The sequence below is a fragment of the Heteronotia binoei genome, chromosome 3, assembly GCF_032191835.1.
Source record: "Heteronotia binoei isolate CCM8104 ecotype False Entrance Well chromosome 3, APGP_CSIRO_Hbin_v1, whole genome shotgun sequence".
NCBI classification, from domain to species: Eukaryota; Metazoa; Chordata; class Lepidosauria; order Squamata; family Gekkonidae; genus Heteronotia; species Heteronotia binoei.
The window spans coordinates 54,978,116-55,031,631 of NC_083225.1; the positions used below are offsets into that span (position 1 = coordinate 54,978,116).

The 53,516-nt window shown below is 42.5% G+C and overlaps 5 protein-coding genes across 7 annotated transcripts; 3 read left to right on the forward strand and 2 right to left on the reverse strand.

The window, feature by feature from the left end:
- The first annotated feature begins 6,802 nt into the window (after positions 1-6,802).
- Positions 6,803-13,686, forward strand: LOC132568232 (lysozyme g-like). Its single transcript, XM_060233838.1, has 5 exons — positions 6,803-6,977; positions 9,311-9,394; positions 11,632-11,828; positions 12,446-12,584; positions 12,996-13,686. Exons 1-5 carry the CDS (start codon positions 6,908-6,910, stop codon positions 13,127-13,129), a joined length of 624 nt encoding a protein of 207 aa, XP_060089821.1. The 5' UTR covers positions 6,803-6,907; the 3' UTR covers positions 13,130-13,686.
- Positions 13,687-18,463: 4,777 nt separating this feature from the next.
- LOC132568233 (lysozyme g-like) lies at positions 18,464-27,143 on the forward strand. Its single transcript, XM_060233839.1, has 5 exons — positions 18,464-18,609; positions 20,101-20,184; positions 23,664-23,860; positions 24,183-24,321; positions 24,714-27,143. The coding sequence occupies exons 1-5, from the start codon at positions 18,603-18,605 to the stop codon at positions 24,845-24,847; spliced, it is 561 nt and encodes a 186-aa protein (XP_060089822.1). The 5' UTR covers positions 18,464-18,602; the 3' UTR covers positions 24,848-27,143.
- An 889-nt stretch (positions 27,144-28,032) lies between these two features.
- Positions 28,033-34,510, reverse strand: MRPL30 (mitochondrial ribosomal protein L30). The gene is made up of 5 exons (XM_060233842.1): positions 34,109-34,510; positions 33,214-33,288; positions 32,213-32,359; positions 28,310-28,383; positions 28,033-28,212 (listed from the first exon to the last, which is right to left on the reverse strand). Exons 1-5 carry the CDS (start codon positions 34,160-34,162, stop codon positions 28,077-28,079), a joined length of 486 nt encoding a protein of 161 aa, XP_060089825.1. The 5' UTR covers positions 34,163-34,510; the 3' UTR covers positions 28,033-28,076.
- On the forward strand, positions 34,473-42,790 carry MITD1 (microtubule interacting and trafficking domain containing 1). 2 transcript variants are annotated; one of them, XR_009555178.1, is made up of 7 exons: positions 34,473-34,630; positions 36,745-36,846; positions 36,955-37,091; positions 37,175-37,261; positions 38,307-38,466; positions 40,439-40,499; positions 40,577-40,592. XR_009555178.1 is itself a non-coding variant. In XM_060233841.1 (7 exons), exons 1-7 carry the CDS (start codon positions 34,510-34,512, stop codon positions 40,670-40,672), a joined length of 720 nt encoding a protein of 239 aa, XP_060089824.1. In that variant the 5' UTR covers positions 34,473-34,509; the 3' UTR covers positions 40,673-42,790. The 2 variants fall into 2 exon arrangements, 1 of the variants encoding a protein (XP_060089824.1); XM_060233841.1 differs by having other exon boundaries at positions 38,307-38,422; positions 40,577-42,790.
- LIPT1 (lipoyltransferase 1) lies at positions 42,572-46,585 on the reverse strand. Of its 2 annotated transcripts, XR_009555177.1 has the most exons (3): positions 46,417-46,585; positions 44,793-44,852; positions 42,572-44,254 (listed from the first exon to the last, which is right to left on the reverse strand). XR_009555177.1 is itself a non-coding variant. In XM_060233840.1 (2 exons), exon 2 carries the CDS (start codon positions 44,057-44,059, stop codon positions 42,941-42,943), a length of 1,119 nt encoding a protein of 372 aa, XP_060089823.1. In that variant the 5' UTR covers positions 44,060-44,254; positions 46,417-46,534; the 3' UTR covers positions 42,572-42,940. The 2 variants fall into 2 exon arrangements, 1 of the variants encoding a protein (XP_060089823.1); XM_060233840.1 differs by lacking the exon at positions 44,793-44,852 and having other exon boundaries at positions 46,417-46,534.
- Positions 46,586-53,516: the final 6,931 nt, after the last annotated feature.

The window sequence follows — 53,516 nt, forward strand, 5'->3', positions numbered from 1 at the left end:
TTATCCAGCAACTCAAATCCCATCGCACTATTGACATACTATTGTCACATTAGGTTACCCATGTTATCACATCCTCAGGATATGTTTTAGAGTATAAATAATAACTAGTTTGGCACATGCCCTCTGTGATTTGCTTGTGTAATTCATATCAGGGCTTTGTTTGTGTAAGTGCTGGCTGTTTTCATATACATCCTTCTCCCAAACTTCAGGCTTAGCCACTCTCCAAGATTGGTAATGTATCACCCTCAACTCCATCCCCTCCTATCTATCTTTACTTCCTTTTATTCCAATATCTTGTGTGTATGCTCTCCCATCGTGTATATTTTAAATGCTATTAGTTTTCTATAATAAAGTTCATTATTTTGATATTGGCCTGGTTGTTGGCTCCAAAAAAGGGTTAAGAGGGAAAGATTTCTATAAACGTAGGTAGCAAATCTCATTTTTACCCCACCTCTCACTAAGCTCCGCCTTTTTGCTTATTTCCCTAATATAAGACCAAAAGGCAACATCTTGCAATAAGCTGTTGGGGTAACAGTCAATAAGATATTAGTGTTAAATGCGGAAAGATAAGATGTGTATTACTGATTAAGTATTTCTTTTAACGGCTGGTAACATCATTAGGGTTTGTAGAATCTTTCGGGATCAAGTGCCGTGTTCTACTGGAGAAAGTTTTCCTTCCAGATGTTTCGTTCTCAGCTGTGGAGAACATCCTCAGTGGCATTGCAGCCGGAGCAGGCGCTCAGACCTTCTTGGCTGCTGTGCATTGAGTGGGGCCAGGGCTGCTGGAGAGCTGCTATTTGTAGGCTGGAGGGGGTGTGATGAAAGGGCAATTGGTTTGTGGATGTGCCCATTGTTTGGTGGGGCTTCCTGGAAGGGTAGTGATAAGGAAACTGGCTGTTGAATGTGACCATTGTTCTGTGTTAATTGCTGGGAAGGTTGGAAGGGATTTGAAGATAAGGATCACATTCAGCAGCCAGTTTCCTTATCACTACCCTTCCAGGAAGTCCCACCAAACAATGGGCACATCCACAAACCAATTGCCCTTTCATCACACCCCCTCCAGCCTACAAATAGCAGCTCTCCAGCAGCCCTGGCCCCACTCAATGCACAGCAGCCAAGAAGGTCTGAGCGTCTGCTCCAGCTGCAATGCCACTGAGGATGTTCTTTCTCCAGTAGAACACGGCACTTGATCCCGAAAGATTCTACAAACCCTAATATTTCTTTTAACTTTGTACAGAACATCAACTTCCCAGCTCTAGCTCTGGAGACCATAGCTGCAGCTTTAACAGCTCCAAAGCATTGTGTAGAAGTGGTACCTCCTGCCACCTTTCTGCCAGCTAGTTTTCCCCTTTATAAAAACTGTCTAGTATTCTGTTTACTGTACCTCTTTATGTATTACCTAATTTATTTATTTATTTATTTATTTTATTCGATTTATATCCCGCCCTCCCCACCAAGGCGGGCTCAGGGCGGCTTACAACAGAAAAAACTAACAAAATCAATTTAAATACGTTAATAATTATACAATAAAATACATAAAAACCTAAAAATACATAAAACTCGCATCGATATACACTATGCTACGTTTCCTTAAATCAGTCTTTCAAATTTTTCAGTATTCAATAATCTGATGTTTGAGATTTAATATTCGGCATTCCGATCACAATTAATTATATGCCAACCGGAAGAGGGTTGTTTTACAGGCCCTGCGGAACTGTTCAAGGTTCCGCAGGGCCCTCACCTCCTCCGGGAGCTGATTCCACCAACAGGGAGCTGCAATTGAGAAGGCCCTGTCCCTGGTCGCTTTCAGACGGGCCTCCTTTGGCCCAGGGATTGTAAGGAGGTTCTGAGACCCCGACCTCAGCACTCTCTGGGGAACCTAAAACATTTACCTCAAAACAGCATTCCCCACCCCCCCCGCCATCACAGTACTACATACCTCACTTCACAAAGTACTTGTCACCTGCTGGGAACAAGGCAAATTACCACAGGACTTTCGCGATGCAATCATCATCACCCTATACAAGAACAAAGGGGAAAAGTCAGACTGCTCCAACTACCGGGGGATAACCCTGCTCTCCATCGCAGGCAAAATCCTTGCCAGAATACTCCTGAACAGACTGGTGCCCACCATTGCAGAAGAACTCCTCCCAGAGAGCCAGTGCGGCTTCAGAGCTAACAGGAGCACCACCGACATGGTATTTGTTCTCAGGCAGCTCCAAGAGAAATGCAGGGAACAGAAGAAGGGTCTGTATGTGACTTTTGTCGACCTTACCAAAGCTTTCGATACCGTTAGCAGGAAAGGCCTGTGGCAAATCTTGGAACGTTTAGGATGTCCCCCAAGGTTCCTCAGCATGATCATCCAGCTACACGAAGACCAGCGAGGTCAAGTCAGACACTGCAACGACCTCTCGGAGCCCTTCCCAATAGGCACAGGTGTAAAGCAAGGCTGCGTTCTCGCGCCAACTCTCTTTACGATCTTCTTTAGCATGATGCTTCAAAGAGCCGCAGTAGATCTAGATGAGGACGATGGTGTCTCCATCCGCTATCGCACCGATGGCAGCCTGTTCAACCTGAGGCGACTAAAGGCACACTCCAAGACAATGGAAAAACTCATCCGAGAGCTACTGTTTGCTGATGATGCTGCACTCGTCTCTCACTCGGTATCAGCTCTGCAGCATATGACGTCCTGCTTTGCAGAGGCTGCCAAGCTATTCGGCCTAGAAGTTAGTCTGAAGAAGACAGAAGTTCTCCACCAGCCTGCACCCCAGGAAGATTATCACCCTCCCTGCATCACTGTGGGTGAATCAGTTCTGAAGACAGTCCAGCAGTTCAGCTACCTGGGGTGCATCATCTCCTCAGATGCCAAGATCGACAAGGAGATTGACAACAGGCTGGCAAAGGCAAACCGTGCATTTGGCCGACTGCACAAAAGAGTGTGGAGCAACAAGCATCTGAAAAAAGGCACAAAGATCAATGTTTACAAAGCGGTTGTGATGACAACCCTCATCTATGGCTCCGAATCGTGGGTTTTATACCGTCATCACCTGCGACTCCTTGAGCGCTTTCATCAGCGCTGCCTTCGCACCATCCTCAACATCCACTGGAGTGACTTTGTGACCAACACTGAAGTCCTCAAGCGGGCAGAGGTTACCAGCATCGAGGCACTGCTGTTGAAGACGCAGCTGCGCTGGGCAGGGCATATTTCTAGGATGGAAAACCACCGCCTTCCCAAGATTGCCCTGTATGGCGAACTCTCCACCGGCCATCGAAATAGAGGGGCACCAAAGAAGAGGTACAAGGACTCCTTGAAGAAATCCCTTAGCACCTGTCACATCAACCATCACCAGTGGTCTGACCTAGCCTCAGATCGCAAAGCATGGAGGCACACCATCCACCAGGCTGTCTCTTCCTTTGAGAACACACGCATAGCTGATCTTGAGGACAAAAGGAGATTGAGGAAGAATCGCACTGCTACAGGACCAACCCTAAATCAGACTTTTCCCTGCAGCCGCTGTGGCCGGACCTGCCTGTCCCACATTGGTCTTGTCAGCCACCAGCGAGCCTGCAGCAAACGTGGACTATTGCACCCTTCTTAAATCTTCGTTCGCGAAGCCAAGCCGAGAGAAATAGCCACTGATGGACCTCTGCTCCATATTTTTATCCAATCCCCTCTTAAAGCGACTATGCTTGTAGCCACCATCACCTCCTGTGGCAGTGAATTCCACATGTTAATCACCCTTTGGGTGAAGTACTTCCTTTTATCCACTTTAACCTGACTGCTCAGCAATTTCATTGAAGGCCCACAAGTTCTTGTGTTGTGAGAAAGGGAGAAAAGGACTTCTTTCTCTACCATCCCATGCATAATCTTGTAAACCTCTATCATGTCACCCCGCAGTTGACGTTTCTCCAAGCTAAAGAGCCCCAAGCGTTTTAGCCTTTCTTCATGGCGAAAGCGTTCCAACCCTTTAATCATTCTAGTTGCCCTTTTCTGCACTTTTTCCAATGCTATAATATCCTTTTTGAGGTGTGGTGACCAGAATTGTACACAGTATTCCAAATGAGACCACACCATTGATTTATACAGGGGCATTATGATTCTGGCTGATTTGTTTTCAATTCCCTTCCTAATAATTCCCAGCATGGCGTTGGCCTTTTTTTATTGCAATCACACACTATCTTGACATTTCCAGTGAGTTATCTACCACGACCCCAAGATCTCTCTCTTGGTCAGTCTCTGCCAGTTCACAACCCATCAACTTGTATTTGTAGCTGGGATTCTTGCATTATTTTGCGCTTGGCCACATTGAACCTCATCTGCCACATTGACGCCCACTCACCCAGCCTCAACAGATCCCTTTGGAGTGACTCACAATCCTCTCTGGTTCTCACCATCCTGAACAATTTAGTGTCATCTGCAAACTTGGCCACTTCACTGCTTACTCCCAACTCCAGATCATTAATGAACAAGTTAAAGAGCATGGGACCCAGTAATGAGCCCTGCGGCACCCCACTGCTTACCATCCTCCACTGTGAAGACTGCCCATTTATACTCACTCTCTGCTTCCTATTAATTAGTCAGTTTTTGATCCACAAGAGGACCTGTCCTTTTACTCCATGACTCTCGAGCTTACTAAAGAGACTTTGATGAGGAACTTTATCAAAAGCTTTCTGGAAGTCAAGGTAAACAACATCTATTGGGTCCCCTTTGTCCACATGTTTGTTCACCCCCTCAAAGAACTGTAACAGGTTCGTGAGGCAAGATCTTCCCTTACAGAACCCATGCTGAGTATTCCTCAATAACTTGTGTTCATCAATGTGCCTACTCATTCTGTCCTTGATAATGCTTTCTACCAACTTTCCCGGTATTGAAGTCAGACTGACTGGCCTGTAATTTCCCGGATCTCCTCTGGAACCCTTTTTAAAGATGGGGGTGACATTTGCTACCTTCCAGTCCTCAGGAACAGAGGCAGATTTCAATGAAAGATTACATATTTTTGTCAGGAGATCCACAAGTTCAACTTTGAGTTCTTTCAGAACTCTTGGATGTATGCCATCCGGACCTGGTGACATTAGTTTTTAATTCATCAATCAGTTGTAGGACCTCCTCTCTTGTCACCTCAATTTGACTCAGGTCTTTCAACACCCCTTCCAAAATTAGTGGTTCTGGAGCGGGCAAACACTTATCTCCCACAGTGAAGACTGAGGCAAAAAATGCATTCAGCTTCTCAGCCATTTCCCTATCCTCCTTCAGTAAACCTTTTACCCCTTGGCCATCCAAGGGCCCCACTGCCTCCCTGGCTGGTTTCCTGCTTCTAATATATTTGAAGAAATTTTTATTGTTGGTCTTTATGTTTTTTGCAATATGCTGCCCATAGTCCCTTTTTGCCTGCCTGATCACAGTCTTGCATTTGATTTGCCACAGCCTGTGGTCCCTTTTATTAATCTCACTTGGACAAGCTTTCCACCGCTTAAAAGAGTCCTTCTTACCTTTTGCAGCTTTCATTACTTTGTTTGTTAACCATGCAGGCCTTTTCTTATACCTGTTTGTGCTTTCCTAACGTGGTATATATTTTATCTGAGCTTCTAGGATTGTAGTTTTAAATGGCCTCCAAGCTTCCCCAAGGGTTTTGACTGTATTTACCTTTCCTTTCAGTTTCCTCTTCACATGCCTCCTCATCTCAGTGAATTTACCCCTTTTAAAGTTAAACGTGGTTGTGCTGGTCTTTTGGGGCAACTCCCTATTTATACAAATGGTGAAATCAATAGTGTTATGGTCACTGCTCCCAAGCGGTGCGATCACTTTTACATCTCTCACCAAATCCTGGGCATTACTTAGGACCAAATCCAGAATCGCCCCACCCCTGGTAGGTTCTGTGACCATCTGCTCCATAGCACAGATTGAGAGCATCTAGAAACTCAGTCTCTTTCTCTCGACCTGAACACATATTGACCCAATTAATCTGCAGGTAGTTAAAATCCCCTATTACGACACAGTTTTTACGTTTAGCTGCTATCTTTAATCCTTCAACATTCAGTCTGCTCTTATTGGTTGCTATTGGAGAGAGGCAGAATCTAGACTGTCACAGTTTGGTGTAGTGGTTAAGTGTGTGGACTCTTATCTGAGAGAACCAGGTTTGATTCCCCACTCCACTTGCAGCTGCTGGAATGGCTTTGGGTTAGCCATTGCTATTGCAGGAGTTATCCTTGAAAGGGCAGCTGCTGTGAGAGCCCTCTGAGCCCCACCTCACAGGGTGTCTGTTGTGGAAGGGGGGAAGGTAAAGGAAAGTGTAAGCCACTCTGAGTCTCTGATTCAGAGAAAAAAGTGGGGTATAAATCTGCAGTCTTCTTCAGTAGGCAATGCTTCTGAACTTAATTCCTAAAGAAGTACTAATAATTAATTGACAGTAAAACATGCAAACACTTTGCCTCTTCCCTACTTCATCAGGGATATTGGAGAGCCGAAAGAACTGCAAAGAAGGGCCACTTTTGCAGCTTTACCTAAAATTGTGCTTTTCTTTGCTTTTATTTTCCCAATATTTTAAAATATTTGCTTATTAGTCTACTTTCTGTAAATTTAAGTCAAATGTAAAATTAGAACACAGTATTACATTTAGTTCCTTCGTTTGGTAAGATTTAAAAACAGCAACAAAACATTTACAGGTAGTTACATAAAAATTTGTCCCCCTTTTGAAAGATGGAAAGTTTCCCAGTCAAGAACAGTTACGGTAAGTGCAACACTATTTTCTGGCTAAAGCCCAGAATTGTGTAAGTTTCTAAATCTGCCACCCATCACATCAATAAGCCAGTATCAGGCAACCAGAAAGGAACTTCATATAAAAAGGCTTGACTGGGTCCCTTTTTCTGCAGTCAGAGTGCAGACGGGGACCAGAAACCTAAGGCAATCATGGCAGGTGTTTCTTTGACCCTTGTGCTTCTTTTCTGTCTTCTTTGTAGAACTGAAGAAAATAGTGAAGGTATGTTTTGCTTTAACCTTTCATATTTTAATTAGCAAGATTTCTTTCTTGACTTCCCAAAATGAAAGCATATTATATTCCCTTAAAAAGAAGCAGCTTAGCTATATGATAGGGATTGGTTTTTCATGGTGTATAACTCATTGTGGAAATTAACGTCCCAATATTTTTACTTCCAGGAAACCACCTTGAAAAGTGTATTTCTCAACTATTTCTTAACCTTTTGTGTGAAGGGAAGGGGCCATGGTTCAGTGGCAGAGCATCTGCTTGGTATACGAAAGGTCCCAGCATCAATTCCCAGCATCTCCAGTTCAAAGATTAACAGTAGGTGATGTGAAAGACCTCTGCCTGAGACCCCGAAAAACTGCTACCAGCGTCGACAATACTGACCTCAGTGGACTAAAACTCTGATTCCATATAAGGCAACTTCATATGTCCATGTGTATATGTTCTGGTAAAGGAAGTATGCACACCAGACTTTTGTAAATTAGAACACTCAGCCATTACTCACAACTACAGCCAACCGCTGGTAAAGCAAAATTCCATTTTATGGATTATTTAATATATTATTTGACTTTACTAAAAAGTGGAGGCAGGGAGAGGGACTGTTATTGAGGAATAGCTTTCCAGATGCACATCTCATTGGCAGGTGTAAGAGCTGGACACGGTCAGAGGCATGAGCCAGAGGACTTGTGGCCTGTCACTCCCAGCCTGTGTCTTCAAAGGAGCCAGCCTCTGAATCCAGGATCAGTCCTAGATCAGGATGTAATTTGTTGCTTTGTCTGGAACTGAGGTCACAAGGAAGCTACAACACCAGTCCCATGGCCACCACAAAGATGGGGCCACTTCCCCGCTGAGGGAAGTGGTGTGCAACAAGAGATTCCCTCTCACATCCACATAGAGAATCTGAACTAAATACTTTTAAAGTCTTTGCCTCTGCATAACTGTTTAGTGGCAGAGTTCTCCAGGATTTGCCTATTAAAGGGTGATTAATAGCCTATAATTCTGATAATACAGAACAGTAAGGAGGTGAGCTTGGTTTTTTAAAATGTAACCCACAAACCAGGCAGAATACCTGTTTATTATTTTTATTGAGCAAGACAGAGAAAAATGCAGGCATGAAAAAGTTAACCCTACAATTACTGTGAAGATAAATGCTACAACTATCAAAGAGCATAGTGTTATTTATTCAAACAACAGCAAGTAATAGTTTTAAAAGCAAATCAGATTTCAGTATTTTGTCTCACTGTTTTTAGGGATTATTAAAAGCCCAAGTTACTTCTGAAGAAATCTCACCTAGTCTTCTTTGGAGACTTCCATACAGAGAAATCTGGTTTATTAGTCACAGGAACACATATTTATCGATCAATATCAACATTTTCTTTCTCTAAATCTGTTCTGTCATAATCATGTGATTATTATTTAGATAACTGGTTGCTTCATACTTCATTACTAAATATGAGATAATCAACAAAAGTGCAAATAAGCCAATCAGCATATGCATATGAGTTAAATTTGATATAGCAAGATACGGTGGCCAAGCTCAACTCTTACCCTCTGTTAAAAATAATTAATCTAACTTTTTTTTAAACTGTTTCAACTAACTGTCCAAGGTAAAAATAACTTGAAACAGAGTTAATTAACAGTTAAAAAGTGCTTGAACTCTCGGTTAGCATGCAAAGTCAACAAGAAAGGATTAGTGATATCAAAGCTAATGTTACAGTTGGTCATTGAAGCTGCAAACCCAGACTTCCACAAGGCTGCAGAAGCAGGTGGAAAGCTGGCAAAACCATGGCTTCGAGCTCCTAGCCGGCCAGAAACCAAAGCCACACCTCTGCTGCTCAAGGACAGTTTGATGGGGACAGGCCATGGAAGAGGCCAAAGCAAAGCTGGCCTGAACAGGACACAGACCATTTCCAAGCCTTTCCAGAGATGGAGGCAACACCTGGAATTGGTTGAATCCAGGGCTTTTTTTGTAGCAGGAACTCCTTTGCATATTAGACCACACACCCTTGATGAAGCCAATCCTCCAAGAGCTTACAGGGCTCTTCTTACAAGACCTATTGTAAGCTCCAGGATGACTGGCTACATCAGGGGTGCGTGGCCCAATATGCAAAGGAGTTCCTGCTACAAAAAGCCCTGGTTGGATCCCCATGAACCAGAGGAGGAGGAGAAAGTGGCAGGGACTGTGAGGTGCTGTTTAAGATCCTCCAGCTCAGTACCAAGGAGGATATGGTTTGGGCACTCTGTCCATGAAGCACAGAGATGCATAGAGTCCCTTTTGATGAAAAATGCAGGATATATATAACCAAAATAATTGCACTTATCCCTGGCAGGTTCCTCTTACGGTGACATAATGAACGTTGAAACTACAGGGGCTTCTAGTCGAACTGCAAAAGCAGAACGCCTGGGTTATGTTGGTAAGTTGTCTGTAGCTGGTTTATGGCCTCACATTTGTCTGTAGAGTTGAGGATGAACCCAATCAAGGACATATGACACTACATTAAGTGAAGTGGAACTTCTCTTACTGCCCAAAGCAGCCTTCTGTGTCCCTAAAAAGTCAGTGGATCCCTGGTAAGAGCACAAAGTGGGCCTGCTGTGTGTGTAGAAATTGCTAGAAATGCCATCGTTCTGCAGGCAGAACTGTATTCTGCAAACCAAACAGGAGATCAGCACTGGGTCTAGAAGGGAAAAAAGGCAGAATTACAATGGGGAAAATACTAGCATGTAATGCACATTGTGAAGAAATACTGGTGAAAAGAGTAACCCAACAATTTTTGCATCATTCATTGTACATCAAAAACAACTTAAGAGCTACTCTTTATGTTACAGCTATCCAGGGAACTATTTGGTTGATGTGGATGCCAAACTGTGGTCTACTAATAACCAGTACCTTCCTCCTGACTGACTACAATGTTGGGGTTAAAAACAACAGCCCACTGTCGGTTTCACATTTCTTGTTGGCAGGAAACAAAGAGTTCCTTACGAGAGGCAGAATCAGCTAGTTGAGAGCTACTCTGTGTAGTGCACCCCAAAGTCCATTTTATTCCCAGTGGTCTTTAACTTGGATGTAAAACCTTTGGCTGAGATCATAAGGAGCTTTGGAGTTGGATGTCACCAATATGCAGAGGACATTGAGCTTTAGATCTCATCGAAGCCTCTAGAGGCTTCTGTAAAAATCCTGGGCCACTGTTTTGAGGCTATGGTCAAGTGGTTGAGGAAAAAGAAACTGAAGGTTATCCAGAAATGATACTGATTGGGAAGATGGATGGTTTGACTTTATCTATTGTCTAGCCGGTGATGGGGTCAAGCTTTCTTTGTTAGATCAAGGTTGGGGGTGCAACAGCTGTTAAAGGGGTCAGTGCTGTTGCTAGGAGCATCTTCAATTAAATCTAGGTATTTAGACTCTTCCAGACTAGCCACACTAATCTGTAACTTTCATATTGGATCACTGTAATGGAGTTGTGTGGGAACAGGATATCCTTAAAGGCAGATCAGACGTTTCAACTAGTACTGTAATGTACTCAGTGACAAGACGTGTTGAAGGCAACATACTTTATTAGCGGGTACATCACAAGAGGGAGAATGGCGGGCCGGGTCCCTATTATATACATGCCCCGGAACAACCCTCCGTGAGGCCAGGTCCAATCCTGGTCAGTTAAACTTCCCGCCACAGATCTTGATTGGCGGTGCGTATTAGCGAGCTACATCCGGTGACCAGTGGGGTTCCACTGGTCGCCTCTGTAGCGTGCGCTGTGCTGTACATAGGGATTAGTATGCAGGACGTAACAAGTACAGATTGCAGGAAGGAGACCTGAGTGTGGGGTCAGTTGTCTGGAATATGAAACTCCACCACTGCATCAATTGCAGCAGTGACTGATTTACCTCTGGGCCCAGTTCAAAGCACTAGTTATTACATTGAAAGCACTTCAAGGATAGAGCCCTGGTAGATCCCAGTTTAGTCCTACACACCAACTGTGTTCTTCAGGCAGCCTTCTGCTAACTGTTCCACCTTTTAGGATTATCTGTATGGCAGCAGACAATTCAGCAGGGGAGGTCCAGCTGCAGAAACAAACTTCCATGCTTACTCTCTTTATGTGCAATCTAAGTGGAAGTTCAAAAATTCTTGCTTGTTTTTTTCACCAGGAGTTTCTTCAGTGTTCACTCAAGTCCCACAGCATCATCTGTCTTCACTGGGATTAACTCCCAGACAATTCAGGCAAGCCAAATTCTCAACCACCACCACCTCCAGCATTTGACAGTAGCACTCTTCAGATGCTTGGGGAGAGCTGGAGGCTTGGCCTGCCTGAAATCCAAGCAACTATAGCCTCCGGCTCTCCCCAAGCATTTGAAGGGTGCTCCTGTCAAATGCTGTAGGTGGCGGGGGGAAAGGCTTTGGTGCACCTGAATTATAGCCACTGGGAATTCAGGTGCGCCAAACCTCCAGCTCTCCCTAAGCATCTGACAGGTGCTCCTGTCGCATGCTAGAGGTGGGGGGGCAATGGTTTGGCACACCTGAATTCCCAGTGGGCAGCTATAGTCTCTAGAGAGCCGGAGGTTTGGCAATACTGGGTATCTAAAGCCTGACAGCCTGAAAACCTCTCTTTATGTGCAATCTAAGTGGAAGTTCAAAATTCTAGCTTGTTTTTTTCACCAGGAGTCCAAGCTTCAGAAACTATTGCAGCAAGAGATCTACCTAGGATGGAGTCGTACAGATCAGAGATTGAGCGTGCCAGTGAAAGTACAGGCATGGATGGAGCTGTGATTGCAGGTATAATCTCTCGAGAATCTCATGCTGGAAGTGTCCTGAGGAATGGCTGGGGTGACCGTGGAAACGGATTTGGCTTGATGCAGGTAAAGTCTACATATTTTATATGAATGCACAGACCATAAGGCCCACTACTCATCCACTCCAAATAATGATACTATACTCTTGCGTTTTAAGGGGCAAATTATTCCAACAAAATCAAAGCTTAATGCAGATCCACATACTCACAGTCCTTGCTTATTACATTATAACTACAGAATAGAGAGTTGGCAGGTACCCCCATGGTCATCTAGTCCAACCCTCTGAACATTGCAGGCAATATGCAAGTACTTTCCACACACACATCCCCAGTGACCCCTGCTCCATGCCCCAAAGATGACAAAAATCTCCAGAATCCTTTGCCAAAGTGGCCTGGAGAACAATTGCTGACTGACCCCAAAGTGGCAATCAGCATTTTCCTGGGCATGTAGAAAGGGTCACAAGAACTAAGTACTGATGCATCCCTTCCTGCACTCCTTCTCATGATCTGCCTGATTCACAAAATCAGCATTGCTGTCAGATGGCCATCCAACCTCTGTTTAAAAACCTCCCAGCAGGGACTTATTTTTCTTCTTATCATTGTATAAAGGGGATGTACATTGATAGAATGGGATAAAATAATAACCTTTGCAGAATTAGTGAAATTATTTAATGTTTCTTTTAGGTTGATAGAAGATTCCATGTCCCAGAAGGCTCATGGAATAGTGAGGCACTTATTACTCAGGGTGCCACCATTCTGCGCGACAGTGTAGATGCTGTTGCAAGGAAGTTTCCAGAATGGACCAGCGAACAGCAGCTCAAAGGTATGAAACAATCTTCTCTAATTTTTATTGTGTAATTTGGGTCCTAGAAGGATCCTTGGGCCCTTGCTGACTTTCCCTTCCCACAGACAGCCTCTAGGCCACATGAAGGTCAGGACAGCTCCTCTTGTTGGGTGGAGGGTACATGTAGCTGCAGGAAGGAGAATAAGGAAAAGCTTCATTGCATGAGCAGAATTCTGTGGTTAGTTGGCTCCAATTCAGAGTACATACCACTGCCTTTGAAAATTGGCTTTCTGTGTTTAGATTGTATTGCTGAGCTAATTTCCATTTTTGGGAGGTAGAAGCATTCAGATAATTGAGTAATCAAGGAATTCAGATTACTATTAATAAACAGATAGAACATGTATATTAAAGAATGTTTCAATGCAACTTTTTCTTTTACTGTAATTTTAGGCGGAATTTCAGCCTACAATGCAGGAGTTGGTAATGTCCGAACCTATGACAGAATGGATAGCCGCACAACAGGGAGTGATTATGCCAATGATGTTGCTGCCAGAGCCCAGTATTACAAGAGACATGGATTCTAATAATGCTTTTACTCTCCTGTTTGACTACTTTAAAGTAATAATTTGCAACAAACTCCTTTAGTAAAACTTAATTTGTATATTATCTATAAAAACATAATTCTCATAATTTTTAGTGCCATTAGGAGCTAATGGCTTAAACAGATCAAGTTGTATTGCAGGAATCTTGGTTAAAATCTTGCCTCTGCCTCCAGCTCACTAGCTGATATTCTCAGTCTTTCTGTGCAACCCTGTGCAGAATTACACTAGTCTAAACCTATTGATTGCAGTGGGCTTAGTTTGGAGTAACTGCATAGGATTACACTATTAGTCACTTATCTGCCATATGTTGACAATACTGCCCATTTTACAGTGCTTTGTGTGGATTCTTACAACAAAACACAGGATATGCATTTGGGATTGTCTTATCCACCCTGATAGATAGGGCAGAAGGAACTTCCCTGAGCACAGCAAAGATGAACCAGAATGTCAAAACTCATAATGGTTTTTATGTCATTACTCTAGCAGATCACTTGGCACTTAAGTATGTATTGGGGGAAAATAAACACATATCTGTGTAACTTGTGTTTTGTGCTTGCAAGCTACCAATTGATCTACAAACTGAATACCCATATGCATCCTATGTAAAATAATACATAACCTCAAGAAAATAGAAACTCAATTTGCTGTGGTCTTGTCTACGGTCTGAAACCAAACAGATATGAAAAAAATTCACAAGTAGTTTGCCAAATCTGCCAGACTGATAGTGTTATGACCAGAAAAGAAGTTCCAGACAAGATCAGTGAAGCAAAGCAGTTTTATTTCACGTTTTGCAAAGCGTGGGAAGACCCCTGGGCCAAACTCACCCAAAAGATCTTCAAAGTCTGCAACGCAGGCAGCTCATTATTAAGCCTCCCTAGTTCCGCCTTCTTTGTCTTGTCAACCAATTGGCTGGCAAGCTCACAATCTGTAAGCCTATCCACGTACATTCTAACACGCGCGCTCCCCGTGTTTCCCCCCTCCCTGTCTTTAAGATATATTTTAGTGTTTTTCGATGGCTGTGAAACTTTGGCTCATTTTCCTCATTAAATTTCTATTCCTTTGTTCCTAAGCAAAGGATGTAGCTTTTATCTGTTGGCTGTTGGCAGCCCAAGCGATGTTCCCCACTGCATGCCTAAGTAACTACGCTCGCATCCTGTCACGTATCTTGTCATGTATGTATGCCCAGGTGGTTTATATATATTACAAAATAAAACATTTTCTTCAATCCTTTAACCCTATCAATAGCACAATTCAAGTAATATTGCCTCTATAAACCCAGGTTTCATTTCTGCTTATATGGCAGAGATCTGTGTCCTTTCATACATTTCCCCATTATTTTTAAAAGCTACCTATACTAATGTGTCTCGACATCACATGGTAACGAAACTCTAATGTGAGTTTACAAAATTATGCAAAGTACTTCCTTCTGTCTGCTCTAAATGCCATTCTGGATGAGCCTGAGATCTAATCTTGGGGAAGAATCTGTTTATATGACAGAAGAATTCTATAACTTCTACTTTGTCCTTATACAGCTGTTTTTCCTCTGTCCTGACAGAGTTTTGTACGCGTAGGAAGGTGCCCCTGTATGAGTAGGTAGTAGAGTGTGGTAAAGAAAACAAAACTCCAAGACAGCCGAGTAAACAGTTGTATTGGGTTAACACGTAAGAAGCAGTCTCAGGCAAGCCAATGGGTCATAGTCAAAGTCCAATATACAGTACCAATTCTATGTCCAAGTAGAGAAGTCAAAAATCCAGTCCATACATCAAATCAGTAGCCGTGCAATCCTCCAGAGCTTCAGTATGCAAGCAAGATGTTACTCCTTCACTCACAACGTCCTTCTGCTCCTTCTATCATCAACCATCAACCACACCCACACAGGGCAAGGCTTTTCACTAATATAGTACAGCCCACCAATCGTAACAGTGATTGTTTCATTAGCTGCACCTGACATTCTCATGACTCCTGTATAGCTTAGTTACATAACAAAATGATTCAGCAGTTTTTAGTTGTCTTAAAGCAACTGAACACTGACACGTCCTACAGATGACTAATTAAAAAAAAAAACTCCAATCCTTCATTATACTTTCCATGCCCTTTAGAGCATCTTAAACTATGGCACTTGCTTTCCTTTTTTAAAACCTTAAAATAAAACATGCTTAAAACATTACGACTTGGTGGTGTTAAAGGTGCTTTCTTTGTTTCTCGCCTGTACAATCCAGAGAACTGGGTAAGTTTGCCAATCCCCAGGTCCCAGAGGGATTTAAAAAATCTTTGTGTTTGTCTGTGTCCTTTGTAAAGTTTATATCTCTGCTACTTGGCATTACTTTTTATGACACACATGCCCCGGCCTAACAAGATCTCATTTATGTCAGATCTGGCCCTCATAACAAATGAGTTTGACACCCCTATAGATAAAAGTACATGGCTGGCATGCTTTTATACTGCTTATAGATTGAGCTACTGGTTTTAGGCTGCATTTTATGGTATTTGTTTTGTTTCTATCATTGTAAATGTCATTTTTCTAAGGTAATCAGTATACTTATTTTTTTTATAGGAAAAGCTGCTGAACAACACGAGTTGCTGAAGTTCCAAGTTCTATCAGACTAACATAGGGAAAGCAAAGGTTCTAGTTTTCAACTAGGGTTGCCAAGTCCAATTCAAGAAATATCTGGGGACTTTGGGGGTGGAGCCAAGAGACTTTGGGGTGGAGCCAGGAGACATTAGGGGTGGAGCCAAGATCAAGGCTGTGACAAGCATAATTGAACTCTAAAGGGAGTTCTGGCCATCACATTTAAAGGGACAGCACACCTTTTCAATTCCTTCCTTCCATAGGATATAATGAAGGATAGGGGCACCTTCTTTTGGGGCTCATAGAATTGGACTCCCTGGTCCAATCATTTTGAAACCTGGGGGGTATTTTGGGGAGAGGCACTAGATGCTATACTGAAAATATGGTGTCTCTACCCCAAAAAACAACCCCCCAGAGCCCCAGATACCAGCAGATCAATTCTTCATGATTTTCTATGGGAATAAATCTCCATAGGGAATAATAGAGTTCCCAGCAGACATTTCCCTCCCCTCCCGCCACTTTCTGATGACCCTGAAGCAGGGGGAGGGTCTCCAAACCGGGGGATCTCCTGCCCCCACCTGGGGATTGGCAACCCTAGGGTGGAGCCAGAAGACATTGGGGGCAGAGCCAGGAGCAAGTGTGTGACAAGCATAATTGAACTTCAAGGAAGTTCTGGACATCACATTTAAAGGGACCACACATCTCTTAAATCCCTTCCCTCCATAGGAAATAATGAAGGATAGGGGAACCTTCTTTTGGGGCTCATAGAATTGGAACCCCTGGTCCAATCTTTTTGAAACTTGGGGGGTATCTTGGGGAGAGGTACTGGATGCTATGCTGCAAATCTGGTGCCTCAACCTCAAAAAACACCCCCCCCCCGAACCATAGATACCCGCAGATCAATTCTCCATTATTTCCTATGAGAATAAGTCTCCATAGGGAATAATAGAGTTCCCTCCCCTTCCTCCGTTTTCTCTCTCTTTCACTCACACACACGCTTAACTGTCTCTGGTGCAAGTCGGCAGCTGTGTTGGTCTGAAGCAGTAGAACAAAGCAGGAGTCTCTGGTGCCTCCACAACCAGGTCTGTAAAGTACAGGGGCTACACTGCTCTTTTACACACACACTCGTCTGAAATGAAAGCAAAACAAACAGAGGGGCTGCACTCTCACGAAGTCTGCTGTTGCTAACCCTTCCCCATGAAGTACTTCCTGCTCCAATTTAAAGGCACACACACATTTTAAAACTGGACCTGTTTGCAGGTCCTACCCAAGATCTAGAGGTACAGGATGACTATGGGGGAGGAGCTTCCCCTGCCGGCCAGCTGGCTGGGGGCGAGGGGAAGCCTGTAAAACTGGGGAATCCCTCGCTGGGACCTGGGGATTGGAAAGCCTACTTTTAACAGAGAATGTGGCATACACATTTATCTCCCCACAACCATACACACACACCAAAGTTCACTTGCTCTTAAGTCCCCACATCATTAAGTCCCAACACATGCTGCCTTGCCCACAGTGAGGGCAAAATTGGACATGATAGCAAGAAATCCATTCATGAAATATTGATATCACCCTCCAGGTGGGGCCTGGAGATCAGTTCCTCTGGAGAAAATGGATGCTTCGGAGGATGGATTTTACGGCAATGTTCTCTGAGGTCCCTGTCCTCTCCAGGCTCCACCTCCAAATCTCCAAGAATTTCCCAACCTAGATCTGGCAACCCTATGAAAGTAGCAGCAGAGGCTGGGTTGGAGCTGTAGCATATGAGAGCAGGACTTAACCATTTCTTACGGTTCTTTCTCCGAAGACTCCGCCATACTGCAAGTTTTATTCCATGAGCAAATAAATAGCCGTCTGTGATGGGTAATTTGCATCAGAAAAATAGCAGCAGAGGAGAGTTATCCCCCAGCATTCTTCACACGTTATCCCAAAAGGGATTGTACACTAACATCTAATCCTTGAAGATAGATCCAGGTGGCCAGCCATGTTGGCCTGAAGCAGTAGAGCAAAGTTTGAATCCTGTGGCACCTTTAAGACCAACAAAGTTCTATTCAAAGTCTGAGCTTTTGTGTGCATGTCCATACATGTAGGTATGGACTGGTAACTCCCATTTCAATGTATCTGAGAAAGTGTTCACGCACACAAAAGCTCAAACCTTGAATAAAACGTTGTTGGTCTTAAAGGTGCCACTGGACTTAAACTTGTTCTATCTGTAATCCCCATATAACAACAAAAAAAGTTTGAAGTTCATAGTTAGCATTCATTTATGGTTGACTTTCATATAGCCTACATAAAATCATTCATAAGTCTTTTCTCCCCACAAGTTCATTTATTCTAGAAAGGCATTCATTGTAGGTAGGTGATGCTTCTGAACTGAACAATCACAGTTCTCCATCAGGCACTAAGAATTAATCAACAGTAAAACGGGCAAATGCTTTGCCTCTGCTTCATCAATGATATTGAAGAGCCTGAAGGATTGTGACGAAAGGTCCACTTTTGCATCTTCTCCTAAAACTGAGCTTTGCTTTGCTTTTGTTAATACTCTCCAATATTTGCTTCATTAGTCTACTTGCTGTAGATTTGAGTCAAGTGTAAAATCAGAACACAGTATTTTACATTTAGTTCCCTTCTGGTAATATTAAAAAAAAAAATCACAATTCTCTAGGCAGAAGTTCAGCCTAGTGAAAAATTTTCCAGACAATAAAGGAAAGAACTGAAACTGCAATTCTGGCTACAGCACTGCACAGCTTTCTAAATTCCCCACCCAACACATCAGCAAGCCAATAGCAGACAACCAGAAACGAAGCTAATTTTAAAAGTGAAACTAAAAATCAGTTTGTCCTCTTCTTTCATTCTTCCAGCACTGAAGGAGACTAGAAACAACAAGGAACCATGCGAGGTATTTATTTGGCTCTTGTATTTCCTGTCTTGTCTATTCAGAACTGAAGGAATATGTACAGGTATGCTGCACATTAATCTTTCATAACTTAATTACAAGAGTTCTTTCTCATCTCCCCAAGATGCAAGCATATTACATTCCCCTTAAAAGTAAGAAGCAGCTTAAAAATACGCTAGGGATCACTTTCTCTTATGGTGCACATCACAGTGTGTGAATTATAGTTGTCAACTTGTCCCAATATTTTACTTCAAATTAAGACACTATCTTGAAAAGTATACTTCTCAGCTGTTGCTTGACTTTCTATGTGCTGGTAAAGGAAGTGTGAACACCAGCCTTATATAGATTACAACATTGTTCATAAAAGAATGGTCAAACACTGGTAAAGCAAAATTCCATTCTGTGGAAATATTTAGCGTATTATTATCTGACTTTTCTAATAACTGGAGGCAGGGAGAGAAACTGTTGTTGAGGAATATCTTGCCAGCTGCACATTTCTTCTGTGGTGCTTTGTCTGCTTCCTGCCTTCAGGTGTAAGGGCTTGGCTTAGCCAGAGGCATGAGTCAAATGACTCTTGGATTGTCCCTCCCAGCTTGTTACTTCAAATGACTCAGCCTCTGAATCTGGGACCAGTCAAAGATCAGGATGTAGTCTGTTACTTTTTCTGGAGATGGATGAGGGTTTTGACACTAGTTCTGCAGCCACCATAAAAATGGAGCAGGAGGGTGGGTACACAAGCTGAGAATGGGATGTGGGACCTGCCTATGGATACAGAGGTGAGGGTTATGGTCACTGAAGGTGCAAGGTCATACTTCCAGAGGGCTGCAGAAGTGGGTGGCAATATCATGGCTTCAAGACCAGAAACCAAAGCCCAATGGCACTCTGATGGGGTCAGGCCATGGAAGCAGTGAAAGAAAATTTGGCCACAAGCCAGGGGACAAAGACCATTCCTTAGCTTTTCCCAAAGATGGGAGGCAAAACCTGACTTTTGTTGGCTCCCCACAAAACAGAGGAAAGGGGAGAGATTTGCAGGGACTGTGAACAGCTTTAATAGCTCAAAACCAAGGAAGACGTGGTTGGGGAACTGCCCTTTCCACAAAGCTAGCTGAGAGAAATATAGGAGAGCCCTTACAGGACAAGTTGGACCCAGCTGGAGTCAGCCCTCTTCACTCCCCATCAGCAGCCCCACAGTCGCGGAAGGTGAATTTGGTACATCCTCTGGTGGTCTCATCCCAATGGAGGCTTGTTAGCAACACCTTTGCTTGATGACCTACCAACCACAGGTGGAAGTTTCCCTCCATGCCACTAGTGCCACCCACTTCCTCATATGCTCATATGAGCCTGCTTCGGTGGGGAGGGCGGAATATAAATTAAAAATTATTATTTAATTGTTCTGTTTAATGTGTGTGGGTGTGTTTTTTTCTGTTGTAAGATGCATAGAGTTCTTTTGGTGAAAAAGCAAGTTAGATAAATAATTGTACTTATTCCTGACAGGTTATTATTATGGCAAAATAATGATGGTTGAAACTACTGGGGCTTCTCTAGGAGTTGCAAGAGCAGAAGGCCTGAGTTATGGTGGTAAGTTGTCTATAGTTGGTTTATGGCCTCACAGTTATCTGCAGAGTTGAGGGAAAATCATATCTAGCATACATGGTCCTGCACTAAATGAAAGGGGACTTACCACCTGCAGCAGCCTTCTGTGTTCCCAGAAAGTCAGTGGAACCCCAGTAACAGCACACTGTGGGTCAGGTCATTGGGTGGGAGGATACGTGTGCGTAGAGGAATTACTGAAAATGTCTCCATTCTGCAAACAGAACTGTTTTCTGCAAACAGAACAGGATATTGGGATATAAGCACATGTCTACTTCCACACTCGGTCTGAAAACACATTACAGTTGAGAAAAAACTAACAAGTAATACAAATTGAGGGAAAATATTGGCAAAAGAAGAAACCCAACCATTTTTACATAATTATCAAGAACAGGATAACTTCCTTTACAGAAACTTAAGAGCTTCTATGTATGTTATAGCTATCCAGGGAACCACTTGCTTATTTGGATGCCAGAGTGTAGTCTACTAATAACGAATACCACCTTGATTGAAATCAATGTTTAGATTAAAAATAACAGCTCTGTTGGTTTCATTATTGTTTTATTGTTGACAAGAAATATATTTCTTAAGAGAGGTAGAATCAGCTAGTTGGGAGCTACTGTGTGTAGTGATCCCATTTTATCCCCAGTGGTCTTTAACTTGCATGTAAAACCTTTGGCTGAGACCATCAGGAGCTTTGGAGTGGAATGTCACCAATACGTAGAGGACACCTAGCTGTGAAAGATCTGGGCCACCATCTATAGCCAAGCGGATGAGGAAAAACAAACCAAAGCTTAACCCAGACAAGATGGAAGTGATGCTTATTGGAAAGGCTGAGTGTTTAGCTATTATCAAGCCACTAGCCTTAGATGGTGTGAAGCTCTCTGTATTAGATTAAGGTTGGGATTGCCACAGTTGTTATCAATCAATCAAAGGGGTCAGTGCTGTTGCCAGGAACACCTTTGTTCAGTTAAGAAGATATTGCAGGGGTGGCCAATGGTAGCTCTCCAGGGTTTTTTTGCCTACAACTCCCATCAGCCCCAGCCATTGGCCATGCTGGGTGGGGCTGATGGGAGTAGTAGGCAAAAAATTCTGTAGAGCTACTGTTGGCCACCCCTGAGATATTGGATTTATATTCCGCCCTCCACTCCGAATCTCAGAGCTGCTCACAATCTCCTTTACCTTCCTCCCCCACAACAGACACCCTGTGAGGTGGGTGGGGCTGGAGAGGGTTCTCACAGCAGCTGCCCTTTCAAGGACAACCTCTGTCAAAGCTATGGCTGTCCCAAGGCCATTCCAGCAGGTGCAAGTGGAGGAGTGGGGAATCCAACCCAGTTTTCCCAGATTAGAGTCCACACACTTAACCACTACACCAAACTGGCTCTCTAAAGTCTAGGTTATAAGATGACCCTTTATTTAGGTTCTGTCAACCTAGCCATGCTGATCTACATAACCATAACCACTTCCACCTTAGATCCATTCCAGTCCGGCTTCCGCCCGGGCCATGGGACGGAGACAGTGCTGGTCGCTCTCATGGATGACCTCTGGCGGCATCTGGACCGAGGCGGCTCGGCGGTATTGCTGTTGTTAGACCTATCGGCGGCATTCGATATGGTCAACCATCAGCTGCTGACCAGCTGCCTCGCCGACGTAGGAATTCGGGGGCTAGCCTTACAGTGGCTTTCCCCCTTCCTTGAAGGTCGGTGACAAAGGGTAACAATTGGGGGAGAGGTGTCCCAGAGGCGCCTACTCAACTGTGGGGTGCCCCAGGGGGCAGTTCTCTCCCCGATGCTGTTTAACATCTTCATGCGCCCCCTTGCCCAGATTGCCTGAAGGTACGGGCTGGGTTGTCACCAGTATGCTGATGACACCCAGCTCTATCTATTGATGGGCGGCCGGACTGGAGACGTCCCTGAAAACCTGGACCGAGCGTTGCAAGCTGTGGCAGGGTGGATCAAGTCGAGTGGGCTGAAGTTGAATCCAGCGAAGACAGAGGTCCTTTGCATGGGCCGCAGCGGGCCAGGGGAGGAGATCTCCCTACCAGCCTTTGATGGTGCGTCGCTGATACCAGTGAGCAGGGTCAAAAGCTTGGGAGTGCTTCTGGAGCCTTCCTTGACAATGGAGGCACAGATAGCTGCCACTGCCAAAGCCGCCTTTTCCCATCTTAGGAGGGCGAAGCAGCTGGCCCCTTTCCTGGAACCTGGCGACCTAGCAATAGTGATCCATGCAACCGTCACTTCGAGGTTGGACTACTGTAATGCCCTCTACATGGGGCTGCCCCTGTACCGAACTCGGAAACTGCAGCTGGTGCAGAATGTGGCGGCTAGGCTGTTAGTGGGACTACCTCGGTGGGAGCACGTGCAGCCTAGGTTGCGGGAGCTGCACTGGCTGCCAATTGTGTTCCGAGTTCGTTACAAGGTGCTGGTTATTACCTTTAAAGCCCTATATGGCCGAGGACCTGTCTACCTTAGGGACCGCCTCTCTCCATATATCCCCCAGAGAGCACTGAGATCTAGCTCCCAAAATCTCTTAAAAATCCCTGGACCAAGGGAGGCCAAATTGAAAACAACCTGAGAGCAGGCCTTCTCAGTAACGGCTCTTCATTGGTGGAACCTATTACCAGCGGAGGTTCGAGCCCTGCGGGACTATAATCAGTTCCGCAGGGCCTGCAAAACTATCCTTTTTCAAATGGCCTACAAGATTGACTCCTGAAATGACATCTAAGCATCTGATATACATCTGATATGTCTTGCATTATAGCACCTTAATTGTAATGGTTTTAATTTATTAATTTATTTATTTAATGTATTTTACCGTATAATGTATTAACTGTAATCATGGCACTTTCCATGTCTGTGAACCGCCCTGAGCCTGCCTCGGCGGGGAGGGCGGGATATAAATAAAAATTATTATTATTATTGTATTGGACTACTGTAATGAAGTCTATATGGGAATGCCTTTGAAGGCAGCTCAGATGTTTTGGCTGGTACATATTGCAGCAGAGAGACTCATGTCTAGGATCAGTTGTCTGGAACATGGAACTCCACTGCTGCATCAATTGCAGTGGTGACTGAACTACTTCTGAGCCCAATTCAATGTATTAGTTATGGCCCTGAAAACACTTCAGAGGCAGGGGCCCTCATATCTCCCGCTATAGTTTTACCCACCAACTACATTCTTCAGACAGCCTTCTGCTAATGGTTCCTCCTTTTAGGATTATCTCTCTGGCAACAATCAATGCAACAAGAGAGGACCAGCTGCAGAAACAGACTTCCATGCATACAGCCACTGTCGATGTTTCTTCAGTGCTCTCTCAAGTCCCACAATATCTGTCTTGACTGGGATGTACTCCCTTGCTTTAGGAGAGCTAGTTCTTTATGAATATCTTAAGGTTGACTTGGGCTTGAAATGTCACTTAGTAAGCAATTTAACTGCATGTTTAAAATATTAGTTTCTTTTTGCACCAGGAGTCCAGGCTTCAGAAACTATTGCAGCCAAAGACCTAAAAAATATGGAGAAATACAAAACAACAATTAAGAGTGTCAGTGAAAGCACAGGAATGGATGAAGCTGTGATCGCAGGTATAATCTCTCGAGAATCTCATGCTGGAATCATCCTGGACAACGGTTGGGGTGACCACGGAAACGGATTTGGCTTGATGCAGGTAAAGTGTATATTTCATGTGAATGCACAGATTGTAAGGCCCACTACTCATCCACTCCAAGTAATGGTACTATACTCTTGAGTTTAAAGAGGCAAATTATCCCCATCAAGTCAGAACTGGGTATAAATGCACATGTTCACATTCCTTGCTTATTACCCTACTTCACTCTGCCCTCTTTGTAATCTCCTGATCTTCAATCTTTGTAATCTCTCATCAGAAACTTATATTTTTTTTATCACTTTATAAAGCGATGTACACTGATAGTTTGGTATAAAACAATGATCTTTGCAAAATTAGTGAAATGTGTTAATGTTTCTTCTAGGTTGATAAAAGATGGCACAAAATAGAAGGCACATGGGATAGTAAGGCACATATTACCCAAGGTGCCAACATTCTGTGTGACATGATAGATGGTGTTGCTAAGAAGTTTCCACAGTGGACCAAGGAACAGCAGCTCAAAGGTACGAAATTACAAGGTCTAAAGTAACTTGGGACATAAGGATCCTTGTCTCAAGCCCTTGCTTTTCCAGCGCCAGCCCCTAGACCACATCCCAGACTGTCAAGGAGGATCCTCTGGTTGGGTGGGAGGGTATGTGTGGCTGCAGCAGAAAGGAGGATATGGAAAAACTTCACTGTATGAGAAGTCTATATAGTTAGTTGGTTCCATTGTGTAATGCAAAACACTGTCTTTAAAATGAGCCTTCTGTGTTTAGATTGTAATGCTTTAGCTAATCTATATTTGTGGGAAGTAATTTGTTTGAATTATTAATAATAGTAATTTGAATTAACAGATTCAACAGGATATGTATATTAAAGAATGTTTGCAATACAACTTCTTTTACTGTTATTCTAGGTGGAATTTCAGCCTATAATGCAGGACTTTCTAATGTCCGCACCTATGATGGAATGGATATTGGCACAACAGGGAATGATTATGCCAATGATGTTGCTGCCAGAGCCCAGTTTTTCAAGAGACATGGATTCTAATAATGGTTTTAATCGCCTGTTTGGCTACTTTTAAGTAGTTATTTACAACAAACTCCTTTAGTAAAACTTAATTTTTATGTTATCTATAAAAACATAATTCTGTTTGCTTGAAGAGATTCATAATGTTTGGTAAGATTAATGACAGACCAAGTTGTGAAGCAGGAATCCTGGTGAAAATCTTGCCTCTACTTCCACTCACAAGCCAATAACCTTTCTGTGCACTCCTATTTCTAAGGATTGTTGCAGCAACATACACAACATGCATTCAAGTTTGTTTCATCCACTAGGCTAAATAGGACAGAAAGAGAGAGTATGGAAAGATGACCCAGACTGTCAAAACTTTGAATTGTTTTTTGTCACTAGGCAGATCACTTGGCATTCTTACTGTACTGGAGGAAAAACATATTGTCTGTTTAAAAGAATGTGCACGTTTGTGTTTGCAAACTACCATTTTTGTGCTTGCAATTAATCCACAAACTGAATATCCATTCTGAAGTAATTTGCCATATCTGACTGACTGACAGAACAATTCAAGTAATATTGCCTCTATAAACCCAGGTTTCTGAAGGAAAGGCCAACAGTTTGGCACACCAGCCTTGTCCTGAATTCATCTATAGACTTAGAAGGCAGTCTTAAGACTTTGTGTACTTTGCCCATGCTCTTGGAATGTTACCTTTCACCTCTTTCCTGGAATACACATTGTGTTAGAGCTAAAGGTAAACATCTGTCTCCCTGTTCTGCACGCTTGTAGTAAATGATTGTGTAAAGAAAAGCGTATAAAATAAACGACCACTGTCAGAAAGACAGAGACCGGTGCGTAGAACCTCAACCCTATGTTATGATTCCTTCAGGTTTCATTTCTGCTTATTCCTTCTATACATTTGTCCATTCCTTTCAAAAGCCACCTATTCTAATGTGTTTCAACATCACAGGGTAATGAATCTTTAACATCAGTTAACAAAATTATGCAAAGTACTTTCCTCTGTCTGCTTTAAATGTCATTTAACTAGACGAGCCAGAGATCTAACGCTGGAAAGAATTAGTTTATATGACAGAATTCTGTAACTACTACCCTGTCTATATACACCTGCTTTTCTCTGACTTAAGAGGACAACTAATTAAAAAAAGATACTCCAGTGCCTAACCCATGGCCCTTTTAGAGCATCTTAGACTATGATGCTTGTTTTCATTTAGTCTTTTTCAATAATGTTTTACTTTTCTGTATTGCTGATGATTTCAGCAGTTTCATAACACCACAGTTTCATTGCTGAGTCATTACAGATATTTTACAGCAGCAACACCATGGTTATGACTTTTACCCCCCGCCAAAAAAAAATTACAGATGGAAATTCATCTGCTATTTGAAAATCCTTTGATGAACTTCTTGCTGCGTTTGAAAATGGAGTGAATACCAACAATTGTCTTTAAAACAAACTCTTTACATGCACTGAAACAAAATACTCACAAACCACCAGCAGCTAACTGTTCATGAGAACTTGGGGGTTCTTCAAAAATCTATATGAATATGAATTGTTTAGCAAGAAGACAAGCATCTTCGAAAGGAAGTTTGTGAATTTATTTCAAATTTGATTTCCACCTTTCTTCTAATGGGCTTTAAGAAGGACAAAAGAGAATATCCAATTGGATGCAGACCAGTAAGAATACTTATATCTTGAAAGTACTAACGTATCATTTAATCTACTCTAATAAACCCTTAACCCTCCACCACACTCAAATTTTCCAAGGAGCCATCCAAAACCATAACTGAAAAACCCTACCAAGTAACACTGACTTGCATCTCTTTAGAGAGGTCTATAATGAAGGTCTTCCAGACTATTCCGTAACATAACCTGTCAAGCATTCTATTTCTAAGTACTGGTTCATCCATACTTTCCTTTCTTCCCTTCTGACACCCCCCCTCCATTCTCACTTCTCTCTGGAAATGCATAATAAATCTTGTTTTGCTTCAGGATGTGTAGGGTAACCTTGTATTAGCAATGTAAAGTGCCTCTCCCCCAGATTTTCGCAGCCATGCCTTATCAGCTAGCAGAGAATGTGTGAGAAATGGAGATGTTAACATTCCTTAGTTGCCACAGAGATATTAGTAACTAGCCTTTGAACCTTCAATGCAATTTGCATCTTTGGGTTATTCTTTTGAAGTTAACTGTAATCCTGTCTTTGAAGTAACTTTTAAGATACTAATTAACAGTGTGACCTGTATTACTTCCAAGGTATCAGTCCTTGGAGCAAGTCACTGAGTTTCAATAAAACAAGTCTTTGATTTAAAACAAAAAAACTTGATTATTTCTAAATATCGATGCTTGACATAACCTGCCAGGGTAAGAGGGAACACACAATAAATAACCAATCTAGGGAAATACAATGAATTCATGTAAGGAGAGTCAGTGAGTCAATTCATGAAGATCAGTCATGTCACAGTCTGCTGGTACTGAAGAGTATTGGATTGTGCTCACTTCACAGAGGACAGCAATAGGGCCCCACCTTGGCCAATGGCTGCATGAAGCAAGACCATGCCCTGAAAATGTTCTAGAATCTTCTACAATGCAAATAGATTCCTCTGCAACAAGACCCTGTAAAAAAGAGCCCCCTCAAAATAGAAAATTTAAGAACTTGTGCTTTAAGTAGTGTTCACAACAGCATAACTATAAACCAGAATTTATGCACAAGTCCAGACTGTGCAACATGCCACATGGAACAGATGGAAACTCACCTGCCAAATTAAAGTCCAAGCTTTAATTTGAAAATCCTTTGATGAACTTCTCTAATTTAATTCATTAGCTACCACTAGAAGGTACAGACAGAGATTCCTTAACTAATCTACTATATAGTGAAATTATCTTAAACAACATGCCACATGGAACACTTTTGTGTTCTAAGAACTGGATATAGTCATGTTTGACTAAACAGTTTGGAAAATGTCTTTGCAGGATATGAAGATCTACTTTCCAAACAGCCAGTGTTGCATAGTGGTCAGAGTGTCAGATAGGAACTGGTTCAAACCCCCGCCCCCTCTGTCATGGAAGCTTGCTGGGCATCCTTGGGCCAGTCACATGGTCTCAGCCTACATAACAGGGTTGATACAAGAATAAAATAGAAGGCAAAACAAAGTATGCTGTCCTCTAGGGAAAAGTGGAGTATAGATGAACTAAAGTAATAAAGATTACTGAATGTTAATATAGCTATATTTATTATACAAATTTACTGCATTTTACGATGAGTCTATGGTTTTCTGTTCCACTGGTTGTAGACGACGGCGAATTACTAGTTCTCCTTTGCTGTTAATATAGCAATCAGACATCTCCTCTTCAGTTGGAATTCCATGGGGTAACTTTAATGGCTGTATTCTACAGATGTTAAAAAACAGACACGCATTTTAATACACACACGCACATATTCTACAAAAGGTATTTTAGGTAATGCTAGCAAAAAGTGCTGACTAACCTTACTAGGTGTTTGATGACTTTCAGTTTTGCATTCACAGTAGGAATGTTTTTGTGTACTACAGGCTCAAACCGCTGTAGATAAATAGATTTCAAACAATGAGATTCAGTGTCACATTCATTGCTTATATACAAGCACAAAGTGCTCTTACAAACATGTAAGATCAAGTAGCACAGTCTATTAAAGCCATCCTATTTAACAAACATCCTGTTTAATAAAAATACAAAAAAAATGAACATTGTTTCTTTTAGTACCACAAGACAGATTTCAGTATAATTATAATATGGGTTACAATTCGCTGTTGTATTTAATTCATTATGAAAAGCTACCACTAGAAGGTACAGAGATTCCTTAACTAATCTACTATATGGTGAAATTATCTTTAAAATGCTGAAGTCTTGCAACAAGAGAGAGGCCATCTCAGAGGAAAATGCCAACTGAATTTTCATTTCACTATACTCTGACTTGTCTACAGGTGTTAGCCATCCCACCCCCTCCAGATCCAGGGTTACTAGCCAAGGCCATCTCTCAGGTCTGTTAATTAGCTCACACAGTTCAGCTGTGAATCTGGTAAGGGAGGGCAGAGCATGCTCCTGTCCAGAATGTTCCACTGAAGCAGCTCTGTGATTGGTTGGGGGATGCCAGGAAGTTATGGCCAGTTTTTTCTATAAAGTACAGCCTATTGTGAAGGGGAACATCTGTTTTTCCCTTTGCATTTCTTGCTTTCCTTATATGATCTGGAACCAGGGGTGACTTGTCCAGTAGGCAAACTAGGTGGTTACCTAGGCCGCCGGGAGGGGGCAAATTGGGCTCTCCCCCCACGCCGGTGCCCCAGGCAAGCACCTAGTTTCCCCCCCGCCACTAGCCCCCTCCACTGCCCCCCAGCCGCAGCGCTCTGCTTGCCCCCACCTGCCACGGTGCTCCGCTCACTCACCACCACCGCGCTCCGCACCGCTCTCTGCCCCTCAAAGCTCACTGCAACTAAAAGTAAGCCCTGCTGGCTTCTCACAGCCCGCGCCTGCGTTTTGTTAAGATTCATCTCTTTAAAAAACACGCAGGCATGGGCTACGAGAAGCCGGCAGGGCTTACTTTTAGTCGCAGCGAGCGGGGGGGGGGGGGGAAGTGGAGCGCTGCGGCAGGTGGGGGGCGAGTGGAGCACCGCAGCTGGGTGGTGCCAGGAGGGAGGTGCCTCCCTAAGGCGCTAATCACCCTAGAGTCGCTCCTGTCTGGAACACCATGCTTTAGCTTTAAAAAACCCTGCCATCTCTGCCATAAGAACCAAGTAGTTAGCCAGTTTACCTTTGTTATTCTGCTGTGCATTTGACTGTCACTAAACTATATGCAATGTTTTAAAATATTTTCTTGAATTTCATTATAAAAGCTCCCTCTTTTTGCTGTATGGTGTGTTACTGGGGAGAGACCTAAGCCAAACCCAGGTTAAGCTTGGTTACATTACAGCAATAAAGCAGGATCAGCCTTGACATCTTGCTATTTAGTTTCCCCTTGGCAAAGCATGGTTGCCATGTCACTCTGCCTTGTCATGCAGGTGTGAAGAGCATCCCCACAAACTCAAGCTACTATTTACACACATAGTATTGCATGTGACCAGGGCTCATTTTGTAGCAGCAGCTCCTTTGCATTTTAGGCCACACACCCCAATGCAGTCAATCCTCCAAAAACTTACAGGGTTCTTCTTATAGGGCCTATTGTAAGCTCTTGGAGGATTGGCTGCATCAGGGGTGCATGGCCTAATATGCAAAGGAGCTCTTGCTGCAAAATGAGTTCTTCATGTGACTATTTCTGAATTAGAGGTCAGTTGAGATTCACATGTGGGAGAAAATACTACCAAGAAAGGCACTACCATGCACACACGGAAACTAAAATTTTCCACTCCACATCCAAATTAATCTTTCCTGCAGAAGACCGAGGATGTGATAATGTACAGAAAATTTAAAAGCAAAACTGCATCACCATTTGCTACTGCCCTCTCTTTGTTAAGCAAGAAAAAAGCACCTCAAAACCCAGCTGTTTTTGAAGCTGACCTTTGTCTACCTGTACAGTGGAGCTGGCACACAGTGTAGAATTCCACTACGGTGCAGAGCCAGCACAGTTTTATGGTGTCAGACTAGGATCTGGGAGACACAGACTCGAATCACCACTCTGCCAGGGAAACATGCTGGGTGATCTTGGGCCAGTCACACCTGCTTCTCAGGGTTCTTGTGAGGGTAAAACGGAGGAAGAGAACACAATGTGAACCACACTGGGTCCCCACTGAAGAAAAGGCAGGGTTATAAATGAAGAAAATAAACAAATGCTCTGTTTGTGTGTTCATTAAGCCATTGAATTAATGGCCTTTTCTATGCCTTTTGATTGGTGAGACTGCATTTTCCCTGACCTGGATAGCCCAGGCCCGCCAGATTTCATCAATTCTTGAAAACCTGAGGTCAGCCCAGGTCAATATTTGGAAGAGATACTGGCAAAGAATACCAGGGTTGTGATGCAGAGGCGGGAAATGGGAAGCCACCTCTGAACATCTTGCCTTGAAAACTCCATGGGGTTGCCATAAGTCAGCTGCGATTTTGATAGCAAAGGGGGGGGGGGGGGAGACTGCAGCTGGAAACAGGAAGCACCAACATAATAGTTACAATCCAAAAGCATGCACTTTGCATGCACCAGGATGTTATGAAGCCTTCTCTGAAAAACACAAAGTATCCCCTTCTATGAAAATGGGAATATTTTAAAGGGAAACTGGCAGAAAATACCAAGAAAACAGCAGCAATAATTGCTTATTAATGTGCAAGCAATTTCCACCTTGCTTTTTGAAGTCAGGGGATGCTCTGTTGACTATAACTGGGGCAAAATATTTCTAGTTCTTAGCTTCCAAAATTAAGTTATGGGGTAGGGAAAGAAAGATGGAGAACAAAGCGTTCCTGGAATGCATACTGGCAGGAAGCAGTAACAATTATCATGAATATAGTAAAGGGATGGCTATATGAGAAGGTGGTAAATGAAATTACTGGAGTCTGAAATTATTGGTTGCTTACACCAATTAGAATTAGTGGCTTGACCCCAGTGATTAGGTCTGATGATGAAGTCTCAGCTGTGCCTATCTTTCTTTTCAGTTTGCATGTTACAGCTAGCTCCATACGTAGTTTAAATTGGGAACCTCAAGCCTGAATAACCATGCTAAGCCTTTCACTACAAAGTTCCTGGAAGGAGAATCAGGACTCCTATTGAGAGTGTTATAGCCCTCCCTACAGAGGAAGCTGCTTGTTTCCTTTGTTTTTTCCCCTTATGTTTTGTGGGTGGCTAAAGAGAGTTATTAGAGAGTGATGACAATGGCAACTTGCAGTGGTTGATTTCATTCATGGTTGATACAGGAGTGCCCTTGGCTTGCTGCTCCATAATTGGCTGATGTGAGCAGCGTCACTATGGATACCAGTTCAGCTGCCATGCTTTCAACAATCAATCTTTTTGTAAGTATCTTCTCATTGCTGAGAGAGCACAGGACACCTAGTACCTGCTAGCTATGCTAGTGCTAGGCTATCAATGCACAGAATTCAGGGCTTAAGTTGGGGCGGCCCAATTCCAAACCTGCAAATACTCTATTGCAGGGGTGGCCAACGGTAGCTCTCCAGATGTTTTTGCTGACAACTCCCATCAGCCCCAGCCAGCATGGCCACTGACTGGGGCTGATGGGAGTTGTAGGCAAAAAACATCTGGAGAGCTACCGTTGGCCACCCCTGCTCTATTGGAAAAAAATCCAGTTAGTAAATAGGCTGCTAAGCATGATTCAAACTAGACTTACTACACTGACAAGCATTAACGACGAAGAAAAAGTTCTTAAATTTCCCCACCCCCGAGAATAGGACAAAGCGGGGGGACTGCCAATGGGTCGGATACCTTTCCCAATCCAAGACAGTGTATTGTATCCTTTTCCCAATAAGGACGCCTTCTTCCACTTTTGATCCTAGTGATAAGGTGCAGCTTGTGAGGTTGCTCTGGATCACCACCATATTTTTCATGATCACCAGGTTGTGGCTGAAATACCTGAAATAAGTTCAAGAAAGTTACGGTAATTACTAATTAACAAAATTACTATTTTAAAACTTTTAAGCAGTCAATAAAAATAAGATCTGCATAACAACTCATAAGGTGGCTAAAAGAACATCATGATTTTAATCAAAAAGATACTCATCAATTTCTTTGCTATAAACCTACAGTGAAGACAAATATACCTATCACCAGGGTTTTTTTCTGGTGGAATGTGGTAGAACGTAGTTCAGGAACCTCTTCGTGAAAACAAAATCCCCCCACCCACCCCCCAAAAAGTTTACAATTTCATGAGGGGAACCCATGCGTTTCTCCTCCATTTCCCTCTTAAGAGTTCCGGCACCTCTTTTTCACAAAACAAAGTCCTGCCTATCACAATGCTGAGAGAGATCTATAAAAGGTTTATATTTCTCAATAATATACAGAACCACCCCCTTACAATACAGAATCAACTTTTTCTTTGTTCTTTTTTTGCCATCAAGCTGACTTATGGTGACTCTGTAGGAAAGGCAGGAGACATTCAGAGATGGTTTGCCATTGCCTGATTCTGCATAGCAACATTGGACTTCCCTCCTGGTCTCCCATTCAAATACTGACCAGGACTCACCTTATTAGCTTCCAAGACCTGACAAGATCAAGCTTGCCTAGACTATCCAGGACAGGTCACAAAATCAACTACATGTTCAAAATTCAGTGATAAACCAAATTAAATAATAAACCAAAAAACCAAAATCATATTTTTACTTGGTAGCTTGGGTGTGTCAATATAATGCAAAAATACTGGACATTTTCATTTATAGGTTACAAACATGAAAATAAAACAAATGAAAGTTTTCCAACACATTGCTTACCGATTCAGGAATACGTGATCTTGTAAATTTCTGCCGAATCCAACTGACTGACTGTACCGTATTTTTTGCCAAACTCTGGAAGAGGTGGATGGGCGGGGGAAGAGAAAAACTTGTCTTATTATTGATAAAACATTTATACCCCACCTTTTTTCTTGGTGAAAGGTGATTTTAACATTCCTAACTGGAGTATGTGTGTTCTATCAGCATTTCTGTTGGAAATCAACTCTTTGTTGACTGAGTAAGTTCATTTATAATTTAGAGTGATTAATGAAGGGGAAAAGATCAGAGCAAGCTGTCTCAGGTGGCAACCCTAATAAATAAGCACTATCCTATTTAAAATAGCCTTTTATTCTTTAATTACAGTAATATAACAAAGGGGGGAGGGGGAAGCTACAGTAAACCCAGAATTAGCCACAGAGTTGTTTACTGTGTTTAGTCCAGTGTAGTAGCCAGAGCTCAGGAGCAATAATTAATTTATAAAATTAGAGCAGCAAAGACCAAAATCACACCCTCTGTTAGAAGTCTTTCTCTCTGACCTTTGGGAGTCGGACATAAAGTGCAATCTTAAAAGGTAAGCTCCACTGAAGAGCCTTGAGTCAGATTCTGCGTAGATCTGTTTAGGACTGCACCATTATTCACGATCAAAGAAATACCCTGCAGACACACAGGTGAACAAATTACTCTGCAGAACGGAACAACGCTCCGATGGTCAGCCCTGTTTAACAGCGTAGACTTCCTCCACCCTAAACCCAATGAAATCAACGCGGTCACTACACACACAGTATTACGTTGCAGCAATTAAACGTCGCTGCAGCACAAAACGTCTGGCATGAGCAAAAAACTGAACTCATCAGACAGTTTGGGACGTTCTTCGTTCCTTTCGGCACCGTCTCACCTGCCAAACCCCCGAAGGAGTTCCCCACGCAGCCCGGCACAACAACGCCGCCATCTTTGAGTCTCTGCTCCAGCCTTCTACGTATGACAGCGGCCTCTTTTGGCTCGCTCAATCCCAGACGGCATGCTTTACTATTTCCGATATGTTAGGGGAAAGAGAAAGTCTAGGAACACGTCTTATCTATGGTCTCTCCGCTTCTCCGGTGCAGAGAAGGTTTCGCTTTCCACTTCCTAAGATTCGCATGATGGTCAGGAGGAGGCGTGGAGTCCACTGTTTTGATAGGAAGTTGCCCACCTGCGGGGTTGCGGCTAAGCTCCAGGGAGTGCCTCGTGCTTGCAAGGCCGGATTGTGCAGAAGCCGCGAAAAGGTCTCCCCCTGCTGGGTTCGTTTCCCGGCACACCATGGAGGAGCCGGCGGTGCTGGTGTTAAAGCGGGCGGTGGAGCTGGACTCGGCGTCTCGGTTCCAGGAGTCGTTGGTTTGCTACCAGGAAGGGATTGATCTCCTCCTGCGGGTGCTTAAAGGTGCGGCTTCGGCATCCACTCATGCATTTTTAAAATCCTCCCCTTAGCAAGCGCCCCGGCAGTCCCAAAGACTCATCCTTGGCTGTTGGATCGGGCCAGGAGTATTCTTACATTCTCTTTCTGTGTGCAGTACAGCCAGATGCCTCTTAAGTTCACGAGCAGGCTATGTCTTCCATTATGGCGGATGTCTCAATTAGGCACATCTCAATTAGGCATCCTGAGAGCTTCAGGATGCAGAAGTGTATGTAAGATTCTTGCGTTATTGAATATTCTCCCACATAAAGCGTTTCCTCCACATCTCAGGCAAAAACCTTAGTAAGAACACACCCCGTTATGGCTAGTAGTCATGTCCTCCATGAATATGTTAAAACTTTGTTTCTATCCATGCAAACTAGTGGCTATTATAACATTTTGTAACAAAGTTGCACAAGTAAATTGTGTGAAGAAGTACTCTCCTGTTTTGATTCTGCTGTCAATTTCATATGCCCAAGTTATGATACAAAAGTTAAAATTCTTCCTGTCAGTTCTCTAGTTTTTCTAGCTTTGCAAAATATGTCCCAGTTTTTTCTGTATTTTCTAAACTGAAAAGTCCCATATTCCTCACTCTGAGCATCTTGGTTACTCTCTTCTTTACTTTTTCTGGCTTTGCAATATCCTTTCTGAAATAGTGACTAGAGATGCACACAGTATTACAAATGAGACCATCCACTAGGACCCTAAGGTCTTTTTCCATCTCAGCAAGTTCAGACTCCATTAGCATACGTTAGGATTTTTGTTCCTATGGGCATCACCCTACATTGAATTTCGTTTTCCACATTCTTGTCCACTTTGTGGAGATTCTCTTAGAGCTGTTCACAGATGGCCTTGATTTTCAGCATCCTGAATTATTTTATGTCATTGGCAGAGTTGGCAACTACACTGTTCAATCTCAGATTTAGACCACTTATGAACCAATTAAATAGCACTCGCCTAATAGTGATCCTTGTTGGACCCCACATCTTACTTCCATCCATTGCAAGAACTGTCCACCTATTCCTGCTCATGACTTCCTGTCATTTAACCAGTTTTAATCCATAAGAGGACCTGTCCTCTTACCCCATGACTGCTAAGCTTACTCAGGAATCTTTGATGATGTCTCTTGCCTAAAGGCACTTGAAAATCCAAATACATAATGTCTGCCAAGTCACTGTTATCTACGTGCTTGTTCATTTTCTCAGAGAGCTCCAAAAAGTTGGTGAGGCAGGAATTTCCTTTGTAGAAGCCATGTTGATTTTCTCTTGGCAAACTTTGCCTCATTTTATCTTTGATGATGGTTTTACCAGTTTGCCAGGGACAGACATTAGGCTAACTGGCCTGTGTTCCCCTCTAGACCTTTTTTTGTTAAGTTGTAACCACACTTGCACTAACCTTGCCCAACAACTTTAAAATATATAGCAAATGGACTGTCTGGAGCGCCATCTTAAAAGGCAGGCCCGTAGCTACAGGGAGGCCAGGCCACTCCATTCAAACCCCCCTTCCATCTGTATGGTCCCTCCATTGCAGGGCCTCCAATCTGCCCCATTTGCTCACTACCACTCACCGCTGTGCTGAACAAGTGCAGCATTGCTACTGTAGGGCTTTAGATCAGCATGGGGGGGCGGGGGGGGAGCCTACTTGCAGCTGGATCCCCCTGGAAGGTTTACTCAGTTAGACAAATGGGGGGGGGGGCTGTCGCTTTTCTTGAGAAGCAGAGAAAGTGTTTAGGGCCAAATCAGGTGGCCCTCTGGCCCCCACAAACAAAAAATGCTGCTGCAGGCCCCACCAAACATGAAATCCTGGCTACGGCCCTGTTAAAAGGTCCCCAGAACATGCAGTTTTTGTCAAGCAGTCTACTAATATGTAGAGACCTGGCAAAAATGTTAAAGACAGAGGGGTCCCTGTTGAATAACCACTACAAAATCTTGTGCCACTAGACTACTTTTCGTTTTAACTTTAGTTGAGCCGGTGGTTGCTGCTGCACTGTACAGAGACATTTACGCCATAGTCAACGTCATTACTGTAACTAAGCAGGCTGTACATTTAAAGGGATCGAGTAATGGAATTGTTTTTTCACAGTCTTTATCTGCTATTTGCAGCTACAAAGGATGAAACCAAAAAGGCTCATTACCGAGAAAAAATATCGAGTTACATGAGCAGAGCTGAAGATATCAAGAAGTTTCTTGAGAAAGAAAAAGAAGGTATGACGTTTAATATAAGTTTCTTCAGTATACTCCCAGAAGACTCCATTTACAGACTTCATTGACTTTTTCAAGATACCATCACTGATGCTTTCTTTGTTTTTTTAGATGGAAAATACCACAAGCAAATTAAGATTGAAGAAAATGCAAAAGGTTTTAGCTATGAAAAGCTGTTCCAGGACTATCTTAATAAAACCGTTACAGAGGTTTGGGTTGAGGACCCTTATATTAGGCAAGTTCATCAGGTAAAGACAATTGTTGATTACCATAGTCCAAAAGTTTACTCTTTTCCAAATGGAAAAAATTAACCATATTGAACTGCTTACAGTTGTACAACTTCTTAAGATTCTGTGAAATGCTGGTTAAAGGACCATGTAAAGTGAAGACTATTCACCTCCTTACATCTTACGATGAAGTGAGTATTTTACACTAAAACTTATTGCTCTGTATGTCATACTTTCTGAAGTGATTAAGTGTAGGAGCAGGAATGGATCTGCTCTTGACAGATAAGTTTTCAATATGTATTTTGCTAGCTCCATTGTAGGCTTGGATCATTTCCATGGATGAGTTTCCATCTCTCACAGTAGAACTCCCCCCCACCCCGCTACTTTTGCTTGGGGTCTTCTACCCACTAGAAAGCAGCAGTGGGAATAGAAGGAAAGGAGGCTGCAATCCATAGACAGAAATCCTGTCTGTGTGCAGAAATCACTGGTGGATCCAACCCAAAATGTTCCAGATTTTTAAATGGAAATTTAAATGGTAGCATCTCTTCCTTTGCTTGTTTTGTTCTGACAAAATTTAATATCTAGTTACATTTAATGAAAATCATGTGAGTCTGTTCATTCAGAAAATTTGCTACATGTGTGTTGAATTAGGGACCGTCTCTCCCCTGACCTGAGGGACCGTCTCTCCCCATATGTACCCCAGAGGGCACTGAGGTCAGTCGGAAAAAATAAAATGACCATCCCTGGGCCGAGAGAGGCCAAGCTCCAGAACACCAGAGCACGGGCCTTCTCAGCTGCGGCCCCTGCCTTATGGAATCAACTTCCGGAGGAGGTGCGGGCCCTGCGGAACCTTGATCAGTTCCGCAGGGCCTGCAAAACTGTCCTCTTTAAACGAGCATACACCGGCTGCTGAACTACTATAAATTAAGGACCCACCATCGTGGTCCTGCTCGAGGACCTACATTATCACAGAATTATTTAAACTGGCAGAACCAGCGTCAGAGTGCCACCATTGCTGCCAGATTAACTTAAATTAACTTAAACAATGATTTTTTAAATATTAACTGGTTTTTATAATGTTTAAATGTTTTTATTGTTAAACTTAAAGTTTTTATTTATTATTGTACATGTAGAAATGGTTGTTAGCTGCCCTGAGCCGCCTAGGCGGGGAGGGCGGGATACAAATAAAATTTATTATTATTATTATTATTATTATTATTATTTTTATCTTAACAGGGCAATGGAAAGAGTCAGCAGATGGCTGTTCTACAAGAGATAGAGCAGTCCCTGAAGAATTATGGAGTAACATTGGATGTGTCATATTCTTCTTCGATACATGATCGAGAGATTAGGTTGGTGACACATCAATAACATAGCATGTCGGTGTTGAACACTGGTAAATGAGGTGTATATTGTTGATTATATTGTTGATTATTAAGGATTTCTTTTGATTTTGCACAGAAAATCAGGCTTGCTAGTTCCATGTCTGGCAACTGTGACTGTGGCCTGGATCCTGAGTCATTGTTCCCTTTATACTTCTCTCTCTCAGACAGTCATCTGCAGTTAGCAGTTCTGTGTGCATAAAGGCTCCTTGGAAAACATTAGTCTTAAGCATGTGGAAGTGCTGATGGCAGAGGGAGTGCGTGCCATTGTGGAGGAAAGCTTCCATAATGGCTGGAGAGAAGTGTAGGAGGAACTGTGTCATAGGAACCAAACCTATAGCTGAAGTTTTAACAATGCCAAAGCAGTGTGTACCAGTGGTAACTCCTGCCCTTGCATTCATATAGTCTATTCTTGTCTGCAGCGAGACAAACTGAAGCTCTGCTTTGCTATAGCAGTTACAAAGGAGTAGGGCAGGGGTGAGGAACCTTTTTTCTGCCAAGGGCCATTTGCATATTTATAACATAATTCGTGGGCCATACAAAATTATCAACTTAAAAAACAGTGCTCTGCCAAGGGAGAACGATTCAGGGTGGCATGTAGGTAGAGCCTAATTTGGCACACACACACCCCGACCTGCCACCCTAGGCAAATGCCTAGGTCCAGGGGGGGGGGGTTGTAGAAAAATCCCAGCAGGAACTCATTAGCATATTAGACCACATCCCCTAATATTAGTATATTAGGTCACACGTTCATTAGCATATTAGGCCATACCATCTGGGATCAAGTGCAAATTGAACTGGTAGTAGCTCCTAGCAGCTGGGCTCCAGGGAAGCTGCTGCACAGCGTAGTTGGGCCCCACGATCCTTGCTGGCCAGCCAGGCTCCAGGGAGTCGGCCACATGGCTTGGCTCAGCAATCCCCGAGGGCCAGACCAAGTGATCTCGATTGCCATCAATGGCCCTCAGGATGGAGGTTCCCCACCCATGGATTAGGGGAAAGAGGCACTTCCTGTACCCCGAGTTTGGCTCATATGAGGCAGACATATTGGAGCAGTGCAAGCACCTTTCCTCCTCCACATACAAATAACATCTTTTGTGAAGTAGACACTCTTCCCAGAAGCCTCTATTGCCTAAATTTGCAATTTGGCCTTTACTAGTAAGACAAATTGTTCACCTCAGGACATCATGCATACAGATTCTCCAGTGAAACATCCATTTCACACACGGTATTTGTAATGGCAAACCACCCCGTAAAAAGTCTGCTGTGAAATTGTCGTGATGCAACATCACCTCCGAGTTGGAAACAACTGGTGCTTGCACAGGGGACTATCTTTACTTTTTTTAAAATTAAGTGTGTAGTTGAGGACTCACAGTATTCTTCCTTCCTGCAACTGAGTGCCCACCTCAGGAAGTGTATGAACAGCTGTGTCTTTACGATTCACATGTTCAGTTTTATTGACAGAAGAACCAAATCCCATCTTCCCTTCTCTGTTGTAGATCCTTCCAACACTCCAAAATCTGAGTGTTCCTTGGGAACAGTATGGGAAGATAGCACTGTAGGATACATCTCCATGGGGAAATCTAGGGAAATTGTGGGACACTCCCACCATGCTTGATCAATGGTGCCTTCTGCTCACGCAAGACCACCTTAAAGTTCAACCCATAGTGTTTTTGTCCACTAGAACAGACAAGTTACAAAGCCTAGAATTGTCACCCTTATCTTTTTTTTTATTACTGTGAACCACTGGTGTGCTAATCGACTCAGGAGAAGTTTGAATCAGGGCCTCCCAGGTGATATTAGCAATATCACACTGGCTCATTAGAATTTAAATTGCTGGTATTCCTTCAACAAATTTAAATCACTAATCTAGATTATAGGTGTAGTAAAGGAAGACACTGTTTTAAACAGGACATTTATTCAATAACCTGTGATTATAGTGAGTACATTTGGGAGAAATAATATACTTTTCTTGCATTTAAAAAACAGATTCAACAATGGATGGATGATTAAGATTGGAAGGGGCCTTGATTATTTTAAGAAACCACAGGTGAGGTTTATTTGTTTTTTCACCTTATAATGTATTTGAACAGTTATACTTTTTAAACAAAAACTTGTTTTCTACAGGGTCGTTTTTGCCTTGGGTACTGTGATCTTGATTTGAGACCATGTCATGAAACTACTGTGGATGTCTTTCATATGAAGCATACAAAGAAAACATGATTTTATATTCTTAATCCAATTTTTTTTACTGTTTTTGTTTTCAGATATGAGCTATTTTATTCCACTGCGCCTAGTGTTGAGTTTTCTAAAATGTTTCTAGTAACTATACATATTCAAGAGAATGTCTAATGAAAGTGTGTATTTGCCAGATGTGTGTGGCATGTTCTCTATGAACTCCATCTGGAACTTTTGAGCTCATTTGAAGTAAAAAAACCCCACTATTCCAGTTTGCTTGCTTGTGGTAGAGCACCATGTTTTCTTACTTCATGGACAGTAAATGGGAAAATGTTTAAAGTATAACATGATACATGCAGAGAAAATGTGTGTTTAGCTTGAAGAACTTTTTCCTCCCACTTTGTCCAGCTCACCAGTTAAGATCTACCTCACCAGCCCTGTTCTTTGTGCCTTCAGGTGTGAAGTGGGTAGCAGCCAGAGACCACCTTTTTCAAAAATGGCACCTCACCTCATGCCTACATTGCTTTCTTTTGTGTCTGTTCACCTAGCCTAGAAACTGTTATGTTACTTCCAGTGTGTGTGTTTTTATGATCTATGTTTTTATGGTGGGATAGGTTTTAATGCAGGATTTTAATTAATATAATTTTGTAAGCTGCTGTGGGCACTCCTGGAAGAGGTGGCATAAAATAAGATTCTTTAAAGTTTCCACCATAGCTATTTGCACTGTTGAAGAGGTAAGCTACATTTGAACTAAAAAGGGCTCATCTCTTCATCATGGTGGCAGCTTAAAAAGAAATCCTTCTGATAGCAGTTGCATTATAATAGACAGACTTCAGGAAAGTGCAATTCAAATTTGGTGGTTCCTGGACTCCAATTCTGGATCTACTGAGCTAAGGCAATAAGTGTTAGAACTTGCAAAGTTTGAAAAACCAGGGAACCCTTCAGTGCAATACTAAGTAAGAGCAGCTGAAGAAATAGAATGGCAGTTTACTAAAGAAAGCTGAAAATGGGAGGTACGTCTGCTAAATGAAGCAGAAACTTCTGCTAAAACAGCCTGTCAAGTATTAACCCTTGGAAGAAACTACAAGATTATGGCACCTATACTACATGGTGGTTTTTAGCCTCCAAGTAGGCAACCTACAGTGATGGCCTACGGTCTAAAGGAGTATTCCACAGAGGTAGTTTCTGCTCAATTGAGACCTGGAGACATATGCCTGAGCTTCAAGCTAGCAAACAAACAGGTGGAGATGCAAAAGCTTTACTTTAAATGCTATTATATCATGTGTTAAACCTGCTACTCAAGGTCCCACTTTTATATCCACCTTAAAGCACCCTCTTGGTGGAACTATTAGGACATACTAATTGAGTACTGATCTGTTCTGCTGGTATAATCATCGGGTGCAAGAAACTGTCTGCCAATAAAAGGCTCTTTGCTGGTAAAGGAGGCTCCTGCAGCTGCAGAATGCTCATTGCACTAGTGCCAGTTGAATGGACTAGTAGAATCTAATTTATCAGTTTAATACGGAAGCTAAATGATTGTAGCAGAACTTGGTTTTGAGTAAATTTATTTAGGATCACACCTGGAGACTAAGCCAGTGTGCCTGACAAGCAATACATAGTATGACATGCTTCAGATGCATGCTATGTCTCATTAGATTTACATTCCTAAACGGAGTTACACCCTTCTAATCCCACTGACTTTAGTGGACTTAGAAAGGTGTAACTGCATATGGACAGCACTAAGTGGGTCTAATTGGAAGTAAATTCAGTGTATTTAGCTCATGTCCAGGAAAGTTTTCTCAGGGCTGCAGCCTTAAAAGTACAATTTTGTTCTGTTATTCCAATCCAAGCCCAAATAGTTATGCAAGTCTGCACAGAATGGCATTGATATCTAATGAGTGAAACATTTGTCTAAAAATGTTCGGTATGAGTTCTTCAGTGTTGTTTTTTTTTCACTTGTCCTTTTTATTATTATTTTTGTAAGCTGTTACAAGAAGTCCTTTGAGTTGATCAGCATGATATTAAATGACAGAAATGAATAAATAAAGAAAAGTTGCAGGCAGGGATGATAATTATCCCATTATGATAAATGTGAAACCTGAAATCTTTAACACTTGCTTGAAATAACTTAAACTGAACTAATAAACGACTTATTTTTAAAAAGGGAATTGGATTGTCTAAATTCATTCTTAAATACTTGTTGCATAACCAACATTGCTATCTTATATCTCTCTTCTTCATCCCTCCAAATCTTGTACTAGAGCAAGCTTGATAATGGCATGGCAGTGATTGAGCAGTTTCTTATCAAGGCAGTCACATTAGTGTTAACACTTTTTCACATAACAGATTCCATTTGCTATATAATTTGTAATCTGTACACGTTCTCAGCAAAGCATTTGCTGCGGCTGTAGTTTCGCTTGGACAGAACTTGCTGCCAATAAGGTTGTCCTTCAGTTTACAGCACATCATTGGTGGCAGCCATTGCGGAGGCACATCAATGTCAAGTGTTTCAATTTTGCCATTCTTTATGTCCATATTTATCTTTATGTCAAAGCAAGATTGTTCATCTACTATGTTCAAGCATTTGCTAATACTGAACTTGGGTGTTTTACCGTAGATCCACTCCCAGGCTTGTAGTTCCTTTGCTTTATTATTAATTCCAGGAAACTCCTTTTCATCAGCTGGATTTATTACAGTGATACAGTTATCAGCATGATAGTGTGTAGCATACTCTTCAGCAATGGCATCCATGAGCATCTCACAAGTTAAAGTAGGGTCTTCTTCCAAGAGGTTTTTCACTAAGGCTGGGACACTTGGTGTAGCATTGCTTTTTATCCCATTGTAAGGACTTTTCAGTACAGATGACAATATATGTTTGTTGGTATTGCAGAGCAAGGTGCAGTGGTGGTAAGCTACAGTCCTTCCGAGCTTTGCAGCAGTGCCCGAGATTTTAAAAATCTCATTTAATAAGAGGTCACATCTTGCAGTAGCCTGCACATCTAATTGTGGGCGTAGGGATTTTAAAGCTTTAACAACCAGTCTTAAATTTTCCATTCTTTCATATTTTTTCCTGGTTGTAAAGAAAGTCAGGTTGATGTTTCCTAGATCGTGATAAACTGTTCCTCCTCCACTCCTTCTCCTGGCTAGTTTTATTCCCTTCTGACGCATCATTTTGAGATTACATTCCTGCCAAGGATTCTGATGTCTGCCTATCACTACAGCAGAAGAATTTCTCCATAGGAAAAGAATTTGTCTGTTCTCCAAGTCAAGGGTATCATGGATCCAGTCTTCTAAAGCCAAATTCTGATATACGTCCTGGGAAACAGACTGCAAGATCAGTCCTCCTTTTGGTGCCCATTTGAAACCAGCAGCTGGAATCTTGAGAACATAGTGTAACTGGAAACACTTTTTCAGGGATGACTGGATTGTCATGTTTTAGCGTAATAGAAGTACTGAACATCAATCAGATTCAGCCCAGTCCACTACTACTTCAGTACAAACATATCATTTCAAATAGCCCACAAAACTATTCTGTTACATCAGATGATAATATGAAATATTTCTTCTGGTAAGTGGACATGATCTAGTGATGCAGAAATTCCCTGTTCTACTTTTATTGCAGAGAGCCTAGGAGAAAAAATGTAGTGTTACTTGATTATCCCCAGACAGTTTGATATATAAAATGATTGGTTTTTATGGCTGTTATTTTAACACATCAAGATGTAACAAATCCAGTCAACCACCAATTCTCAACAATATGCCTAACAGAAAATAGGAAAAGACATATATGTAAATATAACATGTAGAAGAAGAAAAAAAATTATAGTAAATTCTACCTCTTTCAGGGACCAATCTTTAAAAGCAAGTCTTAATTTCTGTCAAATGGGTCTTACTTCCAGGAAAAAATTTTTAGAATTATAGCCTTAGGCTCACAAAGCAAAATGTTACAAGGAAAATACCCTGTATAACTATATAGGTTCACAAAAATTCTGCAGTAATAGCATTCCAAAAGTCAAGAAAGGGTTTCCATCCTCAAATTATAATCTCACATTTGTTACTAATTCTGTTAGTGTGGACTAGCATCTGAAAGACTCAGGTTTGAATATCTGCTCTGCCGTAGAAGCTCAGTGGGTGACCTTGGGTCAGTCACACACTCTCAACATACCTCACAGGGTGCTGTGAAGATAAAATGGAGAAGAGGAGAATGATAAACTAGCTTGGGTTCCTGTGGGAGAGAACACAAATTAACTAAATATGCTATATTTTGACAATTCAAATAACTTGAGCTCTTCTAGCTCTCGGCTATGTTCATGTTAGCAATTGTCAGCATATCTAAAGCCCATTGCTCTGTACTTTAAAGGAACAGAATCCAGTAAGATATCAAGCACTACTACTTTGGGGATTTTTAGAATATTCAGTTTAGTTATGCAGAATACATTTGTTTCTTTACTAGAAAATGTAAGGACATAACCATCACGAGTCTATAGTTATCATCTAAGGCTCCACATTTCCAACACATGCATTTCTATGTTTTTGTAATCTCAGTTTGTGGAGAGACGTACCACAAATATAACACCTTATAATAATTTTCTATCATGCTAAGACTCAGGGAAAGCCACCCCCAACAATAACAGTACTCATTATTTAAAATTGTATACATAAGTATTTTCTCTCATTTAAAAAGAAAAACTGCCTGATATGTAGAAATTATTTGCAGAAAGCCTAAATAAAGAGCAGATACCAGACCTTTAGTTTTTTCCTAAAGAAAAGGTTTGTTAATTCTGTACAAATGTGTGACAATATGCAAGGTGATTTCCCCCCCTTCCCCCGTGAAACAAAAGGGAATGGTGTTGCCAGAGCCCCCTAGCCCAGCCCTGTTGCTCTGGCATAGAGAAAACTCTATGAATGCGAATTAGATCACTGAATGGGAATTTACAGGAGTGGAAAGGGCCATGGCCTCCTCACCTAATGGAGGACCAAAGAGCTGGGGGGGCGGGGTTTGCTATTGTGCACCTCTTTGTCGGCCATACCTCACCCAAGCCAGCAGGGCAAAGGCAGGTACTGCTATGCTTCTCTCCAGACACGCTACACTTCCTGTATCTGTGCTCTTCTTCACTAGGCTGGACAGGTGAGGTCAACAAAGAGTGGAGCATGGCATACTATGTGCCTGCCAGCAGACTTAAGTCATGCACTCCTGTGCCCATGCACCTCACCAGCCAAACTGTTTCTGGGCCAGCGCAGGACAAAACTGAGCACGCACTGTGCCCATGTTTTTCACCTTAGGCTGAAGGTCTACGCCGCTGTGCCTGTGCTCGTCCTCACCAGCTGCACTGCGCCAGAACATGGTGAAGCCAGATGCCATCGTGTTTCTCTCCGCTGGCCGCAGTGCATTGGGGCTGGAGAAGTTCGTGCGCTGCTAGCACAGAGTTAAGCCAGGCACCTGCGGTGTCCACGCTCCTCTTTGCTGGCCTGAGCAAGAAGACGCGTAAGCACAGTGGCTCCCAACTTCGTCCAGTTCCACCACTATCTGTACTCACCAGCCCCACATCTTGGGTGAGCGGGGCTTACATATACATATATAGTAGACTGCACTTCAGTTTTAGGGACGATGGTTCATGTTCTGAGGATAATGAAGGACATACAAAAGCTGGCACAAAAGTTTCGGGCAGAAAACAAGTGGGCTGGTAAAAAAGTAAATCTACCAAGCACGCGATTGTCCTTTCCCGGCTGCTGTTCCAGGGGAATTCTACCATAGAGTACCATGGAAGGAAAGAGAGGTGACACTTTACCAGCTTCTCTTGGTGTGCCTGGCTTCTCAGTCCTGAAAATCGGGTCCTTTGCCCTGGTGAGGTGTGCTGTGCCTGTCCACGAAATAAGGCGGATCGTTAACTACAGCCATAGAGTTACAGAAACTAGACTGACGGTCTAGTGTTTTCAAACACCGCTCCGAGTATGCACAATGGAATTCGCTCTTAAGTTCCTTTTCAGAACGTTTCCGCTGGAGAAAAGTAAAATGACCCCTCCACACACACAAGCCTGCTAGCTTCTAATCACTTTGCTCTCAGCTCTGTGGTGGGTGGGAGGGAGGAGGAGGAGCCTCAGTCGCCCCCCTTCGCCTCTTTCCTTTGGAAAGCGTTTGTTTCCTTGGCGACTAACAACTGCAAAAGACTCCGGAGGTGAGACTGAAGAAGTTCTGTTCTTTAATTATTTTGATTTCCTGCCCTGTGAGATAGTAAAACGATTAAATCATAATCATCTTGCCTTCAGTTTTAAATTAAACGTTTGTAAATGTGCCAGTTTTTAAAAAGACTTAATATAGTACAGGGGTGTCCAAACTTTTAATGCAAGAGCCATATAGAATAAATGTCAGATGTTTGAGAGTCGCAAGACATGAACATCACACGTTTGAGAGCCGGAGGAAGGATGGAAGGGAGGGAAAGAGGGATAGATGGGGAAGGAGGGTGGAAAGAAAGCAACTTTAACTTTTAATGTGTTCTCCAAGCTGCCAGCTGGCTTGAAGTGATTTAAAGAGACAAATGCCTTCTCCAAGCCAGCCGATGGGTCAGTGGGGCTTCGAGAGCCATACGTGGCTCAGGCCCAGGTTGTCAGGTCCAACTCAAGGAATATCTGGGGACTTTGTAGTTGGAGCCAGGAGCAAGGTTGTGACAAGCATGACTAAACTCCAAAGGGATTTCTTGCCATCTCATTTAAAGGAACCGCCTTCCCTCCATTTGGAAATACTGGAGGACTGGCGCACTTACTTTGGGGGCACATAGAACTGGATCCCCGGTCCAATCTTTTTAAATCTTGGGTTTGTTTGTTTGAGAGGCACCAGATGCTATGCTGAAATATTGGTGCCTCTACCTAAAAAAACAGCCCCCTCCCAGAAACCCACAGATCAACTTTCCATTTTACCCTATAGCAGGGGTGGGGAGCCTCCGTCCCGAGGGCCATATGTGGCCCTCGAGGTCGCTTGGTGTGGCCCTCGGGGATTGCTGGGCTGAACCAAGCCGTATGGCAGCCTTTCTGGGACCTGGCTGGCCAGCGAGGATTGTGGGGCCCAGCCGCGCTATGCAGCAGCCTCCCCAGGGCCAGGCAGGGATCACAGGGCCCAGATGTACTGTGCGGCAGCCTCCCTGGGGCCTGGCTGGCTGGCCAGAATTGCTGCAGGGCCTGGAAAAGTTACTGTCACAGTTCAGTTTGCACTTGATTATCCCAGATGGTGTAGCCTAATATGCTAATGAGTGTGTGACCTAATATGTTAATATTAGAGGATGTGGTCTAATATGCTACTGAGTTCCTGCTGGGCTTTTTCTACAAAAAAGCCCTGGACCTATGCATTTGCCTAGGGCGGCTGGCCGTGTGTGTGTGTGTGCCAGATTAGGCTCTCCCTTCATGACTTCAAATAGAAAAACAATTAGGGTTTGTAGAATCTTTCGGGCTCAAGTGCCGTGTTCTACTGGAGAAAGTTTTCCTTCCAGACGTTTCATTCTCAGCTGCGGAGAACATCCTCAGTGGCGTTGCAGCCGGAGCAGGAGCTCTGACCTTCTTGGCTGCTGTGCATTGAAAAACAATTATTTGCATTAATTTTGCTGGCCTGAATCATTCTCTCTTGGTGGAGCACTGTTTTTTAAGTTGATCATTTTTATGGCCCACAAATGATATTATAAATGTCCATATGGCCCTTGGCAGAAAAAAGGTTCCCCACCCCTGCCCTATGGGAACCGATCTCCATAGAGTATAATGGAGTACCCAGCAGAGATTTCCCTCCCCCCACCACTGCTCTGTAATAACCCTTAAGTGGGGGGAGGACCTCCAAACTGGGGGTTCCTCTGCTCCCAACTGGGGATTAAAACAGCACAACCAGAGTTATAGTGACCAAATAACTAAGAATGTATTGAAACAAAATCATACAAATATGTTCAATAGCAATAGCAATAACAATCCTCCAAAAGTTTCACAGTTCCCTCAAAGGAGTCCCAATGAACAGGAGATCGACTTGATTATTCCTGCTTCGAATCCTCTTCTAGCATAGGGTGCTCCAACCACATATTTCAACCGACGGCAAAACCTCAGAGAAAATATCGAAGAGTTTCTGATGCATCAATAAGTTGTAAAAAGCTGCAAACCCTACAAGATTCTTTTTCAGTGCATCCAAAGACTGCACATAGAATTCCCAATGGGCAAATGGGACAGAAAGTCTCCAGTAAGATTTCAAAATGGCACTAAACTCCAAAAGGTTCAGCCAGGAAAAATTGAAGGAAGCAGGAAAAGAGGAAGACCCAATATGAGAAGGATTGACTCAATAAGTGAAGCCATGGCATTCAATTTGCAAGACCGGAGAATGGTTGCTAATGATACAATGTTTTGGAGAATGTTAATTCATAGGGGTCACCATAAATCAGAAGTGACTTGATGGTACTTCTCTCTCACACACACTCCTTCGAGGTAACCTATGCTATCCCTTGGCTCAAAATCTTGTTTTTTCTAATTGCTCCAAAGATAAATACAAATTCAGCTGTAGCCGAGGTGAAATTGATGCTGGAGACGCTCCGTGTCCCTCTTTTTTGAAAATTGTGTAAAAAATCCATATAATTGAATCAATATTGGTCCCAGGTCTGATGAAGACTGGAAAGAAACAAGTACTTAATCGATTGGCTTGTCACCACACTACTTTGGGACTTGAATATACATGTTTTGGACATTTGGGCTGATTTCTATATACTTCTTAGTAAATTGGTCACTAGCTTGCATTTTTCGTTGTGTTATCCATTATAGCGACCTCTCTCAGATTGTACTGTACTACCTGGAGGCTAGCAACCCTATTTAGACTACCCAAAATCACACACACCCATACTCTGAAGACTGTACCCTGCAAGAGGACATGCACTGGTACCCTGACCAAACACTGGGTCTAGTACAAAGAACTTCTATTTAGGATGCCACCAGGAAGCCTCTATTATATTGGAAAGCTGGCCTGAACAAGCTTGTCCCCAGCACCCCAAAATGAACTTTGGGCCAAACTGAAACATGCATGATGCATTGCCAGACTAAGGAGACTCACCCAAACCCTTATTCAGGACATTTTCCCAATACAATAATAGAGTCTTCTCTCCCACTCAGTCCTCCCTCTGAGTTAGTGTGAGTCAGCTCACAATTTCTTAAGGCTCTGGTTCACGCATGTGTGTCTTAGCTCAAGAAAAATGGCCCCAAAGCAAACTTAATGGAGTAGCTCACAACTTTAATGCCAGTAGCTCACAAAGTAGAATTTTTGCTCACAAAACTTCAGTTTAGAGGGAGCATTGCTCCCATACTCTTACAATGACCTTGCAAGGTAATTTAGGCTGAAATACTGTGTGATTCCCGATCATACAGTAAGCCTTGTGTGTGATCTCCGTCTTTCAGCCTAAATTATCTCATAAGGTTGTTGTGAGGATAAAGTGGGAAGAGTATGTGCATGTACACATGTATGTAAAATCCATCTGGGACTTTTCAGTTTAGAAAATAGATGACTCAGGAGGATCTATCAGTGGCTACTAGCCATGATGCCTTAAAGGAACCTCCATGGTCAGAGGCAGTAAACCTCTGAATACCAGTGCCAGGAGGCAGCATCAGGGGAAAGCCTCAGCCTCATGGTTAGTAGCCAGTGACAGACCTCTCCTCCATTAATCTGCCTAATCCTCCTTTGAAGCTGTCTATATTTCTGCAGTCATCACTACATCCTCTGGGAGCAAATTCCACATTTTAATCACATTGAGTCAAGAAGTATTTCCTTTTGCCTATCCTGAATCTACTGCATGTCAACTTCAATGCCTGCTCTCAAGTTCTAGTATTTAGGGAGAGGGAGAACAAATTCCCCCTTTGTTTCAAGGAGCCACTGTTTGGTCAGACACTGAAACCCTTTTTCCTATTGAACCACAGTCCTGATCTGATTTAGACCTACATGCACTTGGGAATTGACTTTCCAGCACAGAACACCAAACACACATCTGGCCCCCAAGTCTTTGTGGTGGCCTTGTGAACTGGTGTTCTTTCTCTTTCTCACTCACTATGGGCTCTCAAATATTTTCTCTCCACTACATACATCACCAACCAAGAAATCATATGCAATCAAATCGTATGACTTGTTGCCAACATTAATAGATTAATAATTGGTTATCTTTATGTAAACTATATACCGTCCCATTGTTCTACTTGTTACATTTATATTCTACCCATTCTCTTAAGTTCAGGACACTGCAAACCCACCCATACCCCAGTCTTCAAAACAATCCTGTTAAGGTCATTTAGCTGACAGTGACAAGTCCAAGGTTATACTTCTTTCTCTGCTCTGGGCTATTGAATTTATATCTGCACACTGACAGTACCTAAAGTGATCAGTCTCCAGATGGGGTATAGCCTTCTCCCAGAATAAGAACTGATCTCCAGGCAACAGAGGATAGTTTCCCTGGAAGAAATGGCAACATCACAGGGCAGACTGTATGCAGCTTCACGCTCTTACCATCCACAAGGACTGCTCCAAATCTCACTGAATTTCCCAAACCAGAGTTGGCAACCCTGTTCTCACCAGGTCTCTGGGCCCCCAGGGTGACTTGGAATTTTGGCTCCCCACTCAACCTTTGTCATAAACCAAGTGTCCATGGCAGCACATGCGTTTATACGCAGTGCCTTTTCGTTCTGTACATAATCTTGGTCTGAAGTAGACGTGCATGCATTTGGGAATGACTTCCCAGCACAGAATACCAAGCCCCAAGTCCTTTTGGTGGCTGTGTAAACTGGCATTCTCCCTCTCTCTCATGCGTATACACACATGCATTTCTGATGGACACAACTTTCAAAACATTCAAAATTGATCTTTAGCTTATCTGGAGATCATCTTCTAGCAGTTATCAACTGTTGAAGAAACATCAACCAAGCATTTTGGCCTAACAAAGGGACAGTCAGCCACAGGGCTTTTTTTTTAGCAGGAATGCAGTTCCGGCTGGCTTGCTGTCAGGTGTGGCTTAAGATGCAAATGAGTTCTTACTGGGCTTTTTCTACAGAGCAGCCCTGTGTGAAACAGTGGTGGTCAGGGGATGTGGCCTAATGTGCAAATGAGTTCCTGCTGGGCCTTTTCTACAAAAAAAGCCCTAGTCAGTCAACAGTCCAAACAAAAGGTGGAAAAAATAGACAACATGATGTAAATGCCATTATTTTGTATAATGAGAACTCTCAACTTTTGCTTTGTTTATTCTGAAGTATATTTTCTTGTATTAAAATTTTAGACATTACAATAAATACCTGTTTTACTTTACACATTTATTATTGGCTTGATATACAAAAATCAGTGCAGCATTGAATTCCTCGGGTAGTTGCTTAGCAGTGTGACATCTACAGAATGTAATAAAAATGATAGTTCCATCATATTCTCCATGTAATTAATAAATGCATGCTAGTGTGAATTTCACATGCACTAGTATGTTTCCTAGCCATTGTATTGCTTGTTATTTAGATTACAGCTTACTTGACATTTTTAAAAAAGAAACAAGGGAGAGGCCCACACCTATAGATGAAAGCCATGATACCTTCCAGCATGAACTCATTTGCATATTAGGCTACACCCTCTGATGTCACCATTTCTTTTATTTTCCAAAGTCACGTTTCAAGAATATGTACACTAATGTATGAAAATGTGGTTAGAAATTCTCAAAATAGAAAGGATTTTAAAACTGAGAATATAGTGTACTATATTTTACTTAACTTAAAACTGAGAATATAGTGTACTATATTTTACTTAACTTTTTTAGTTCAAAAGTATCAAATCATGCACATATATTTTGTACATATCCTGTACATATATTTATCATATGGTGTATAATGATACACCATGTACATATATTTTGGCATGATAAAGTTGTTTAGAGAATTTAACAAACATCATTGAACATCAGTCATTTCTAAACCATCGTTTTCTTTAAAGTTGTGAGAAGCAATAATGGAGCCAGGTTCCGAGTGATTTTCTGAATTATTTTGCATCCCTTCTGGTATCTTTTTTCCTGTGGTTTGGAAAAAGCCAGTCATAGGTCCTTGCCTGATTTCTTCAGTGTTTTGAAGTAAGTTGTCATTTACACCAGAAGTCCCCACATTTGCATCCTTCTGTAGTACTGATACAGGTGTCTTAGATGTATTGCAACAATTGCCCATTGTATAGTTACCATGGAAATACTAGAAGCTCTGAATGCTTATCTTGAAATGAAAACTTTGCATCAGTGAGGAAGCTCTTCAGTATGACGGCTGTACAAATCCTATTAACAAAAAATAGCTCAAAGAATTGAGTTAACACATGTGTGATCCTAGCAACTATGCATTTTGCAGCTGGAAGAAATACTGACTAAAACATTTTTCTTTATTCTCCTATAAAAATGGAAATGTACTGATGACTGTACATACTTATTAGACTGCAAGATACTGCCTGCACAAACTGTTACCATTTGCCATAAACAGCACCACTACTGCTGCTGCTTATAAGTTGTGTCTTCAGACAGACCACAGCTATATGCCCCAGCTGAAGCTGATATAGGCAGAATACACTACAAAATGACATGTTACCTGGTGGGGGAACTAAACTGGAAATTCCAGGGACTGAAACTAGGACCTTCTGTGTGCAAAGGAGATACTTTACTGCAGAGCCATAGCCCTCTGCTTGGGAATCCATCCCTCTTCATCTGGAATTTGAATCACAGGATTTGATGCCTTTTCGACGTGGTAGGACTTTCCCTACTGAGATATACTGAAATTTACTTGAGACTTGACTCCATTCTGCTTAATTAAAAATACTTTCTTGTTTGGAGCTTTATTTTGTATAATTTTATTATACTGGAGCCAATGTGGTATAGTGGTTAAGAATGTC

Excerpts from the sequence above, each read along its gene's own strand:
- LOC132568233 (XM_060233839.1), top strand. Across the intron at positions 20,185-23,663 it reads AGAAGGCCTGAGTTATGGTG|GAGTCCAGGCTTCAGAAACT; the intron begins GTAAGTTGTCTA and ends TTTTTGCACCAG. Across the intron at positions 23,861-24,182 it reads ACGGATTTGGCTTGATGCAG|GTTGATAAAAGATGGCACAA; the intron begins GTAAAGTGTATA and ends TGTTTCTTCTAG.
- MITD1 (XM_060233841.1), top strand. The coding sequence starts at position 34,510 with ATGGAGGAGCCGGCGGTGCTGGTGTTAAAGCGGGCGGTGGAGCTGGAC. Across the intron at positions 36,847-36,954 it reads TCTTGAGAAAGAAAAAGAAG|ATGGAAAATACCACAAGCAA; the intron begins GTATGACGTTTA and ends TTGTTTTTTTAG. Across the intron at positions 38,423-40,438 it reads ATACATGATCGAGAGATTAG|ATTCAACAATGGATGGATGA; the intron begins GTTGGTGACACA and ends TTTAAAAAACAG.
- MRPL30 (XM_060233842.1), bottom strand. The coding sequence starts at position 34,162 with ATGGCGGCGTTGTTGTGCCGGGCTGCGTGGGGAACTCCTTCGGGGGTT. Across the intron at positions 32,360-33,213 it reads GATCACGTATTCCTGAATCG|GTATTTCAGCCACAACCTGG; the intron begins GTAAGCAATGTG and ends AACTTATTTCAG. Across the intron at positions 28,213-28,309 it reads GTCATCAAACACCTAGTAAG|AATACAGCCATTAAAGTTAC; the intron begins GTTAGTCAGCAC and ends TAACATCTGTAG.
- LOC132568232 (XM_060233838.1), top strand. The coding sequence starts at position 6,908 with ATGGCAGGTGTTTCTTTGACCCTTGTGCTTCTTTTCTGTCTTCTTTGT. Across the intron at positions 9,395-11,631 it reads AGAACGCCTGGGTTATGTTG|GAGTCCAAGCTTCAGAAACT; the intron begins GTAAGTTGTCTG and ends TTTTTTCACCAG. Across the intron at positions 11,829-12,445 it reads ACGGATTTGGCTTGATGCAG|GTTGATAGAAGATTCCATGT; the intron begins GTAAAGTCTACA and ends TGTTTCTTTTAG.
- LIPT1 (XM_060233840.1), bottom strand. The coding sequence starts at position 44,059 with ATGACAATCCAGTCATCCCTGAAAAAGTGTTTCCAGTTACACTATGTT.